Genomic DNA, 60,948 nt, shown 5'->3' with positions numbered 1-60,948 from the left:
AATGCAAACTTATTTATGTGCTTATTTATTCATTTATTTTCACTGCACCAGGTCCTAGTCGCAGCAGGAAGGATCTTTATTTCGACATGCAGGATTTGTAAGCGGTGGCATGTGAACTCTTAGCTGAGGTATGTGAACTCTTAGTGGCAGTATGGGAAACCTAGTTCCCTGACCAGGGATTAATGGAGAAGGAAATGGCAACTTACTCCTGTGTTCTTGCCTGGAGCATTCCATGCCCAGAGGAGCCTGGCAGGCCGCTGTCCATGGGGTCACAGAGAGTCGGACATGACTGAAGCACACACCACCAGGGATTAAAGCCAGGCCCCTTGCATTGTGAGTGCAGAGTTTTAGCCACAGGACCACCAAACAAGTCCCTCAATGCAAATTTCTCAAAAAAAAAAAAGAAAAAGTTGCTGGACTTTTATTCCTTGCAAAGTGAATGGTTTTCCAGTTCCATTGTAATAGAAGGTACTACACAGGAAGTAAAGAACTATACAAAGAGAGAAAGTTTGATGTTTCTTGGCCTATTTAAACCCCAACATGTCTAGGAACTTATTAACACAATACTCAAGTTGGATATTATAAGAGACAGTATGTCTTTTCTGTGAAAGAAGCATAGCTCTTACAAAGAAACCACAAAAAGCATGTAAGTTTCACGCAATATATGAAAAGTCTAAAAAGCTAGTTGAACATTGTATGCACCTACAAAATCATCTTGAAACATGCCTGCCAAAAAAGCTTAGATGTGAAGCTTTATCTCAAACCCATATGAGCTCTTATTTTTAATTCATCTAGTCACATTACTAGTTTAAGATGGGATAACACACCCTCTTAGGTTTCAATTCTCTTGAAACTTTCCTCTTGATTCTTAGTTCTTTTGCAATCTGCCTTCGCTGTTGATTCTGGTGGCTCAAATATAACTCTCATATTTTGATATGTAATCAAGAAATAATGACTCATTTATATATTACTACATATTTTGACAAGACACTTTCCTGCAATTATTTTAAGCACAAACTTGAGGTGTTATACTATACCAAGGTAATGCAAAGGTAAGCTATCCATTTTAAGGTAACAGCGATACAGCTGTTAGGACACTGCTAAATTTGAGTACATCTTTATAGCAGTTCGATAATTGACGGAAAAAAAAAAAAGATGATAAAAGAACATCTGTTTTATTGATTAACACAGACCAAAACCCTCTCTACAAGATGACATTGTGGGGACCAAAAAGGGTGAAGAGGCATGCCATGATCAAACCTTGCTGTGGTTGTTGTTTAGTCGCTAAGTTGTGTCTGATTCTTTTTGCAATCCCACGGACTATAGCTCACCAGGCTCCTTTGTCCATAGGATTTTTCAAGCAAGAATACTGGAGTGGGTTGCCATTTCCTTCTGTAGGGGATCTTACCGACCCAGGGATTGAATTCAGTTTCCTGTGCGAGTCGTGTCGCCCGTATTGCTAGGGGATTCTTTACCACTGGAAGCCCCAGATCAAATCCTAGAAGTATAGAAATTTGTAATTCCCAAGAAACGTGTACTAGTAATGAATGGGTGTAGACTGGTTAGAGAAGGACATAGTTTAAGAGCGGTAAACCCAATAACCAGTTATTGCAAAATACAAGCCAGGAATATTTAGGGACATAAGTTCTCCTAAATTTGACTTTATGGATGGGAGAGAATGTGCAATTAAGAGAACAGTAAGTGGCAAAAGTGAGTTACTAAAAACATTTTAGGAGGCATGCCTGGATAACCCATGCAACTGCTGCAGTATGTCTCCCTAACGACTAGAAATTTTCTCACCCTAAATACAAGATACTGTTCTCTAGATTCATCCCACGATTTAGCCCGCATCCCTCAGCACTATTTCTGTGTGCATCATTTAGGCAGAATGCCACGGAGACGACATTAAAGCGAAATTCATCACTCTCGCTTGCAATTCAACTCGTTCCTTCGCCAGAGTAGGGTGCTGCGACCGCCACCTCAATCAATGACCCCGCCCAAACCCCACCAGCTCGCCCCTGTCTCCATACTACCAGCCTGGGTTGGCAAGAGAATCGCGATTTCTGATTGGCTCAGAGCAAGTCTCCGTCATGCGTGAGCTCACCTACCATTGGCTGGCAGAGCACGCTCAGGCGCAAAGGCCCATCCTAGCCAAGCAGTTGGCGATGGGAGGGCGGAGCCTGCAACTGGACTCCCCCCTCCATTGGCTGATGGATGGTATCACGTGGTATAAGGCGGCTCTCCATTGGCCGAGAGTGGCAGCACGGGGTCCACAGAGGTGGGCTGGTTGGCTGAGATGGACCCCTAGCTTCCTACTAGGTTGTCCCAGCTGGCTGTTGCTATGAGGTGTCCCCGGGCTTTGCGGCTGTGGCTGAGGGCTCCGCTCTCCCGGTTTTCCAAGCGCCCGTGGTGACAGGGCGTGGGAAGAGCTCGACTTTCTCTCAGGCCAAGAAAAGGGCGGGGCTGGGGAAGGTGGGCGGGACCCCCGGCGACGTCACCGGGCGTAGGCCCCGGCTACCTCGGCTTCAGTGCCTTGGGCAGTAAGCCCCTTGCGGCCTCTCGCGTCTCCCTGAGTTGTCCTAAGGCGTAAAATAAAAGCTTCCTTTCGTGGTGTGCCCGCTCCTCCCTAAAACAAAGAGCCTTCTCGTTATCTTTATAAAAACAAATCCCTCAGGAATGCTGACGGACCGGGTGGTGTCCAGCCAGGCCCTCGTGCTAGGGTCGCCGTTTGGGCCCTGCCGGTGTCTCTCTTCTCAATCCCCTCCTCAGGTTAAATCTCGGAGACTGCTCTGGCCCCTCCAACATCCTGTCTCCACCAAAGTCTTGAACGTGGCGTGTTCAGGTAGAAACAGCTCCCGTCTCCGGGTGGAGAACTGCGCATGCTCAATATGCCCCCTACCCGCTGGGTTCGACCGGGTGGGGTGTTGTCGGGTGGCCCAGGTGGTTGTTTATCTAAGCCGCCAGCCGAGGCATCCGCGCCGCGCAGAGCCTCCCGGGAGCGCGCGCGCGGCCGGTCACCTAGGCGACAGGGGCGCAGGGGCGGGGCTGCGCCGCCGGGCCCCGCCCCCTGGGCCGCCGGGCCCCGCCCCCCGGTAGCGCTGCGGCTCGGGCTCGGGCGCGCGCTCAGCCGCCGGGAAGAGCAGCGGCAGCGGCGGCGGCGGGCGGGGAGCTGGGCGTGGAGGCGCGAGGGGCGGGGCGGCCGGGCGGGCGGCACTGCGGGCCCGCGGTTCGGGCGGCTCGGGCGGCTCCTTCGCTCCCGCTCCGCGCTCGCCTTCAGTGCCTGCCGGTGCCCGCGGGGCCGCCTTGCCACCTGGCTCGGCCCCTATGCCCAGGGCTGCGCTTGCCTCCGCCGGCGCCCGGGGGGCCGCGGCGGCCGTGAGGTGGGGGCGGCCGCGGGAGGCGGCGGGGCCGGCCGCCGGCGCAGGGTCCGGGCGTGCAGCGAGGCGGGCGTAGGTCTATGTCGCGGGCGGCGGCGGCGGCGGCGGCCGCGGAGGGACGATGCGCGAGTACAAAGTGGTGGTGCTGGGCTCGGGCGGGGTCGGCAAATCCGCCCTGACCGTGCAGTTCGTGACCGGCACCTTCATCGAGAAATACGACCCCACCATCGAGGACTTCTACCGCAAGGAGATCGAGGTGGACTCGTCGCCGTCGGTGCTGGAGATCCTGGACACGGCGGGCACCGAGCAGTTCGCGTCCATGCGGGACCTGTACATCAAGAACGGCCAGGGCTTCATCCTCGTCTACAGCCTCGTCAACCAGCAGAGCTTCCAGGACATCAAGCCCATGCGGGACCAGATCATCCGAGTAAAGCGGTGAGAGGGCCGGGGGCGCGGGCAGGGGGCTTCGCCGGTGGGGGCCCCGCAGCCCTCCTCTTCGGGGATCAGAACTCTCTCCCGCGTGCTCTGGGGTGGCCGTGGGCTGGAGGAGCTGTCTAGGGAGACGGCTGTAGGATCATAACGTTTTATCATAATTTTTTTTTTTATCAGCATCATCCTCATCCTCTTGAATCTCAAATTTGAGTGCTTTGTTTCACAACTCAAATTTGGCATCCCACAAGCACAGCTCTTTGTCTCTTGGATGTTACTACTAGCGCTTGTGCAGAACCCCCAAAGCAAAGAAAGTTTAAAACTCGCAGAGGGGAGAGGGGCGGGTTGGTTTCTGCTGGGAAGAGGGCAGCTGTGCAAGTATAGTGGAGACATTTTCAGATTCAACAACAACAAAAAGACCTTTGCAGTTAGTTGACAGCAAAAATTGCTCACACATACGTGGTAAACATGTCAAGTCCGAAGGAAAAAGACCTTTCTCATTTCATAGAAGACTGAATGGTGCCAGGGCATTTTAACAAAAATGAACTCTGCAATTAAGATGGAACTTGAAAGACAGATTATCATATTATTTGAAGACTTGGCTCAGTGGAATCGATAAGAGTATATTCTAGTATATAGAAGCACAAATATACCACTCACATTAAAGAATATGACAACTTTTTTTTTCTTTCTTTAGTCGAGCTGCCTTATTCCTCTCAAAAACAATAAAGAAAGAAAGAAAAGGGGGGAGGGGGAGACATTCCTGGAAATAAAGCAAGTATCTTCAAAGGTGTGACTCAAATATTAGCTAATGTAAAGTTAATGCAAATAAGCACTTTCCTGATAGGAACTCTTTTACTCTTAAGTGTGCATTTTGAAAATATGGCTGGTAGCTTAAATGGCTTATGATATTTGTATTCTCTTAAATTGATTGTATTTTTTCCTATAATTTCAAGAATCAGAAATGCAATGTCTCAGTTCCGAGTTTTAGCAAATTTTTCTAATTACTGGTTAAGTGCACGTTACTGTTTTGTCTGATTCTTATTATTAATAATTGCTAATAATTTTGATGTAGTGTAATTTTGTTTTTCTTACCCAATTCTACCTATAACCCTAAATTAATAGACATTGGCTGAAAGCTAGTTGTAAGTGTACTGTAGACGTAATCTCATTTTTAGCCAAGTTGAATCAACTCATTTTGAAAGAGCAAATACCAAGTCATGTGCCCTCAGGAGTTGTTCAAAAATTCATTACAAGAAGCAGATTTTTGATGCCATATATGAGATCAAAGGGGAAGCCCTCTCCTGAAGCACCCCTCCCCACTTTTAACTCATTGAATATGCACTTTAATAGGTAAATTAAAATTTTGTATATTACTTCTTCCATTAAATTTCAAACTAGAATAAAGTGAATATTTTTATGGTCTCTGATGATGTTCTATGATCTGTGAATTTAATAGCGCTTTTTTTTTCAGTATCATTTTCTTAAAGTTAATTGCTATAGTTAACATAGGAATACTTTTGGTGTTAAAGTATATGATATTAAGAGACTACATTCAAGTGACTGAAATCTTTAACACTTCCCAGGGACTATTAACAATAACAACAACAAAAAAAATCAGTATAGAACAGGGCAATGAAACACATTGTCACATGTCAGTCTTAGGCTGTATACATATATCACATTAAAGTAAATGCCCCAACTGCTCCACTCTTTGTATTTACACATATACAGATAATACATACATTGATAAAGTCACATGCCTAGTGCAAACTTCTTGACAGGAGCCTAGGGGACAGAATAGGGCAAAATGTCATTGGATAGTATATTCACATGATTTTGTAGTTTCTTTTGGTATATTTGAGATCACCAATAATGAGTTAGTCTGAACTTAGTGTACTGGACCAATTTATTTGTTTGCAGTATGACCCAGGAAGGAAAAAAGTAAAACTCTACTTGCCCTGATGTCATTTTACTCACTCGTCTCAGTTCCTGATGTAAAAGGTTGAAAAAAATCAGCTGACGTGGAGTTCATAGGCTCAAGATAATTGTCCGTAAGAACCACTTGGGCCGATCTGTGTCCTGATATTTTTTTTTTACCTCACCCTAACCTCATTATCTGGCCTCCCAGCCTATAGCATATTTTAAACAATATTGAAAGAAAGGATCTGTGTATTTTATGTATATTATGATACAGTATATATTATGCATATATTATGCTAGAGCAGGCATTCAGTGTATTGATTCTTTAACTTTTCCCACCTAAAGAATAAAATGTGATTTTCAAATAAGTCCATTTTCTGTTCTTTTTGAGGATCAATTTTTAAGCAGTTGCTGTAGGAGGTATTTGTAGTTGTTCTTTCCCCTCTGCCAGTTAGCTGCTTTACATATTACATACAGCAGTCGTTTGAGGATGTTTAATATCACCATAATGCTGATGACATAAGTGAAATGTAGAGAGGGTTGATTTTTTTTGCCAAAAGCTAGTCACTGGTGGAGAGGATATTTAAACCAAATCTGCACAAATCCATGTACTCTTCTCTTCCTCTACACCAGGCTGCCTTTGAACTTGGCATTTTCTGACAAATTCAATTATGCAGCCTTTCGTCTACGGCAGTACTATTCAATTCAAATATAATTGTGGGGCACATGTGTAGTTTTGAAATGTCTAGTAGCTGAATTTTTTTTTTTTAATGTGAAGTAGGTAAAATTAATTTTAATAATAAATTTTATTTAATCCACCCTAAAATACTGTCATTTCAACATCTAATCAGTATTCAAAAATTGAGGTATTTTCATCATTTTCTTTTGCATACTAAATTTTCAAAACTTGAGGTGCCGTGTATACTTGCTGCACATCTCAATATTTATACAGTATTATTGCTGTATTTCAGTTGTTCAGCAGCCACACGTGGCTCCAAGGCTAACATATGGGACAGTACAGGTCTAAGGTGTAAATATTTTGGGGAAACACTTGCTTCTCTAAGCTCCAGCCTCCCTGTTGTGAATTAAGAGTATGGCACGCACCTCTCAAAGAATCTACCTGCAGTGCTGGAGACCCAGGTTCAATCCCTGGGTCAGGAAGATCCCCTGGAGAAGGAAATGGCAACCCACTCGAGTATTTCTGCCTGGAGAATCCCATGGACAGAGGAGCCTGGTAGGCTACAGCCCATGGGGTCGCAAAGAGTTGGACACGACTGAGCGACTAACACACACACACACATGCACCTCTCAGAGGCTTTGTTAGTATTAAATGAGGTAATGCATTTTAAGGTGTCCAGCGCAATACCTTGAACATACAAATACCAGCTGTTATTTAACTTTGTCTCCTTGTCTGCTTAAATGTTATTTTAGAGGAAATAAATTTGTGGCTGCATTTTGAAATTCATTACCTAGTGTAGACTAGTAAAGTGTTAGTCACTCAGTCATGTCTGACTCTGCGTCCCCATAGATTGTACCCCCCAGGCTCCTCTGTCCATGGGATCTCCCAGACAAGAATACTGGAGTAGGGAGCCATGCCCTTCTAGAGAGGAATCAACCTGGCCCAGGGATTGAACCCGGGTCTCCTGCCATTGCAGATAGATTCTTTACCATCTGAGCCACCAGGGAAGCCCAAGGTGATACTAAAAAAGCAATCATGATGAAAACAATCCTTGGAAAAATTTTGTTGGTATTCTTTTAAAATATTTTCTCTTATTAAGGATCTTGCAGGAAAAGGCCACAGAATGAACATGTAACTTTTACTGTAGCATCTATGCGTGGGCAACAGTGAAATGGAGCGTATCGCTGGATTGTTCTTGTATGGAGTGTTGCTTCTAGAAAATATAAAAGAGGCCCCCGCTCCCTTAAGTGTCTATCAGTTCAGTATAGTCGCTAAGTTGTGTCTGACTCTTTGAGACCCCATGGACTGCAGCACACCAGGCTTCCCTGTCCATCACCAACTCCTGGAGGCTACTCAAACTCATATCCATTGTGTCAGTGATGCCATCCAACCATCTCATCCTCTGTTGTCCCCTTCTCTTGCGTTCAATCTTTCCCTGCATCAGGGTCTTTTCCAGTGAGTCAGTTCTTTGCATCAGGTGGCCAAAGTATTGGAGTTTCAGCTTCAGCATCAGCCCTTCCAATGAATATTCAGTACTGATTTCCTTTAGGATGGACTGGTTGGATCTCCTTGCAGTCCAAGGGACTCTCAAGAGTCTTCTCTAATACCACAGTGCAAAAGCATCAAGTCTTCAGTGCTCAGCTTTCTTTATAGTCCAACTCTCACATCCATATATGACTACTGGAAAAAAAGTAGTCATAGGTTCCTAGGTTCATGGATATTCATACACAGATTTCCCATGCCCCATCTGAAAGGAGAGCATTCTGTGAAACCTTTCCTAAGCCACAGTGGCATAAAGCGAAGAAGTGGTTACCTTAGGACCCATTGTGCTTACAGATACACACAAAAATATCTAGGTGAAGCTCAGATGTGCACAGACACAGTTCAAAGCTGTGGCAGCTTGATGCTGAGATGCTGAGCGTGGTTCCTGGGGAGGGAGCTTGGGGGGCAGAGATGCTGAGCGTGGTTCCTGGGGATGGAGCCTGGGGTGCCTCTCTCCTTGATAGGGTAATGCTACTTCTCAGCTGCTCACATCAAACCAAATGCTGAATGCCATTTTCATTTTTCACTTTTAAAAGCAATATCACCTGATATGTTTTGGTTATCAAAAATGGGTACTGACAGAGGTCTTTTGTAAACGTGAAATGGCATAAAGCAACTTTGGAAAAGCACAGGACATTTGGAAAGTACATACGCAAGTTCCTATCCAAGCCTAGTGGGCCGACTAAGTGGTGGTTTTTATAAATTCCCATGCTTTTTTTGAAATTGACTTTGGATAAGATCAAACACATAGGGAAGAGTGGCAGGGATACAGAATATATTTCAGTTGAAATAAAACTCGAATTCTTTCTAATGTCATGGGTGGTTGTCCCATTCCTCCCAGGGTAAGCTGTGGTCCTGACTTGAAGTATCTTGGAACATGCTGTCCAAGGCCTGTCTTAGGATAAAGCCCAGAAATCCTCACCATGACCAGGCTCAGCATGCTCTTATCCCTCCTGGCCTTTCCGGCTTCACCTCTGGCAACCTTCCTCGCCCCTTGCATTTGAGCACCCAGACCTTTTAGTTCTGCAAAATTGCCTATCTTCTGGGCATTCCTTCTACATGTAGAAATCACCTGCCTTTTGCAGAGTTAAATCCTCCTCTTGGTGGTTGTAGTTTTTTAGTCGCGGAGTCATATCCAACTCTTTGCAACCCTATGGACTGTAGCCTACCAGGCCCCGCTGTCCGTGGGATTTCCCAGGCAAAAATACTGGAGTGGTTTGCCATTTCATTCTCCATGAGATCTTCCCAACCCACAGATCGAATCGGCATCTCCTGGTGGCTCAGACAGTAAAGAATCTGCCTGCAGTGCAGGAGACCGGGGTTCCATCCCTGGGTTAGGAAGATCCCCTGGAGGAGGAAATGGCTACCCACTCCAATATTCTTGCCTGGAGAATTTCAAAGAACCTGGAACCTATGACTACAGTCCGTGGGGTAGCAAAGAGTCAGATATGATTGAGTGACTAACACTCAATTAAAAGATTTCCTCCTCAGGGAAGCCTTCCTCATCTTCCCAAATTGAATTTCCTCCTTCCCGTCTTCCCACACTATACTGACTTCATGCCTCGCCCCTTCCCTCAACCACACATATTTCAGACATCATTGGCAGCCTGTGCTTCCCCTCTGCTGGTAGTGCTCATCAAAATTTAAATATTTGGGTGATATTTAAGTACAATCAGTCTTTCTTATTAAACTCTAATCCCATGTGGCTAGCACAGCTCCTGACACTTAGGAAACAATCAAGAAAAATATGTTGAAAAAATTCAGTGTTCAAAGAAAGAATTACTTAAGTGGCCTCAGTTTCCCAAAGCATTTGAATTTTACAGATAGAGGAGATGATTCTTTAAAGCCCATTTTGTAGCTGGAGTAGACAGTCTCCCTTCAACTCTTAACATTCTAGGAGAATACTTGTGTCTGCTTAGGGCAACTGGAAAAGAGATAGTTTAATAAGAACCTTAACGAATTAGAAACGTGACGTTGTCCAGATGGAGAACACAGCATGGGAAATGCATAGGGGGTTTTGTTCAGGTACTCAGTCGTGTCCGACTCTTTGCGACCCCATGGACTGCAGCAGGCCAGGCTTCTCTGTCTTTCACCATCTCCCGCAGTTTGCTCAAACTCATGTCCGTTGAATTCGGCAATGCCATCCAACCATCCCAACTTCTGTCATCCCCTTCTCCTGCCTTCAGTCTTTCCCAGCATCAGGGTCTTTTCCAATGAGTCAGCTCTTCGCCTCAGGTGGCCAAATTATTGGAGCTTCAGCTTCAGCATCAGTCCTTCCAGTGAATATTCAGGACTGATCTCCTTTAGGATTGGCTGGTTTGATATCCTTGCTGTCCAAGGGACTCTCAAGAGTCTTCTCCAGCACCACAGTTCAAAAGCATCAATTTTTAGGCGCTCAGCCTTCTTTATAGTCCAGCTCTCACATCCATACATGTCTACTGGAAAAACCATAGCTTTGACTAGATGGACCTTTGTTGATAAAGTAATATCTCTGGTTTTTAATAAATGCCGTCTAGGTTTGTCATAGCTTTCCTTCCAATGAACAAGCATGTTTTGATTTCATGGCTGTAGTCACAGTCCACAGTGATTTTGGAGCCCAAGAAAATAAAGTCTGTCTCTGTTTCCATTTTTCCCCATATATTTGCCATCAAGTGATGGGACCGGATGCCATGATCTTAGTTTTTTGAATGTTGGGTTTTAAGACATCTTTTCCCTCTCCTCTTTCAACTTCATCAAGAGGCTTTTTAGTTCCTCTTTGTTGACTGTTAAATAGACCAGATTAGCTAAACCAGGAATTTATATAAAGTGTGAGAGGAGGTAAGGCTAAATATTAATATGCAAGGCTGAATTACAGAAGGTTAAAGACTTTCGGACTTGATCTTGTAGTCAAGGAGCATGATCAAAATTCTTGCTGAAATGGTAATATGGTGATGATGTGATAGATGGCTTAGTGATAATAGAGTCAGAAGGAAGAGTTGTAAGATACTGTCAGAATCTCATACAGATTCTGAGTTAGCACAGTGTCTTTCGGAACAGAAAGGAAAGAATGGATGCAAACAATGTGAATTAATCAAACTTAGTGGGAGAAATGAGGGAAAGGTCAAAAGTAACCTTGACTTTCTGAACATGAGCGAATAGAATTAGGATTAGGGAGGAATAGCTGCGGGAGATGTTTTCACCTTTGGAGCTGGTGATCATCCAGATAGATGCACCTAATAAGCAATTAGGATATTGGAATAAAGCCTGAAAGATCAGTTTATGTATGAATAAATACAGAGACTTGAGATCATCTTCATAATTCAGATTTGGAGAGTAGACAAAACCTTCTGGATAGAGTATAGAGAGACAGAAGTGGGTGGCCAGTAATGGAAAATAAAATGCACATGGCCAAGGATAGAACTTGAGAATTGCAAGTTACCTAGAGGAGACTTCATTACGTTAGAAGAAATGACATGTTTCAAGACTGGGGAAAGGAGTGGTTAATTTAGTACTACCCAAGTGAGTGAGTGACTTTTTTTTTTTTTTTTTTTTTTTTTTTTACTATTCTTATTTATATTTCTCTATCATTTGAGTGATCACTTTTAAGTGACCAGCTGGTTGTTTGCCCTTTTTCTTTTCACCGCAAGTTGCCAAAAAGCCTGCTCTGAGGTAGAGATGGATTGCCAATTGCTAAAGCATAGATCTTGACCCGCAGTAATTTGGCGCATAGAGCTAAAACCAGGAAATACATCCCGTGCTGTTTGTCCCAATAAATGATTTCTGGAGTCTGCCACCAACTCCTTCTTCCCCAAACATTACCTTGCCCAGTTTGATCCCTTCGAAAACCAAAATTGTAATTGAGAGCTCCTCCAAGGTACAGAGCCTAATAACTATGAGTCATCTTTTTACAGCTCAGAGTTTTTTTTTTTCCCTGAAAGGGGAACTTGGTTTCACTGCAATGTAATATTAGAGTAAATTACAGTAGAGTCAGGTTCTTTTTACCATCCCAGGATTAGAATTTTTTGAGTTCACTTTGTAGATGATGTCCCTCCAGCTCAGCTTTCTGGGAATACCTCTGTCTAGTTAGCATGATAAGGGAAAAAGTAGTTTGCTATGAATCTTAAAGAATCAGCAGCGTGTGACTTGCAAATCTTAATCTAGTTAAGGTTTTGTAATCATTGTGTCAATAAAATCTCTAATCAGGGGAATCATTACAGTTTTTTTTTAAAGGTAGAGAGGGCAAAAAGAATTTAGCCAGCCAGCCATGCCACTGCACACAGACAAACGATATAAGCCCTCCCCAAATGGATAAATCCTCTGGCAAATGGAACAAATGGATGATTTGAAAGGCACTTTGACTGGCCACTGAAATGAGAAGTATTCTAACTCTCCTTTAGGAAAAAGTCAATAATTGATAAACGTTAAGGAGTAGGAACTATTAAAATATGTCTGGATGACGAAACCAACAGGAAAAGCCAACACACTTGGAATCTTTTTAAGTTTTCCAGTAACACTACACTTGAGCGGTCTAATTGTATGACATCTTTTCAGAAATTATATATGGCACATTAGATATTTATACATATTTTTAAGCAGTGATCTTTACATAACACTAGGTATACCACACTTAAGGAGGTTTTTTTTCCTAGGATAATTTTTACTTTATATGGTTTCTGTCTCAGCCATCGTCTTTAGAACCTGAACCCCTGGGGAAGGAAGTGTGGCTCCCATTCTAGGGTTTCCTCTGGCTCTGTTTGGGCTTCCCCCTTTCTCTCCATCTGTTCTTACCTATGGTTTCCTCATGTACTTATGTTTTTCTGGCCTATAGTATAAAAGGAATTCTATGTACCCCACATTTGCGGGGAGAAATATTTGAGTTTGAATATGAGTCGACGTTAACCCAAGATAAAACTGTTGGAGACTGAATAATTGCAGAAGTAAAAATGGAGAGAGTGGATTTCTCTAGGAAATATATTATGAACTATTAATGGTGGACAGAAATCTACCGTGTATATGTTTGCCTTTTTACTTGTAACTTGGACAGTTGTGAAAGTGAAACTCGCCCAGTTGCGTCTGACTCTTTGCAACCCCATGGCCTATACAGTCCATGGGATTCTCCAGGCCAGAATACTGGCGTGGGTAGCCTTTCCCTTCTCCAGGGGATCTTCCCAACTCAGGGATCAAACCCAGGTCTTCTGCATTGCAGGCAGATTCTTTACCAGCTGAACCACAAGGGAAGCCCAAGAAAACTGGAGTGGGTAGCCTATCCCTTCTCCCGCGGATCTTCCTGACCCAGGAATCGAACCAGGGTCTCCTGCATTGCAGGCCGATTCTTTACCAACTGAGCTATATCAGGGAAGCTCTTTGACAACTGTGGTTCATTAAATTAAAAATCATTCTCAGCCTGACAGAAAAATTTCTTAAACACACTTTTATGGTTTACCAGATCTAGCGTTTTAGTACAATGATATCAATAATGACAATGCTGCGATTTTAGACATCTGCATTTCAGTAAAGTATATAAGTAAAATATATTGATAAGATTTAATGTTATCAAAATATATTAAAACACATATTTTGATAACCTTAAAGATTAAACCTTCCAAGATTTGGGCATGGTGTATACTACTGAATGGGCTTCCCTGGTGGTTCAGATGGTAAAGAATCTGCCTGCAATGTGGGACACCTGGCTTCAGTCCCTGGGTTGGGAAGATTCTCTGGAGGAGGGCATGGCAACCACTCCAGTATTCTTGCCTAGAGAATTCCATGGATAGAGGAGCCTGGTGGGCTACAGTCCATGGGGTGGCAAAGAGTCAGATATGATTGAGCAACTCACACACACACATACACACAGTACTAAGTACTGTTTAAATTATGCTTCTAAAAGACTGAAACCTCTTTGGAAACGTCTGACCTAATATTTCAACTACTTCACCTTTTATTCTTGTAGGAAAACTCTAATAAAAAACAGACACCTATATTAGCCTGATTTTTAATAAATTTCAGTTTAAAGTAAAGGTCACCGCTAGGAAATAAGATTTTTTTTTCAGCATGTGAGTCAGAATAAGGTTATTGGTTATCTGAATCAAATGTCAGCAGCATATTATATTGCAGACATGGTTTGGGAGATCTAGTAACAGAACAGCTTTGGAATTCTTTGCAGTTTGATGTATTTCATTACTTAATGTTGGAAATGAACTTATCATACATTGCTGAACTCTGTCCGAATAAGCTATTTAAAACAGATTGCAGCATGTGAATAAAGTATACTTGTAAATTACACATTCTTTAAATCAAAATGCTAAAATGTATTCACTGGTCACATTGGATAGATTGTTGGTTTTGTTTTGTTTTTTGTTTTGAAAACGAATCAGATTGGTATTTTATGGGGAAGTATGCTGATTAATGATTTTGTGGGTTTTTAAAGTTTATTCTTATTGAGATAATTGACATATAGACATTGTAATAGTTGTAGGGTTTTTTCACTCAGTAAAATTACCCAGGACAAAAACATTGTAAAGCTTTAACTTAAAATATTTAGAAGTTATTTCTCATAAAACATAATGATTTGATATACATATATACTGCAAAACAATCACCACAGTAAGTTAACATCTGTCACCACACATAGGTAGAATTTGTGTGTGTGTGCTGACAACTTTCATGGTGTACTCCCTTAGCAGCTTTCAGATATCCAATACAGCATTATTGCCATGCTGTAGCTTACCTGCCCAGGGCTTACTTATTAGTTATTTTGTAACTGGTAGCGTATACCTTTTTTTTTTTTTTAACCACCTTCGCCCATTTACCACCCTCCCTCTGTTCTCTGTATCTTTGAGTTCAGTTTTGTGGTTTATTTGTTTCTTTTAAGATTCTCTATGTAAGTGAAATTATACAGTCTCTGTCTTTCTCTGCCTGACTTATTTCACTTCACGGAATACCCTTAAGTTCTATCCCATATTGTCTCAAATGGCAGGATTTCCTTTTTTTTTTTTTATTTTCTTATGGTTTAGTAGTGTTCTGTTTTGCTTATATGCCACATTTTCTCCATCAGCCTGTCCAACAGTGGATGCTTAGGTCGTCTCCATGTCTTGGCTCTTGTAAATAACGTGGCAGTGAACTTGAGGGTGCATGTATCTCTTTGAAATAGTGATTTTGTTTTCTTCAGCTGTAAATGTCCAAATGTGGCATCCCTAGATCATAGGATAGTTCTTTTTGTTTTTTAATTTTTTGAGGAACTTGCATACCGTTCTCCATGGTGGCCGTGCCAATTCCCATCCCTGCCCACTGTGCACAGGGGTTCTGTCTTCTCCACATTCTCAGCAACACTTGTTTTCTGTGTTCTGGGTGGTAGTCACTCTAACAGGTGATAGTCTCATTGTGACTTTGATATGTCCTTCCCTGATTAGCAGTGTTGAGCACCTTTACATGTCCTTGTTGGTCATCTGATGTCTCCTTCGGAAAAATGTCTGTTCAGATCCTCTTCCCATTTTTTAATTGGATTATTTTTTTCTATTGAGTTGTATGAGTCCCTCTTATATTTGGGGTATTAACCCCTTATAAGGTATATGATTTGTAAATGTTTTCTTCCATTCTATAGATTGCCTTTTCATTTGGTTGATGGTTTCATTTGCTGTGCAGAAGCTTTTTAGTTTGATGTAGTCCCCCCCTTTTTTATTTGTTTTGTTGCCTTTGCTTTTTATGTCAAATCCAAAAACTTACACTGTCAAACAGCTTACCACCCTATGTTTTCTTTTAGGAGTTTTATGGTTTTAGGTTTTGTGTTTAAATCTTTAAATCCATTTTGAGTTGATTTTTGTTTGTGGTGCAAGATAATACTCCAGTTCTATTCTCCTACATGCAGCTGTCCAATTTTCCCAGCACCAGTTCCTAAAGAAGTTATTCGTTCCCCATTGTATATTCTTGGCTGCTTTGTTGTGAAGTAGTTGATCATATATGATGGGCATTCTTTAGTCTGTTCCACTGATATATTAACATAGGTCTGTTTTTATGTTGGTACCATACTGTTTTGATTTCTGTAGCTTTGTAATATAGTTTGGAATCAGGAAGTGTGATGGCCGCTGCTTAGATCTTCTTTCTCAAGATTCCTTTGGCTATTTGAGGTCTTTTGTAATTCTATACAATTTTAGAATTGTTTATTATATTTATGTGGAAAATGCCATTGGAGTTTTGATAGAGATTGAATTGAATCTGTAGACTGCTTTGGGTAGTATGGACATTTTAACAATATCTTCTAGGCCTTGAATACAGAACAATCTTAGATTTTCCTTCATTTTCTCTCATCAATGTCTTATTTTTTAAAATTGTTATTATCTGTCAAAAAATATTTTTTAAGAAACTATCTACTTCTTTGTATTCAGTCAGCAGTGAGGGGCTTTTACATTTTCTTAAATCATGGCTCTCAGAAATACATTTTACAATGCACATACAGATATAAATACGTATAACTGAAACCAAAATTTCATGAAACAAGAGTTACACTTGCTGTGTTGCTATTATTATAGTTTCTGTATTATTCTTTTCTTACTTCGTTGTTTACAAGTATTCCTCTTGATCCACTAAATTGATCTCATCACACACAATTTGAAAACTGCTATTGTGGAACATTTTTCTCTGAGAAAAATAACTAATACAGTGTTTCAGGTTTAAAAATAAAATAAAATTAAATAAATAAATAAATAATAAAAAAATAAAATGACCAAAAAAAATAAAAATAAATGGAACTGTCTTTTCATAGTTTGAAACAACTTTTATCTTCTGTTCCCACTTTTCCATTTTCCAGCAATGCTGTATAAATGCTCTAAAAGTGAAGTAAATTTCCCAACTTGAGTTAGTAAATGCAGCCTCTGTTACGGAAAAAGAAACCATTTAGTCAAGGACCAAAAAGATACAGAAAGTGTATCTTTTGAGGAAGCATTTATTACTGTTTGTTGGGCAGATTACAATTACGAGGACTTGTTTCTCATGTAGTTTTGTTCATCCAGATAAGGCAGAATAGCTCTGGCCCTGTGCAGTGTGGAACAGAGAACGGGACATTGCAGGAGGATTCCGACTGGAATGCGTGCTCATTACCACAACAGGTTACTGGGGAGACTGATCTCTATAAGAGGCTTGCTGCATCTCTCCAAGATGATATTGATTCAGCTCTGCCTTTAAGACAGTAAAAATAGATGAAGATGACCATAATTATAGCTATCTTAAAATCACTTAGTAAAATTACCCCAGAGAAACATTATAAACCTTTACTTAAAACACTTAGGAGTGTTGTTTTTCATGTTTTTCTTGGAGCAGCCCTTAAAAATTAATAATTCAAATGTGGAAATCCTACATCCTGTTAATAATTCAGTACATCTTAATATTTTCTTCCTACCAGATGTCTTTACATCTTTCTGCAAATGAAGCCTTAGAGTGTTTTTCTCGCATTTTGGGTGGAAGTTTTTATTTTGTTCTTAATTCTAAATACATGCGTTCTTAGGTTTCCAATGAACATAACAAATATACTGTGTTTATTGTAGTTGTTCTAGTTATTCAGTTTTTAATTTTATTGTATGTAATGATCTGATTTTACCTATGAAGACCATAAGGGTTAATCTGATTAAAGCTGAGCTTCAGTACTTACTAGTTATGTTATGAGGAGCAAGTTAGCATTCTCTGCATCTCAACTTCCTCATCTGGAATATAGGTATAATAAAAAACTGATGAGGTAATGAATGTAAACTTTCTTTGCTTCGATTCATTTCCTCAGTCACGTCTGACTCTTTGTGACCCCATGGACTGCAGCACTCCAGGCTTCCCTGTCCATCACCAACTCCCAGAGCTTGCTCAAACTCACGTCCATCGAGTCAGTGAGGCCATCTAACCATCATCTCATCCTCTGTTGTCCCCTTCTCCTTCCGCCTTCAATCTTTCCTAGCATCATGGTCTTTTCCATTGAGTCAGTTCTTCACATCAGGGCCAAAGTATTGGAGCTTTTCGGTCCTTCTTTTGAATATTCAGGACTGATTTCCTATAGAATTTTTTGCATAGTAACCCTAAAATATCAATAATAACATTTCACCAAAGATCAAAGAAATAGAAATGAGACCCAAGTATTTTCCGACTTTATAAACAGTGTACTGCCACGTGATTTCTTAGGCATTAGACTCAAGTTGCCTTCCTATATGTAGATAAATTATATAGCTACTCTAGTATTGCTTTTCCATTTTTCCATTGCTTTCTCTTCCGTGGGCTTCCCTGGTGGCTCAGAGGTAAAGAATCTGCCTGCAATGCAGGAACTACAGGAGACACAGGTTCAACCCTTGGGTCAGGAAGATCCCCTGGAGAAGGGCATGGCAGCCCACTCCAGTATTCTTAGCTGGAGAATCCCATGGACAGAGGAGCCGGGTGGGCTACAGTCCATGGGGTCGCAAAGAGTCGGACACAACTGAAGCGACTTAGCACACAGCACAATTTAGCATTGCATTTCCATTTCTCCACTGCTTTCCCCTCCGTGTCTGAAGTGCTCATCCAGTGTGTGTTACAGACCTTGTAGGCCTGAGTGCTTTGTGTGTTTGTCTTCCACAAGACTCTCTTGCCTATAAATGCTGACAGTATGATTTTGGACTCACAAAGAATTGTGATTTGTGTGTGTGTGTGTTTGTCACTCAGTCGTGTCCGACTCGATGCGACCCCATGGACTGTAGCCTGTCAGGCTCCTCTGTCCATGGAATTCTCCAGGCAAGAATACTGGAGTGGGTTGCCATTTCCTCCTCCTTTTTTTTTTTTAGTACATCTATGTAAAATGTAAAAATACTTCATAGGAAGTAATCAGACATATTAAAAAGTATTTGTTAAATAATATTTCTTTTTTAAAAAGTTGACAATGATAATAGACCTTGTGTGAAAACCAAAACTGCGCATGGGGCAGAAATAATTTTAATAGTGTTTATGGCTGGTTACATATAACTACATCTGTATATATGTGTGTGTGTGTATATATATATATAGAGAGAGAGAGAGAGAAGGAGGGGGCAATGGAGGGAAATATGTTGACAGAGTTTTTTAATAAATTGATTCTAGAAGTCTTGTCTTTGCATAAAAGTCATCACTGTCAACATCAAATACTATGGTTTAAAGCATTTTATTTGCATAACATTGCCCTGGGCGTTATGCAGAATAAGTACAAGATTCTATCTTCATCCATCTGGTGTGTCAACATGTACTACAAATGAATATATGTTTGACAGTGTTGAGTTTATTATATATGGAGAGAGAGACAGAATACATTTTTTTTTTTGGAACAGTTTTATTTCTAAGTTTTAAAGTATTATTCCACCAAAGACATTGCTTTTACTAGACCACTTTTTCTAAGGAAGCTTTTGGGAGGGTACAAGTTTTTTTTCCCCTTCCTATTTTATTGAGCTGTAACTCACCCACAGCATTATGTAAGTTTAAAGTGTATGGCATAATGATTTGACTCAGGTACATCATGAAATGATTATCACAGGAGGTTCAGTGATGAGCATTAATCATCTCATACAGATGCAACACTAAAGAAATAGGAAAAAAAGATTTTTTTTCCTTGTGATGAGACTCTTAGAATTTACTCTCTTAACAACTTTCATTGATAACATACAGCAGTGTTAATTATATTTAATCATGTTGTACGTTATATCCTTAGAACTTATTTACTTAGAACTGGAAATTTGTACATTTTGACTCCTTCATCCAGTTCCTCCCCCAGCCCCCATACATGCCTGCCTCTGGTAACCACAAATCTGTTCTCTTTTTCTGTGAGTTTGTTTTTCTGTTTTTGTTTTTGAAGCATGATTGGCTTACAATGCTGTGTGGTTCCTGGTGCACAACATAGTGATTCGATATTTCTACGCATCGCAAAATGGTCACCATGATAAGTCCTGTTACCACGTGTCATCATACAAAGATTTTACATTATTACTATGCTATGCCCCTGGACAGCTCTATACTATGTATTTCATGCCTCCGAATCATATTTTGTAACTGGAAGTCTGTGCCTCTTAATCCCCCTCACCTATTTCTCTCACCTTTTCTAAAGATGCATTCTGACTCAAAAATTTCTAAGTCTAATGTCAACAATTGTGTATTTGCTTTATTTAGTACATCTTAGTCCTCCCTGGAAATGAAATCTTAAAACTTTCTGTTTGTATTTGGTTGTTGAATGGTTTGAGCAGAATTGTTGTCTTAGTAAAGCATTAAAAAGGCAAACTGATTTATGGATAATTGAGAGAAAATAGAGTAGGTTAGCTAGTACCCAGGGAAGATAGCTGAGAGATAAGCTAAAGATAAAAGTTCATTTAAAAACAAAAGTTCATTATCAGGGATAGTTTAATATAGATTGAGAAACAAAGGATAAGCTTTATCATCATATCACTTTTTTTTTTTTTTTTGGTCTTTGCATTTAGTAAAACTGAAATTTCCAAATATGGTATAAATAAAACTATTTTTGTTCAGCCTCTAAGTCGTGTCCAAATCTTTGAGACCCCATAAACTGTAGCCTACCAGGATCCTCTGTCCATGGGACTTCCCGGGCATCAGGCAAGAATACTGGAGTGGGTTTCCATTTCCTCCTCCAAAACTATACTGAGATATAATCTCCTCCTCACCCAGACGACCCACGTGTACTCAGAATGTTTTCTCTTTTGCTTTGTGAGCCAAACAAACTTTGACCATCAGTCCTGTTGGCATAATGAGGGGCTAGATGCTCACCGTTAAGACGGGTGCATACTACGTAAACACTAAGTAGAAAGTTAAGGTGATTTTTAAGTTATATTTTAGAGGAGCAAGAAATGAGAAAATCATATCTCAATGATTTATCAGTTTATGCATAACACTAATGACACAGAACTTGTTTCAGTGGCCTTACATTAAAGAGCTGTAATGCTTGCATGAGCTCTCCCTGTTCTTGCTCTCAAACGACCATTAGCCGGTTTGGCACACTGCTGTCTTCAGAGGGGAAGGACCTAAACCCTGTCGGGTGGTAGGACGCCTCCCAGGGCTACATCCATTTGAAAAGGCCACTCTTGATGTTTATTCCTCAGGCTATCCTGAGCACATCATCTGTTTTTACTAAATGAAATGGTTGGACATTCATGGAGGAAGGACTGTTTGGGGAAGGCGAGTGGTTCTGTTGCTCCCATCAGCACATGCTGTTGAAATCACAAATCCTAAAGCTTTTGGAGGGGAAGGGGACAACAGAGGATGAGGTGGTTGGATGGCATCACCGACTCAATGAACATGAGTTTGAGTAAACTCCAGGAGTTGGTGATGGACAGGGAGGCCTGGCGTGGTGTGGTCCATGGGGTTGCAAAGAGTTGGACACAACTAAGCAACTGAACTGAACTGAAAGCTTTTGTACGCCATACTGATTGGCTTCTAACAATCCCATGAATATTTTCCTTTGAATGAGTACCACCACTTTCATCTGTTCCCTTTTCTCCAAAGGTGACCCAGTGTCTTTTTACCTGGGACAGTTCAGGTTTATGCCTGCTGCCTTGGCACATTTGTTTACAGTGTCCCTTTCCATCTCAAAAGCATCTCTTGGCAGTAAATTATATAGTCCCTCTAGACTCTTACCTTAAGTTCTCTGTTTTTTAGAATCATGACAACTGCAGCCCAGTTTTTTACATGTATTTTTGACATACCCAGTCTGTATAAACAGTTTCTTTCTTTGACTTGGCACCATCCTTCTGTATTATATTTCTTAACTTGGGGCAGCAGATCCTCATGAACTGGAAATTCAGTTTAAAGAATGACATCTTCTTTACAAAACATACTAGACTGAAGATGGCTGTGGATTGTTGGACATGACTCCCAGAAAGAGGTGGGATCTATTTCCCCTTCCTTGACTCTGGGCTGGCCCATAACTACTTTGACCAAGAAAGATGGTGGAAGTGATGCTAAGCGAGTTTGGGGCCTAGCCTCTACAAGGACTGTGCACCTTCCACCATGGTCTTTTGAAGCCCTGAACTGCCGTGTGAGAAGTCCAGCTGCCCTGAAAAGGCCCTGAGACCATGTGGAGAGAGTGAGGGAGCTGCCCATCCAACTGGGCCCACTGACGGGCCAGGCCTAGGGTGCAGCCAGCGTTGACTGTCTGCCCAGCCCAGCCCTAGCTGAGGACCACTGAATGAGCCCAGTCAGTACCACATGGAGCAGAAGAACCACCCAACTGAACTCTGCCCAAATTCTTGAGTCACACCACCAAGAAATACAGTAAAATGGTTATGTTAATCCATTAGCTTTGGGGTAGTTTTTATACAGCAATAGTTATCTGAAATGGTAAAACATTTTTAGATGAACATGTTGATATTTTATAAATTATTTTGATAAAAGTACTATTGATCCTTTGGATTTCTCTCTGTGAAGATCTTTAAAGAATATTGAGGATGAGTGGTAAGTGAATGGATGAGTGTATTTTAGCTATTAAAAGGTGGTAGACTGATGCAGGCGCTCACCATTTGCCTTCACATTTTATCTGCCCTGTGTCATTTTCCTGTTCTTACCCACACATGACTAACCACACTTACAAGCTGGAATCAGGATTGCCTGGAGACATATCAGTAACCTCAGATATGCAGATGACACCACCCTTATGGCAGAAAGTGAAGAGGAACTAAAGAGCCTCTTGATGAAAGTGAAAGAGGAGAGAAAAAGTTGGCTTAAAGCTCAACATTCGGAAAACTAAGATCATGACATCCAGTCCCATCACTTCATGGCAGATAGATGGGGAAACAGTGTCAGATTTATTTTTGGGGGCTCCAAAATCACTGCAGATGGTGATTGCAGCCATGAAATTAAAAGACGCTTACTCCTTGGAAGGAAATTATGACCAACCTAGACATCATATCAAAAAGCAGACACATTACTTTGCCAACAAAGGTCCATCTAGTCAAAGCTATGGTTTTTCCAGTGGTCATGTATGGAGGTGAAAGTTGGACTATAAAGAAGGCTGAGTGTCGAAGAATTGATGCTTTTGAACTGTGGTGTTGGAGAAGACTCTTGAGAGTCCCTTGGACTGCAAGGAGATCCACCCAGTCCATCCTAAAGGAGATCAGTCCTGGGTGTTCATTGGAAGGACTGATGCTGAAGCTGAAACTCCAGTACTTTGGCCACCTGATGTGAAGAGCTGACTCATTGGAAAAGACCCTGATGCTGGGAAAGATTGAGGGCAGGAGGAGAACGGGACGACAGAGGATGAGATGGTTGGATGGCATCACCGACTCGACGGACATGGGTTTGGGTAAACTCCGGGAGTAGGTGATGGACAGGGAGGCCTGGTGTACTGCAATTTGTGGGGTCGCAAAGAGTCAGACATGACTGAGTGACGGAACTGAACTGAAGATCATATATAATTTTATTAGATTATAACATATTAAAGTTTAGTTTCAGCAGAAAAATCTAAGTCTATGTGTGTGTTTTGCGACTGCTTGTAATAATATTCATCTTACTGGACTCTCCCCCTGTACTCTACCCACAGTGTATGTTGTTTATAAAAGTAGTTGGCAAACACCATCTAATCTGTCTTAAGAATAAAAGCTTCTTCCATGTATTGATTTGGTGGTAGTCTGCTTCAATTTTGATATCTAGCACTTGGTACAAAGAAAGTATTTGTTGAATTATAAATAAATGTTCCTTTAGTTCGTTACATTATGGATTTTGACCATTTTTCTTCCAAATATCTGGAGAGCCTTTATGCTGCAAATCAGTTTTAAGCATTTTGGCATCTAATGGTAAACCATGATAAAGGATAAAGAAAAATAAAGCATTCTAGATAAAGTACATCGAAAATGCTTTCTCAGCCGGGGGACCATGGATCTGGCTTTCCTGGTGGCTCAGTGGTGAAGAATCTGCCTGCCAGTGCAGGAGATGCAGGTTCGATCCCTGGTCAGGAAGATCCCCTGGAAAAGGAAATGGCAACCCACTCCAGTACTCTTGCCTGGAGAATTCCAAGGACAGAGGAGCCTGGTGGGCTACAGTCCGTGGGGTTGCAAAGAGTCGGACACAACTGAGCGACTGAAACAACTGCGGCAGCCATGGATATGGTTGCATTGTTTCTGTGACATTTCACTAGGGGCACATGTGAAAGCTGATATATTTGCAGATCATCACTTCATTCAGTCATTCTGTTTTGTAGGAGTGTAAGTGTCAAGAATTGATTCCAGTACTGGAGAAACAGCTACATAAAAACATTCCTGGCCCTCGCTTTCCTGAGGTCCCAGATCTAACTTCAGAGGTGGCACAGCTGGTTTAAGGCAGAAACGAGACCTTGGTTCTGCTCATTCTCTTCAGTTCTGTCCCATTTTCTTTTTGATTATACCACGTTGTTCTGTAAGGCTTCAGAGCAGTGGTTCAGCCCACGGCCGTACCACCCTGAACACGCCCAGTCTCGTCAGCGCCATGGTTCATAGCTAGTGACTTGACTCAGCAGTGTTTGAAGCAAGAAGGTGAATAGAGTAAGGAAAGATACTTCTGTTTGGAGAAGATGGTAAACTGCCAGCTTTTGATATTAGAGACAATTTGATAGTAGCAGCAGACTAATTTGATATTAATATCTATCCTGTTGTTCTCACATTGTACCAATAGGAGCTAATGGCCTTTATTGTAGAAGACCATCCTGCCGGAGAATGGAAACTGGAGATAAGAAATAAGATACTATGTAACAATTTTTGTTCTTTTTTACAGCTATATCACCACAATTAAAATTCTAAAACTGACTTACTAACAGATGGTTCGAGAGAACTTAGAAAAGAATAATTAGCATTTTGTAGTATTTTACAGTATCCATAATACTTCAATGGATAATTCATGTAAACTGCTTAGCACAGTGTCTGGCACCTACTAAGCCTTCTATGGGTGCTAAGCTATTATTAGTAAAGTCATCACCATCTTCTTCCATACTGTAATACCTAATGTTCGTTTCACAAGGAAGGAACAGGAGGGGAACTTGCCTGGCAGTCTAGTGGTTGGACTCAGCTTCCAGTGCAGAGGGTGTGGGTTCAATCCCTGGCCAGGGAACTAAGATCCCACATGCCGCATGGCACAGCCGAAAAAGGAGAAATAAAAGGAGGGGGGGACCTGAGGCTGAGAGAGGTCACGTGACATGTCTTAGGGAGCACAGCTGGGACTTTTTCTAGGTACCCTAAATATACATCCAGTCCTCTTCTCCTTGTGGACTCCATCATGATTTTAGCCAGTGACAAGGAAAGTTATGACTAACCTGGATAGCATATTCAAAAGCAGAGACATTACTTTGCCAACAAAGGTCCGTCTAGTCAAGGCTATGGTTTTTCCTGTGGTCATGTATGGATATGAGAGTTGGACTGTGAAGAAGGCTGAGCGCCAAAGAATTGATGCTTTTGAACTGTGGTGTTGGAGAAGACTCTTGAAAGTCCCTTGGACTGCAAGGAGATCCAGCCAGTCCATTCTGAAGGAGATCAGCCCTGGGATTTCTTTGGAAGGAATGATGCTAAAGCTGAAACTCCAGGACTTTGGCCACCTCATGCGAAAAGTTGACTCATTGGAAAAGACTCTGATGCTGGGAGGGATTGGGGGCAGGAGGAGAAGGGGAAGACAGAGGATGAGATGGCTGGATGGCATCACTGATTTGATAGACGTGAGTCTGAATGAACTCGGGGAGTTGGTGATGGACAGGGAGGCCTGGCGTACTGCGATTCATGGGGTTGCAAAGAGTCGGACACGACTGAGCGACTGAACTGAACTGAACTGAAAGCTGCGGTTGACCTTAAGTGTTAGCCTTTATCTAGTGGTTTAGTTGTTGTTGTCCTTTAGTTGCTAAGTCATATCCAGCTCGTTGTGACCCTGTGGACTGTAGCCCGCCAGGCTCCTCTGTCCATGGGATTTCCCAGGCAAGCATACTGGAGTGGGGTGCCATTTCCTTCTACAAGGGATCTTCCCGATGCAGGGATTGAACCCACATCTCCTGCGTTGGCAAGCGGGCTCTTCACTGAGCCACCGGGGAAGCCCCAGTGGTTGTAGAGCCGCCACTTATTTTTCTAAGGTAGTGATTTGCAAGGATGGGGAGAGGAACATGTGCAGGGTTTTAGGATAACTGTTGTGGAAATGGCATAGAAGATAGAATAGTGGGGCAAGAAATTGGAGGTAGGACCAGTTAGGAGACTTGCATAGTTCAGGTGTGAGTTGTTTTGGAAATTAAAGGAGTTTTGTAGCAGGAATGAAAATGAAGGGACCCGTTTTCTCACATCCAATAATTCTCACCCTGCCTGTTCCCTGTAATCAGTACTGTTGCAGACCTGTTGTTACAGCCTCTCATCTCCAACTTGATTACTTTAGAGACTCTTGATGACTTTTGCTGACCATCCTTTCTCCCTCACTCCCACAGTGACCTCTTATAACCATTTCTAACTTCTTTTACTTTGCTGTTGGGTTGAATCCTGCCAACATACCCGCAGCTCATCATTCTCCATTGGCTGCTCTTGGGCACCATAATTGCTGCCAATAACGAGGGTTTCCAGCTCCTTTCTTCACTGTTTTGTTTTGCGTCTGCCATCTGTCACCTGTTAACTTCTCCCAGTTCAAATGAAAAATCCTTTTTAATAGACATCACCAGTCAAACTTACGCCCAGTTGAACCAACCAGTTACAACCTGCCGTGCATAATTGATGGCACTCATTGCCTGAGCTGTGCATTGCTGAGAGAAGAAAAGCTCATTCTGCTGGTCTGATAACCTGAACTTTCTGGAGATGCAGCATGTTTCTGTTTTTTAGTTTTATTTGGTGCTGTTTATATTTAGTGATTTGGAAATAAATATTTGAAGATCTCAAAGTTTCTTTAAAAATCTTAGCTCTGTCTAGCTTTGATGCATCTTTAAATGTTCTTCAGTCAGAGGTAACTTTTTAAAAAATACTATAACTGTGTACCAAAAACATACGAATTTCCATTCATCAACGTTTTTGCCAGGAATGCTGAAATGAGGGGATGCTGAAAAGAAATATCCTATAATTTGACGTAAATATAGATAACAGTTCAAATAACTTGTGTATTTCTGAGTAATTGACTCAGTTTAGTCTTTTCAAGTACAATAGTTGGACCTGTTTTTTAATGTAGAGGTTTTAGATTTCAGCTATCACTAAAGATAAAATGCAAGTTTTATGTTTGAAGACCTTTGTTTCTTAAATGAGAGTTCTGTGTTCTTCAAATATGTGTCCATGCTTGAATTGTCCCTGCTGTTTAAATTATGTAAGAAGATGCTTACTTTGTTGACAGATTAATTGATGACTGAATATACATTAAAATGCAGGTTGAAATTTAGTTGCACATTAAAGTACATAATGTGAACCAGTAGCTGCTTTCCTCTGCCTTATTCTGGATATCTTGGATATTGTGCTTTAAAAATAATAATAATGGTTTATTCAGATATATGCATGTGTAGTTTCTAAATAACAAGGTTTAAGGCTTCCAGTTGCAAACACTTCCCCACATATGACACGTCTCTGGGGGGGGAGTATTTTTATATCTAATAGATAAAAAGCCAGGTTGAATGTAGTCATAATTATATTCTGTTTCTAACATGGATATTTGGAGTTCTCTGGCTTGCTGTGACATCTTGCTATGCCTGAGAAGAATTGTAGTCAGTCAGATGGATGCAATTTATAGATCCAATAGTGAAGAAAATGTTCAGCGTTTTCATCGTTTTTATTTCTAAAAACATTTACTTTAGTATAGTATTCCTTATGCTTTCAGTCTTCAGCCAGCTTTGAATATAAAATAAATAGCATAGGACGTGGACAGAATTTTAGAATACATTAGCAGTGTTTAGCTGAGCAGTAAACCAACTGATCAACTTAATCATGGACTTTGTGCAACTTACACCCATTACCAACATGCATGCTTACTCAGTTGGTCTTGAAGGTTATTTTTCTATTCCTATTTCAGTGAGGAAATCATTTAGATAATTATCTTATTTGTTGATTTTTTTGGTTTCAGTTTCTTTCTTTAATTGAGGTATAACTTTTATGTGGTAAAACACATAAATAAGATCAGACAGCTAGATGTATACTCCAGGTAGCCAAATCCTGCATAAAGAGGCAGGACAAACCTTTCAGACAACCCAGAAGTTTCCCTCAAGTTTCATGCCTGTTACTTCCATGCTTGAAGACCAACACAGATTAGTTTTGTTTATTTTTAGGCTTCTGAAAGTGAAAGTGTTAGTCGCTCAGTTGTGTCTGATTCATTGCGACCACATGGACTGTAGCCCACCAGGCTCCTCTCTCTGTGGGATCCTCAAGGCAAGAATACTGGAGTGGATTGCCGTTTCCTTCTCCAGGGGATCTTCCTGACCCAGGGATCAAACCGGGGTCTCATCATTCAGCATCCTCGTTATGAGACTCATTCATGTCGCTTGTAGCAGTAGCGAATACTTCATTGAGGTACAGTAGTCCCTTGTGTGGATATCCCATGATTTCATTGTTTCTTCTGTTGATGGGCATTTGGGCAGTTTTGAGATCAGGGCTCTCGTGAGTAACACTGCTGTGAACATTCTAGTACATATCTTTTGGTGCATATATGTACACTCCCTTGGTGAATACCTCGGAGCAGAATTACTGAGTCATGAATGCATAGTAGATACAGCTGACCCTCGGACAACGTGGGGAAACTGTGCAGGTCCACTTACATGCAGACATTTTTCAGTAGTAACTCCTGCAGTGCCGCGCGGTCCATGGCGTGTTGAAGCCCTAGTTGTGACCATGGATACAGAGGGCCAGCTGTAAGCTGTGTGCAGATTATCCCCAAGTTGTTGAAGGGTCAACTGTAGTGACAAATGATTCTCCAAAACAGTTGTGCCAATTTACTCTTCTCCCAATAAGAGTTGTTCCACTCACTAGCAGACATTTGATATTATCAGCCTTTTAAAATTTTAGCTTATCGGGTAAGAGTTTAGTGGTACCTCATTTTGATTTTAGTTTTTATTTCTTTGGCATGTAATGATAAACACTTTTCTATCTGCTTAATGACTGTTGGTATATCTTCTTTTTAAAACAACTTCATGTTTGGTCCACTTAAAAATTATTTTGTCTTTTTCTTAAATGTTGTAGAAATTCTTTATACATTTTGGAGATACATGTATTGCAGGTACCTTTTCCCCATTTTGCCTTTTCACTTGCTTAGTAGTTTCTTTTAAAGAACATAAGTTCTTAATCTTTGATTTTTATGTTTAGTTCTTTTCTGTGTCCTAGTTAATACATCTTTCTGCACTCCAAGGTTATGAAGATTCCTCTTCCATATTTAATTCTAGGAGGTGTATTGACTTTTATTCTGGGATTTATCTCTAATTTGTATGAAAGGTGTGAGACACAGAGAGTCAAGGTTTTTGTTTTTGTCCCCCCATGTATGGCTATGCAGTTGATCCAGTGCTATTTATTTAAAAGACCATTTCCCCAAAGAACTGTAGCTGGACCTTTGTCATAAATCATGAGATAAGTCATACTTGTAAAAGCAGTAGTTTACCTACGAATCATTTACTGATTTCTCTGTCGTCCAACAATTACCTGCTGTCTTCTTCAACCAGTCCATTGTCATGTCTTTGTTGATGCTGCCTCCAAAATATATTTTAACTTTTATTTCTTTCCACTGGTATTGCCATCATTCCAATTCAAGCCATCATTGATGCCTTGAACACAGCAGTCATCTCCTGTCTGCCTGCTACTTCTGTGCCCCTAAAGAACATTTTCTGTGTATTAGCCACACTGCTGTCTTGACACATAAACCTCCTCACTTCCCTGCTAACAGACCTTCAGTCACTTTCTCCTGTTCTTAGAAGAGCGGTCATGGGTCCTTCTTCAGTCATCCCTCATGCTTTTCTTCCCCTTGCTCTTTATGCTGTAACTGTGCCAGTCTCCCTTTTGTTCCCTGAATAAAGCTGGCAGCTTTCTACTGCCTTTCCTTTATATTTTCTTCTGGTTAAAATGTTTGATTCCTGGTTTTTTTTTTTCCTGTGGCTGACTCAACTCTCAATCTTCAGGTTTCGGCTTAGAATTCATCTCCCTAAAGATGCCTTCTTTGATGCCCTCATGTAATATTGGCCCACCCAAGTTACTGTATATTAATCAATATTGATTTTCTCTGAAACAGGTATCACAGTCTTTAGTGATATTGGTTGTTTGTTTATTATGTTTCCTTGAACTTGAGCACAAACTCTTAAGGATTTCATATGTCTTATATCCACAGTCCCTCACACAATGCCTAGTAGATACTCAAAGAAATAAATTAATGTAAACCCAAGAAGACCAAATTCTTAATGACATAAAATGTAAATATAAGAGTTCAGACTAATGAGCTATTTATAAAAGTAAGGGAGGATTTTAAAAGATGAAATCTGACCTAAGCTTTGAATGGATCTTAGAATTTGATTGGTAGGGACCATTCTCATTAGAGAACTATCATGAACAGGCGGACAGAATTCAGAATGGAAGATTCTCTTTATCAAGCTGTAGGAGATAAAGTTGAATTAGATAATGAAGAACTAGAGTTTAGATACCTGAAGAAGTGAAACGGAGAGGTTTAGAGATGGTATCACCAGTGCTGTCATCCTCTGAAGAGAGGGGCATCTGTGACATCACATATGTTCCAAGGTATTGGTGCATTTCCTCCAAGTTTCTCTTTCAGGAGCATATTCTTTTCCATGTCAGTAGTGTGTGTAGTAAGTTTCCTCTTTCTGGTATTGTTAATTTGTGTCATCTTTTTTTTCTTAATCAGTCTGGATAAAAGTTTACCAATTTTATTGCTCGTTTTCGGAGAACTACATTTTTAGTGTAACTGATTTTTTTCTGTACTGTTTTTCTGTTTTCTATTTCTTTTATTTTTGTTGTTGTTGTCGAGTCACTTAAGTTGTGTCAAGCTCTTTGCAACCTCATGGACTGCAGCACGCCAGGCTTCCCTGTCTTTTACGATCTCCCAGAGTTTGTTCAAATTCATGTCCATTCAGTTGGTGATGCCATCCAACCATCTCATCCTCTGTTGCCTGCTTCTCCTCCTGCCCTCAATCTTTCCCAGCATCAGGGTCTTTTCTGACGAGTTGGCTCTTCACATTAGGTGGCCAAAGTATTGGAGCTTCAGCTTCAGCATCAGTCCTTCCAGTGAACATTCAGAACTAATTTCCTTTAGGATTGACTGGTTTGATCTCCTTGCTGTCAAGGGACTCTCAAGAATCTTCTCCAGCACCACAATTAAAGAGCATCAGTTCTTCAGCACTCAGCCTTCTTTATGGCCCAACTCTCACATCTTTTATTTTTATCCTTTAGTATTTCTTCCTTCTGCTTAATTTGGATTTCTTTTGTGCTTTTTCTCTTAGCTTCTTAAGGTGGTAGCACAGATCACTGATTTGAGACATATAAACATGTAGTGCTATAATTTCCCTCTCTGCAGTGCTTTAACTGCATCCCACAGATTTTGTTATGTTTTATTTTCATTCACTTAAATTTTTTCTAATTTTTTAATGATGTCTTCTTTGGCCCATGGATTATTTAGAAGTATATGCTTCAGTTTCTCAGTATCTGGAGATTTTTCTAGGTATCTTTCGTTACTGATTTCTAGTTTAATTCCATTATGGTCTGAGAACATATTTGGTATCATTTCAGCTCTTTTACATTTGTTAGAGTTTTTATAGCCAAAAATATGGTCTTAAGTGAATATTCCAGGTGCACTTGACAAGAATATGTATTCTACTTTTATGAAGTATTCTATAAATATTAATTAGGTGAAGTTGGTTGGTATCCTTCTGCGCTGCTACACTACAGCTAGTTCTCCCAGTTGGGGTCATCTTCCTAGCAAAGCGGGCAGAGAAGAGAGAAGGGAAAAAACTAGAGCTTTCTCTCATCCTCCTTGGACCTTAAGAAGCCTTGTTTTCAATTCCTCTAACCAGAAATTTCTAATGAAGTCTTAGCTATGGGCATTGCCCACCACCCCAGCTCTGCTAGGGGGCCCGTTGTAGGTGAGCTGTGAGAGGACAAGCAGAGAAAAAAGGGAGGCTTTCCCACCCACGCACACCTTCCAGCTCACAGGCATCCCTTCGCTTGACCTTCTGGGTAGAATGAATTTCTCCCAGAGTTCTGGCTGTGTGCATACCACTGACTGCCCACTCTCGGAGCAAAGAGAAAAAACCAGGAAACTCAACCTCATGGGTCTTCTCTCCAGGAGTTGGCTGCCCGCCCCAATCTGCCTGTTTCTCTCTTTACATTTCAGAGTTGTTTGGTAGTTACTTTTTGTATTCTCTCATGAGTTTTCACTTGTGATCAGTGGGACATAAAGACTTTAGTGAACTTAAGCCCCCTTGGCTACCCTAGTCCTCCAGTAGCTTTCTTTTTTAAAGACTCTATTTCTTTAGTGTAGTTTAAGGTTCACAGTACAATTGAGATGATGCAGAGATTTCCTGTATAGCCCTTGACCCCACACATGTATAACCTCTCCCATTAACACCATCTCCCACTGGACTGGGGAAAGGGAAGGGAAGGTGAAAGGTGCTCAGTAGTGTCCGACTCCTTGCGACCCCTATGCACTCTACAGTCCATGGGATTCTCCAGGCCAGAATACTGAAGTGGGTAGCCTTTCCCTTCTCCATGGGATCTTCCCAACCCAGGGATCAAACCCAGGTCTCCCACATTGAAGGCAGATTCTTTACCAGCAGAGCCACAAGGGAAGCCCAAGAATCCTGGAGTGGGTAGCCTATCCCTTCTCCAGCACATCTTCCCAACCCAGGAATCGAACCGGGGTCTCCTGCATTGCAGGCAGATTCTTTACCAGCTAAGCTATGACCTTGGTTAAACTGATGAATCTACACTGACTTGCCGTAATCACCCGGTGATTTACCTTAGTACACTCCTGGTGTTGTACGTTGTGTGCGTGCGTGTCAGTTGCCCAGTCGTGTCCAAGTCTTTGCCACTTGATGGACCGTAGCCTGCCAGGCTCCTCTGTCCGTGGGATTCTCTAGGCAAGAATACTAGAGTGGGTTGCCATTTTCGTCTTTCCAGGGGATCTTCCCAACCCAGGGATTGAACCTGCATCTCCTGTGTCTCCTGAATTGCAGGTGGATTCGTTGCCTGCTGAGCCATCAGAGAAGCCCTGTACATTGTGTGAATTTGGGCAAATGTTTAATAGCATGTATCCATCATGATGGTATCATGAAGAGTATTTTCACTCTTAAAAATCCTCTGTATTCCATCCATTCCGCCCTTCTTCCCCACCCCATCAACCCCTGGCAACCACGGATCTTTTAACTTGTCTCCAGAATTCTGCATTTTCCAAGATGTCATGCAATTAAAACCATGCGGTATGTCACCATTGCAGATTGGTTTCTTTCACTTAATAATGTGCATTTAAATTTCCTGTTTTTTTTTTTTTCATGACTCATTAGGTTATTTCTTGTTAACACTAATGATACTTCATTGTCTGGATATACCACAGTTTATTTATCCAGTCACCTGCTGAAGGATATGTTGGTTGCGTCCAAGTTTGGGCAGTTACGAATAAAGCTGCTATATACATCTATGTGCAGGCTTTATATATTTGTAAATATTTGGTTTGGGGAGCTAAATACCAGGGATTGCTGGTTTGTATGGTAAGGGTGTATGTTGTTTTCTAAGAAATCACTCAACTGCCTTGCAGGTGGCTGTACCATTTAGCACTCCCACCAGGAGTGAATGAAAGTCCTGCTGCTCCACGTCCTCTAGCATTTGGTGTTGTCAGTGCTCTAGATTGTGGCCATTCCAAGAGGTGTGTGGTGGTGTCTCTATTTTAATTTCTCTGACAAAACATGATGTGCAGCATCTCTTTACATGCTTATTTGCCCATCTGTATACCTCCCTTGTTGAGGTGTACCTTAAAGGTCCTTGGCCCATTTTTCAATCAGGTTGTTTGTTGCTTGTTGAGTTTTAAGACTCCCTTGTATATGCTGGATAACAGCCCTTTATCAGATGCCTTTTGCCAAGTATCTTCTCTCCCAAATGGCTTTTCAACACAACGGTCAAAGTGCCTGAGTTACATTGTCATGACCAATTGCTCCCTCACCATCACACTGTTCTTCAGATACAGTGTCAGCTCTTAATTTCTGTAAAAACAGATTGTTTTCATTTGTATCATCATGGAGTAGCCCTGAGTGCCTTGTATATCTTTCTGGTGTCATTACAGCCCTTACTTAACTTTTAGATTACATTTACAAATTTCTTTCTGTTCTTCAGTATGCATACAGTCTGAAACCAGGAAACCATTACTGCAAGGAATTTTGGTTTCCTTTTATTATTCAAGCTAAATTACCAGAAATTCCCTTTTAAGATGAAATATTTAGTCACCTCAAAACAAGTCAGTTTAGAGGAAGAAGGAAGCCTTACTTAGCTTACATTTTCCACCTTTATAAGAAGTATTCATGTTTTTATGCTAGCAGGCTGTGGTTGGGGCCTTCAACTCCCAGCCATAAAACCACTCTCTTTGTCCAGAACTGCCATAACACTTCCCTGAAAGATTAAAAATACCCATCCCAAGGGTGGGGAAACAGGCACCCTTGACCTCAGCTCTACTGGCTGTAGTATAAATTCCTGGATGTCAGTCAAGATTGCATGTGTGTGAGCACAGGAGTCTGAACTAATCTAGAAATGTGGTGTTGTTTTTTCTCCTAGTTCAAAGGGTCTGCCATACACACACACATACAATACACACTGTGCACACTTTTGAGAAGGAAGCTCCATGTGTGGGTGTGGTTCATCAGTTTGTTGTTGGTTAATGAGAACACGAGTGGAGGGGAATGCTTCACACACAAATGGGGAGGGCGTAATTAAGTTATGGTACGTTTATTATCACATAGACTATAAAATGGAGTACTCCTTCACCATTAATATGATGCATACCACTTATGGGTATATAAAGTCCAAGATAATAAGTGAAAATAGAGCGACTAAATATAACGGGTATGATCGTCTTTCTGAAAAATCTACATTTATATAGGTATGTATAAAAAAATAGCGTGAAACGATACACACCAAAAATAGTTATAGTAGTCATTCTCATGGAGGTGAGGTGAAGGATGTTTTTTCATTTTCGTCTTTACTTATTTAAATATTGCCATGGACTTTAAAAAATTATCTTGTGTTACTTAATTTGAGCAGGGAGATGGGGAAGAAAACCTGTGAGAAAAGATTTCTGTGTTCTCAACAGTCACAGGAAGGAAGGGTGTTATAGGTCACAGCTCATTAGATAGGGATAAACTTTTTAGCACCAACTTTTTAACACTCATATTTAACAGAGCTGACGGGACAAAATGGGTTGCTTGAGATGTGAGTTCAGAGATCAGATCAGTGGCTCCGTTGTGTCCGACTCTTTGCGACCCCATGAGTCGCAGCACGCCAGGCCTCCCTGTCCATCACCAACTCGCAGAGTTCACTGAGACTCACATCCATCGAGTCAGTGATGCCATCCAGCCATCTCATCCTCTGTTGTCCCCTTCTCCTCCTGCCCCCAATCCCTCCCAGCATCAGAGTCTTTTCCAATGAGTCAACTCTTCACATGAGGTGGCCAAAGTACTGGAGTTTTAGCTTTAGTATCATTCCTTCCAAAGAAATCCCAGGGCTGATCTCCTTCAGGATGGACTGGTTGGATCTCCTTGCAGTCCAAGGGACTCTCAAGAGTCTCCTCCAACACCACAGTTCAAAAGCATCAATTCTTTGGCGCTCAGCCTTCTTCACAGTCCAACTCGCACATCCATATATGACCACTGGAAAAACCATAGCCTTGACTAGACGAACCTTTGTTGGCAAGGTAAACTCTCACATCCATATATGACCACTGGAAAAACCATAGGCTTGACTAGACGAACCTTTGTTGGCAAGGTAATGTCTCTGCTTTTGAATATGCTATCTAGGTTGGTCATAACTTTCCTTCCAAGGAGTAAGCGTCTTTTAATTTCATGGCTGCAGTCACCATCTGCAGTGATTTTGGAGCCCAGAAAAATAAAGTCAGCCACTGTTTCCCCATCTATTTCCCATGAAGTAGTGGGACCGGATGCCATGATCTTCGTTTTCTGAATGTTGAGCTTTAAGCCAACTTTTTCACTCTCCACTTTCACTTTCATCAAGAGGTTTTTGAGTTCCTCTTCACTTTCTGCCATAAGGGTGGTGTCATCTGCATATCTGAGGTTACTGATATTTCTCCCAGCAATCTTGATTCCAGCTTGTGTTTCTTCCAGTCCAGCGTTTCTCATGTACTCTGCATATAAGTTAAATAAACAGGGTGACAATATACAGCCTTGACGAACTCCTTTTCCTATTTGGAACCAGTCTGTTGTTCCATGTCCAGTTCTAACTGTTGCTTCCTGACCTGCATACAAATTTCTCAAGAGGCAGATCAGGTGTTCTGGTATTCCCATCTCTTTCAGAATTTTCCACAGTTTATTGTGATGCACACAGTCAAAGGCTTTGGCATAGTCAATAAAGCAGAAATAGATGATTTTCTGGAACTCTCTTGCTTTTTCCATGATCCAGCAGATCTTGGCAATTTGATCTCTGGTTCCTCTGCCTTTTCTAAAACCAGCTTGAATATCAGGAAGTTCACAGTTCACATATTGCTGAAGCCTGGCTTGGAGAATTTTGAGCATTACTTTATTAGTGTGTGAGATGAGTGCAATTGTGCAGTAGTTTGAGCACTCTTTGGCATTGCCTTTCTTTGGGATTGGAATGAAAACCGGCCTCTTCCAGTCCTGTGGCCACTGCTGAATTTTCCATATTTGCTGGCATATTGAGTGCAGCACTTTCACAGCATCATCTTTCAGGATTTGGAATAGCTCAACTGGAATTCCATCACCTACACTAGCTTTGTTCGTAGTGATGCTCTCTAAGATGTGAGTTCGGCATCACTAAAGATGTTCAGATACAACCCATTTGGTGAGGTTGTCATGGAAATGATTAAAGCATCAGGTGTTCTGACATTTTACCTTGAGACTCTCTTGGTAGGTGAGATTTTTAACAATGGGTAGAAGGTTGAACAAGGGAAAGTAAAACTCTGTCCAATTCTCATTTCTGAATTCAAACAGAATTGTGTTTCAGCCTGCTTACGGAAAAGTGAGTAAGGAAATAGCACCATGTTGAAATTCGCGTGAGGGCCTAGCCTCTTTTAACATGCTACAATAGAGCGCCCTCAAAAGGAAGTCAAAGGAACTGAGTGTGGTGGCATCTGTCTCCAGGTTATCATTGGTGAATCAACGAGGGGAAAAGGAGCTGATCCTGGGCTTGCCGCAGTATAAAACCATGACCTATACACACCCAGTGCTGTTTGGGGTCACAAGTAACAGAACAGGTCAGTGATTCCTAAACCTTGCCGAACCTCACAATCATTCTTCAGAACTTAGACACAGTTTTAAATAGGCACTTAGGCCCAATCCTAGAAATTCAGATTCAGTAACCCTGGATTTGGGCATGGGAATCTTGGTGATCAGCTGAGTTTAGACACAACCACAATGAAATACACATACACATACACCCCTATCGGGACAGTTACATAAAGACCATTGATAAACATCAGATGCGCTTGAACTGTTCAGGTTTACAAAGCCGCCTCGTGTGGAGAAGCCCATCAGTGCTCTACAGCTAAGTGATACTCAAGCCAGTGTTTCTGATGTTTCATTCAATGCATTAAGCAGAGCTGCTCAAAAGAACTAGCTCTATTTATTAATACATTATGTAACTGTGCTTATGAATACTGTTAACAACAGGGACATTCATGTTAATAAAACCAGTGTTAGTTCTCAGACCGTAAACGAAAGTAAAGCGATTTGAGCTGCAGAAGCCACTGTATGACCCTGGTTGCGCTCTCAAAGGAAATACCAAGGAAGATACGCTGAAGTCGATGAGAAACCAGCTGATACCTGAGATGTGGATACAGTGGTGCCCTGTTCATGATCACAACAACAGTGACACATAAATTAAGTATTTGGGGGATTTTGCATCTTCAATTTCATTCCTAAGTGATATGTTTATTAATAGAAAGTGGGGGGCAGGAATCAAGACAGCTCACCAAACTATGGTAAATAATGATCATGAGATGAAAATACTAATTATCTCCTGCTAACCAAGCACCTAGTCTTCCTAAATAATCCAGTCGATCTCATTGTAGAGGTCACATTTGTCTTCTGAGGCCACTTTTGCCACCCAGGTTCCAAAGTTCATTTGTTCCAAGTGAACAAGTTCCCTACACCGCAGGACTTCTGACTGCTGGAGTCAGGGAGGCGATACAGATGGACCCCGCGGGCCCTTTGCTCTTCTTCCCACCAGCATTCACACTGCCTGGTCTGTGTCCTGTCTGGAATGCTCTTCCCCAGACACCTGCTTGGCAAACTCCCTCCCTCCCTTCAGGTCTTGCTCACCGGCCACCATCCCAACAAAGCCTTCCCTGCTCATCTGGTTTAAAATTGTACCTGTGCTCCCAGCCCCCTCCCTGTTCTGCAATTTTTTTTTTCCCATTGCACTTAACACCATTTCGGTTCAGTTCAGTTCAGTCACTCAGTCATGTCCGACTCTATGTGACCCCATGAATCGTAGCACGCCAGGCCTCCCTGTCCATCACCATCTCCTGGAGTTCACGCAAACTCACGTCCATCAAGTTGGTGATGCCATCCAAGCATCTCATCCTCTGTTGTCCCCTTCTCCTCCTGCCCCCAATCCCTCCCAGCATCAGAGTCTTTTCCAGTGAGTCAACTCTTTGCATGAGGTGGCCAAAGTACTGGAGTTTCAGCTTTAGCATCATTCCTTCCAAAGAACACCCAGGACTGATATCCTTCAGAATGGACTGGTTGGATCTCCTTGCAGTCCAAGGGACTCTCAAGAGTCTTCTCCAACACCACAGTTCAAAAGCATCAATTCTTCAGTGCTCAGCTTTCTTCACAGTCCAACTCTCACATCCATACCTGACCACTGGAAAAACCATAGCCTTGACTAGATGGATCTTTGTTGGCAAAGTAATGTCTCTGCTTTTGAATATGCTATCTAGGTTGGTCATAACTTTTCTTCCAAGGAGTAAGCGTCTTTTAATTTTGTGGCTGCAGTCACCATCTGCAGTGATTTTGGAGCCCCCAAAAATAAAGTATGACACTGTTTCCACTGTTTCCCCATCTATTTCCCATGAAGTGATGGAACCAGATGCCATGATCTTCATTTTCTGAATGTTGAGCTTTAAGCCAACTTTTTCACTCTCCTCTTTCACTTTCATTAGTAAACCAATAATTTACTTATTTACTTGGGTTTATTATCGACCACTGTCTTCTCTGCTAGACTATATGGCAGAGCTCTTTGCTTTGTTCGCTGATGTATGTTAAGTGTTTCAAATAGCATCTAGCACAAAAATAGGCTTCTATCAAATAAACACTTGTTAAATGGATGGATAAATATATAATACATTGACTGAAAGTGAAAGTGTTAGTCGCTCAGTTGTATTCAACTCTTTGCGACCCCATGGACTGTATGCCCCCAGGTTTCTCTGTCCATGGATTCTCCAGGCAAGAATACTGAAGTGAGTAGCCATTCTCTTCTCCAGGGGATCTTCTGACCCAGAGATCGAACCTGGCGTCTCCTGCACTGCAGGCAGATACTTTACCAGTTGAGCCACAAGAGGAACACGTAACTGTTGTACATGAAGGTCCTAGATGTGCACAACTCTTGGGTCCTACGTTCAGAGCTCTCAGTATGATCAGAGAGCATAATCACCGCTGACACACAGTAAATGCATGCAAAGTCCTTTGATAAAAATTAGAGTTGTCCAGATCCATTTCCTATGAAATGATAATATCCAAATCTTAGATTTATCTTTGATAATGCTGTTGTTCAGTCACAAAGACATGTCCAACTGTTTGTGCCCTCATGGACTGCAGCGCGCCAGGCTTCCCTGTCCATCACCATCTCCCAGAATTTGCTCAAACTCATGGCCATTGAGTTGGTGATGCCATCCAACCATCTCATCCTCTATCATCCCCTTCTCCTCCCGCCTTCAGTCTTTCCCAGCATCAGGGTCTTTTCCAATGAGTCAGTTCTTCTCATCAGGTGGCAAAAGTATTAGAGCTTCAGCTTCAGCATCAGTTCTTCCAATGAATATTCAGGGTTGATTTCCTTTAGGATGGGCTGGTTTGATCTCCTTGCAGTCTAATGGACTCTCAAGACTCTTCTCCAGCATCACAGTTTGAAAGCATTAATCCTTCAGCGCTCAGCCTTCTTTATGGTCCAACTCTCACATCCATACATGACCACTGGAAAAACCATAGCTTTGACTGTATGGACGTTTGTCAGCAAAGTGTTATCTGTGCTTTTTAATACGCTTTCTAGGTTTGTCACAGCTTTTCTTCCAAGGAGTAAGAGTCTTTTAATTTCGTGGCTGCACTTATTTGGAGTTGTGTGTTTCAGACTGCTAAGGAGCACGCTGCCTAGAGCGTGCCCTCTTGTTGAGACCATTGTCAGTGTGATCTTGTGTCAAAGGGAAAAAACGAGACTCTGTTGGGAATACAGTTAGCTTTGTAAATTAGAGTGAGCGGAGAGAACCATGTTGCCCAGAAGATGAAGCTGTGAAAGGATTGTTGCTAGCATTAACTGCCCGCCCGTCACTGGTTCCTGAATGATAAAAACGCTGCACAAACCCTGCCTTAGTAAATCCTGACTGCGTGTAGTTTTCTAACGGATTAGCTGTGTCTAGTCACATTTGTTATCACTTGTGTGCAGTTTTGCAGTTTGCTTCCTTGATAAATTCAGAGATTCTGCTTAGAGGAGAAAGTACAGACACACATATTGATTTATACTGAAATCACAAAAAGCCTTTAGAACGATGTATAAAGTAAAAATGTATTAGCAATATTGCTTAGAACAAACACAAGTAGTAAATAAATTTGCACAGTAGCATCTGTTTTTTACACCATGAATAACCATTGTAGAGAGAATCATCTTTCAGTACAAAATGATTTACGACCTCTTGTCTTTGTTCTTTTCATATTCCTGTTGTCAGTTAGCATTTTCCAAACATCTTGACTTACAGACACCTTATCTTAGTCCATCTGGCTCCTGTAAAAAGAATACCACAGACTGCACAGCTTAAACGACAGAAATTTATTCCTCATATTTCTTGAGGCTGGGGAGTCCAAGGTCAAGGCTCTGGAAGATTCAGTGTCTGGTGAGGGCCCACTTCCCTAGGGTCATCTTTTCACTCTGTCTGTACATAGCTATAAGGGCAGTGATCTCTGGGGTCTCTCGTATTAAGGACACAAATCCCATCCATGACCCAGTCCTTTCCCAAAGGCCTGACCTCCTAAATCCCATCCCATGGGGGATTAGGTTTCAACATCCGAATTTCAGGGAACACACATTTAGTCTATAGCACGCTGATTCTAGTCAGGAAGGAAAAGAAGAGATAACATCAAACAGAGCTAATGATTGGAATGTTTAAGTCCTTGTCAGGCTGAAAAGAACAGTAATTACCTTTCAACAGGCTAATCTGTGACAGTTTGTATAAAGGGATAGAGCGTAGTTGTATTTGGTGGGTTCCATCCTAGTGAGTTCTGCCAGCTTTTTTCTTATTCAGGAATGATTAGAACATGATCAGTTTTGTACACTTTCATTGTCGTTTCAGTTGCTCAGTCATGTCTGGCTCTTTTGCGCTCCACGAACTGCAGCCCACCAGGCTCCTCTGTCCCTGGGATTTTTCAGGCAGGAATACTCGAATGGGTTGTCATGTCCTTCTCCAGGGGTTCTTCCCGACCCAGGGATTGAACCCGTGTCCCCTGCATTGGCAGGCAGGTTCTTTACCACTGAGCCACCTGGGAAACCCTGGTATACTTTTAGAACACAGTAAAGTTTATAAAATTCAAATTATGTGTTTAGTCACTAGAGGTATTACCTCATCATCTGAAATTCTGCGTAAGCATCCCTTATAATGAACAAAGTTTACATTAATCCATCTAAGGGGATTATTCTGAGATTCTGATAATAATTTTCCAAGTATATCTGGAAAGGTAAATTGATTTTAAAAGATACATAATTGATTAAAACATCATTTTGAACAACCCATTTGTGATCTACTATGAGAGCTGCTTCTAAATGCCTTCTGGCCAATGTCAAACCAACTGGAGCAAATAATTTTTCATGTAGCTGAGGAGAATATCTGTAGTATCAGTTCAGTTTGGTGGCTCAGTCGTGTCCAACTCTTCGCGATCCCATGGACTACAGCACACCAGGCCTCCCTGTCCATCACCAACTCCCAGAGCTTGCTAAAATTCATGTCCATTGAGTCAGTGATGCCATCCAACCAACTCATCCTTTGTCGTCCCCTTCTCCTCCCGCCTTCAGTCTTTCTCAGCATCAGGGTCTTTTCCAATGAGTCGGTTCTTCACATCAGGTGGCCAAAGTATTGGAGCTTCAGCTTCAGCATCAGTCCTTCCAGTGACTATTCAGGACTGATTTCCTCTAAGATGGACCAGTTGGATCTCCTTGCTGTCCAAGGGACTCTGTAGTATCATATCATGAAAAAAGAGAAAATCCACTTCACCTGTCTAGCTCTGTGCTAACGTCTCCAACCCCTGTGTGTCCGTGTCTGTTCTCTCCTAGGTATGAGAAAGTGCCGGTCATCTTGGTGGGGAACAAAGTAGACCTGGAAAGTGAGAGAGAGGTGTCCTCCAACGAAGGCCGGGCCCTCGCCGAGGAGTGGGGCTGCCCTTTCATGGAGACATCGGCCAAGAGCAAAACCATGGTGGACGAACTCTTCGCCGAAATCGTGAGGCAGATGAACTATGCCGCACAGCCCGACAAGGACGACCCGTGCTGTTCCGCGTGTAACATACAATAGCACTAACATGTGGCTGCCCGCCCCCCCACCATCGGAGGTGACACCAGCCTCTCCTGCCCGACCATGGAGCCTGCAGGGTGTGCGGTGTGAACCTCCAGTGAAACAGCAGATTGTCCTTCAGAGCCAAGCGGCGATTGTCAGCTGATATCTCTGAGTCACCTTTGGGTCCAGTTACTCCAGTCTTCACCATCATCCTCAGTCTCCTCCAGGCACCTGCAACTTCAGGCGTCGTGGCCCAGTTGATCCACAGGGTGACCTCCTTCGAAAGCTATGATGGCATTGTCACTTGAGTTGACAGAAGCAACTATGGTCAACATTAAAAGTAATCACGGGACAGAAACCGGAAGAATTGCTGTGACCACTTAACCATTAAAATATTTTGTCTTCTTTAAAATAAATAGATGAGTCAAGGAGAAATATTTTCCTACCAGAGTACTGAATTTCAGGAACTGAGATAGTGCTTCTAACCAATGTATCACAACAAGGAAGATAGTAGCAGCTGACCTGCCGACAGCATTCCAGGGAGAGATTCTTTGCTCAGCTGACACACTTCTGTTTTTCAAAGTTGATGCTTAATTGTAGATGTTATCCTAATTTGTGACACAGAACTAACTCACGCACCAGTCTCTGATAGAGCCAGAGTCAGCACAGGTTGGGTGAAAATACAGCCTGGTGTTAGAATGTCATCACCTGCTTTGCCCAGAAAGTGGAGACTCTCACAAGGGTTTGAGTCAAATTAAAACCCCAGACCCACCCCTCTGTTCACCAAGCAGGGATGGTCTTTGTTACTTTACTGAACAAGAAGGAATCAACTGTGATGGAAAGAGATTGCCTAGCCTTACTAACGAAAAGCGTTCCAGTAGATGAACTAGTACCATCGTGCAAGGAAAATGAAGCCATGTTGCATCCACATGTTCCCGTTTGCAGAAACCTCACAGGACAGTACCGATATCTTGCATTTTTATGTTTGTTAAAGCAGCAAATTCCTTCTTGCCTTTAAGGGCTATGGTTGTGGTGTGATTCTTGGCTAACCTGCTTTCGAAATCAAGTTTTCTATAGCAGAGCTTTATTGCAGGCATTTAAAAAAAAAAAAAATTGAATAACCATGTGAAATAATTGGGGCTTAAAAGTAGAACAGAAATTATAGAGTGGAAGGTAAGAGACAAAAAAAAAAAACCCTTTAATTTTCCTGGAAAATTCTATAAAGATTTTCTTACAACAATTTTGCCCTGATTACTGAAGTGGCAAATAAAGCTAGAGTGAATATTTTGTCTTGAAAAGGTGCTCAAGTCCTGACATTTTTGGTTTTTATAGCCGCCAAGTATTTATCATTTGCATGACTAATGGCACAGGAAAAATGTATTCATAAGTTTTACAATCAAGCGCAGAAGGGTTTTCAGCCACCTTCAGAGTTATAAAATGCTGAAGAGAGTGTTTTGAGCTGATCCTCTGGACATGAATTTGGCCTTCAGAACTGCAGTATCACTGAGCCTGTGATCTGCATACCGCCCCAAATTTCTTGTCGGTTTCATACTCTTGTGCAAGTAACCTCGGGTCTTACGTGTGTTACTGAGTGAAGAATGTGTGTTTGCGTGTGCATGTGCGTTTAATGTTCTGAAGAATTTGGCACAAGTCAGAGATAATTGCCTATACTGAGAATCTGTCCTGCAGAATACCATGGATCAAAAACATTTTTTTTTCTTTTTTTTTTTTTTTATACATTCTTGAAATCATTGCTAGCCCGCCCCCCAAGTGTTTAGTAAACTGATGTTAATGTTGGAGGAGAGAAAAAAGGTGGATAGTACTTTTCATAAATGAGAAGACAGATGTGTGGGTCAAACCAGGCATGGTTGTCAAGTCTTTGAATTGTGAATATTTGCATTCTTCAATATAATTTTTTGAATAATTCCCAATTATGAAGCACCTTTTATCAGCCAGAAAGTTCTAACCAGTTTTACTGCATCAAATTTGGTCATATAAAAGGTGATTTGACAAAGTCATGTAGACAAGTCAGTGATTCAAGAAGTATGATTTTTATCAACTGAAAGAGAAATATTTGTTAGTGCACTGTTTGAGTTTTGAAGCCTCTGACTTCTCAGAATGATTCTGGTTTTTAGAATTCCATATTTAGTAGAAATTTATGGCAAGTAAGATTACATATAAAAACATAAAGATTTTACAGTTTTACATTGTGGATTGCTATGCAGACAAGAAAAATAAGTTAAATAATGTGAAAGGTATGGCAGGATATAAGGTGGAAACGATTATCTAAAAATTTGGGTTTTAGTTAGATGTGTTTATGTCAGATAATAAGGTGGTTGTTTTTATTTTTACTGTAAAGATGTTAATAACTGATATGGCTGCCTGATCAGTGTTTCCACCCAGCCCTGCGTATTTAGTGACAAAGCATCAAATATACCCAGAAACTTGGAAACCCTCGTGTGCTCTTACTGTTGGTGTTTCATCTGGTATGAAAATAACTCAGCTTGAATGAATGTGTTTGTTGAGATGTTAATTCAGAGCTTAAGAACAGGAAGATGAAATTTGTTGGCACATGATTAATAGTTGGTGACCTTGTGTCGCTATTTATTTTATGCCCTGATCAGAATAGCAACTAGATAAGTGAAAGTTTTTCTAACATGCCTTAAAAATGTTATGGTTTGATCCAAAGACCCACTTTTTCTTTAGCTACTACGATAAGGTTTTCTTCTTTTTTTTATTTTTCCTTTGTTTTGTCTTGTTTTACTTTTATACAAAAGCAGCATTTTTTTTTTTTAAGATTTTTTGTTCTATGTCGCAACTTTTTTGTTGTTTTTTTGGTTCTCTTAAGCTGTGATAGTGATGGTAACTGATGCCTTTCTTTTTGTTCAACTCATACAAAACAAGCCAGCATCTGATCAAAAGTATTACATAAAATCTTCCTTAAACTGTGGAAAGGTGCTTTGATGATTTTTCTTCTTTGGTTTGTAGAATTAGGACTGAACTTTTGACTCTCATCACTACAGTTGCCATCACTTTTCTGTGGTCAAACTACTGATATTTGCTTTTCTATATAAAGAAATGTTGCCTGAGGATGTCTGCTGCTTGTTTTCAGGAGTCGTCCAGTAGGAATATTGTCTATGTGTATGAATATGAAAGTGCTTATTTCGCTTGTTGCCATTGGGTTTTTGTTTGTTTGTTTTGTGGTTTTTTTGTTCTTCTCGGTAGTCCTATGTTAGCACTTGGGTAAGCTTTAATGGTCTCCTTAGCCAATCAAATGTTAAAGACTATGGGGGTCTTTTTTTTTTAATTAACGTGTCATTGTGCATCTCTTAAATCTTGATCAGGGTTTCAAGAATGACTGCAGTGGGTTTTGGAAACAGACTTATCCTTATTGATTTGGGGTTTCCCAGAGATAAATATAGTTCACAGTTAATTGTTGAGCTCTAATACAACTGACCATTTAAAATTGAACAACAGTTTATTGTTTTGTAACAATGTCAGTTGTTAAACCTTGACCTTTCAGTTAAAACATGAATTGTAGTTATAACTCAATGCAAATTCAACAGTTGTATTTGGAGTTAAATTATTTTAACAAATAAATTTATTTAATGAAATTGCCTCTGGATTTTTTGTTATTGTTTTGTATGTATTCATGGGTGAAATGTATTTTTTCAAAAACTAAAAAATTGCTGTAGAATTCTGTTTACAGAAATGGTCAGGCTGAGAATTCATCATATTAAAAAGGGAGGTTAGTAGATCATTTTCATAGCTTTTAAAAATAAAAACATGAGAAAGATTTTTAAATTAGTAATTTTAGATATGAACGGTATTTTATATTTTTGATGATAGCTGGCTAATTTGACATCTCAACAGTATTCACGTTCACAGAATTGTTCTAGATAATTAACATTAATTAGCAGTTGCTTTGTGGCCCTGCTGGTATCACAGAAACATATCGGTGTCCTTCCAGTGAAGGCTTGGGGGTGTCTCTTTGTTTTGGTCTTGTGGATTTTTAAGGTACCAGAGGCTGGAGTTTGCTGTTTAGTAAGGGCTATAGGGCCTGCTTGTTCTATATAGGGCCCTGTGAATGTTGACAGATGCTGTTAATTATATACAGCCTTCAGCTGCTCTGATAAGGAGCCCATTCATTCCCTAAGCCAATTTAAACTGTGCCTTTTGGTCATGTTGCCTTCAAACTGTGTTGAAATTTCCTGGCAACATTCCACCAGTTTAGAAGCCTCATTGTTTTGGAATAGAATAATTTGAATGAATATAACAGAGGCACTGTAGGCAGAATCTCAAATATTTAAAGGAAAATGTGTCTATATTTTAGTATAATAAACAAATATCTACTGGTTGGCCTCATAATCTCATTTGAAGCATTTGTAAAGTATTCAAGCCTATCACATTCTGCTTTCAATTGGGAGAATTTCTTTGTGACTGGAAAATAAAATTTTGAAATTCTAACACACTGTACTGTTTATTGATTGTTAGAGGTCCATGAATAAAAATATAAAAAACTAAAGAGAAAAGTACTACCAATTGGGAACCCTTCTGACCTCTTAAGACCTGTGAAGCAGAGAAAATTGTCACAAAATCCCTTTAAAAAGCTGCTGACCTCTTATTTATTTCTCTATAAATAAACTTTATTACGTGAAAAATATATTACATTAAAGGGTGAAAAATGTAATCCCTGAAAAAAAAACCCAAACATCCTCTTTCATAAGCAAACACCCATTTGTTCTAGTATAGCACACTTTTTTCATGTTCTTTATTTTCTTTTTTAAATTTATTTATTTTTTAATTGAAGGATAATTGCTTTACAGAATTTTGTTTTCTGTCAAATCTCAACATGAATATCTATGTTTCCAAGTAACTAGGAATAAAACATAGTGATACTTCATTTGTTAAATGGAAATTTTAAACTGGTTTTAGATTTTCAATATTAACTTTTTTCCCCTGCTTTTTGCTTTTTTTTTTTGAAGTTGTTGTTCAGTAGCTCTTTGCGACCCTATGAACTGCAGCACACCAGACTTCCCTGTCTTTCTCAATCTCCCAGAGTTTGCTCAAACTCATGTCCATTGAGTCGGTGATGCCATCCAACCATCTCATCCTCTGTCATCCCCTTCCCCTCCTGCCCTCAATCTTTCCCAGCATCAGGGTCTTTTCCAGTGAGTTGGCCCTTCTCATCAGGTGGCCAAAGTATTGGAGCTTCAGCTTCAACATTAGTCCTGACTCCAGTGAATATTCCAGGTTGATTTCCTTTAGGATGAACTGGTTTGACCAACCTTGCCATCCAAGGGACTCTCAAGAGTCTTCTCCAGCCCCACAGTTCAAAGGCATCAATTCTTTGATGCTCAGCCTTCTCTGCTGCTCTTCCAGGTGACATGATATGTTATTTCTTCAAATATTTTCTTCGAACAGTAGTCTTAATGTTACCTTTCTAAAGATTCCTGCATGATTAATGGAGAAAAAAGTAGAAGAATACCTGCTGGAAATATTCAATATGAAGACCTATTTATACACACAAATTAGAGGGGAAAACAACTGACTGAACAATAATGTGATTCCGTTTGTGGGAATTTTTATTAAGGAATCTCCCACTTCAAAAACTCAAAAATATGAAAGATTTCATTGTTTTATCATATGATTGCGATTTTATATTGACTGTGTTTGGGGTATGCTTTACACTTTTACCTTTAAAAAGATCAAATATCAGTGAAATGTACAGAAAGGGAAAAGCCACTCAATTTCCAAATTCCCAAAACAACCATGTTAATATTTGATGTAAACCATTCTAGACATCTTTCTCTGCATATACAGATACACATACATGTGTAAGAAGGATAAATAATTCTATGTTGCTTATAAGAAAACTGGCTCTAAAGCAATAAAAATGAATCACACGTGCTCACTGAACTAATAAAAGTGCCAGGGTTGAGATCCAGACTCTTATAACTTTAAATCACCTTTTTCCTACTGTTACTTCTTTTTTTAAATGGTATCCACTCATTCCAGGCTCACTCATCCGTTATTCCCTGAGGATTACTCCTACACCTGGCATGGCACAGCCTTATAGATAGGCACAGACACGTAATCCCTGATATCAAAGGCAATTTAATTGTCCTGGTCCCTTCAAGCTGCTCCTACAAAATACCATCGTGCATGCATACTCAGTTGTGGCCAAATATTTGCGACCTCATGGACTGTAGCCCACTGGGCTCCTGTGTCCATGGGATTTCCCAGGCAAGAATACCAGAGTAGATTGCTATTTCCTCCTCCAGGTGACCTTCCTGACCCAGGGGTCAAACCACATCCCCTGTGTCTCCTGGATTGGCGGGTGGATTCTTGACTACTGAGCCACCTGGGAAGCCCAAAATACCATCAACTGGGTGGTTTATACAACAAACATCTATTTCTCACAGTTTCAGGGATCGCAGAGTCCAGGATCAAGGCTCAGGCAGATTGAGTGTCCAGAGAGGGCCCTCTTCCAGGTTGCAGATGGCTGACTTTTCCGTGTCCTCACATAGAGGACAGAAGGGGGAAGGCAGCCCTCTGAGGTCTCCTTCATCAGGGCACTAATCCCATTCATGAGCAGTCCACCTCATGACCTAGTCACCTCCCTCACCTCCCAAAAGCCTCCTCATTACGCTGGGGATTAAGTTTCAACACACAAATGTTGAGGGAACAAACATTCAGCCTCTATTACTAGTCTTCTCCTTGCTTTTCCCTTTACCTCACCATATAAGAATTAGCCTACTGGCAAGAATGAATTAACTTGTACCCTGCCTACTTCAGGGCTTCCCTGGTGGCTCAGATGGTAAAGAATCTGCCTGCAATGCAGGAGACCCAGGTTCAATCCTTGGGTTGGGAAGATCCCCCTGGGGAAAGGAATGGCTACCCACTCCAGTATTCTTGCCTGGAGAATTCCATGGACAAAGGAGCCTGGCAGGCTATGGTCCATGGGGTCGCCAAGAGTTGCACAACTGAGCTACTAACACTTTCATTTTTCATTGCCTGTTCTTACATGCCAGTGCTCCAGCAACCCAGGAGGACCCAGAGTCCTGGGCATAGCCCACAGGTACCGCAGCTGGCTCCATTCTTTCCAAAGCCAATGCAACCAACCTGAGCTGTTGAGCTTGAGGAGTCGACGGATGGCCGTACAGCAGGGTTCTGGGGCTCTGCTGTTGGAGCAAGTGTCTCTTTCCTAAGGAGGCATTCAGGCTGACAACAGACCTGCAAGGGCCCTCCCTGCTCCTGGAGGGTGGGCAGTGCGGGGCTCTGAGGTAATTTAGGGACACAGCAAAACTAAGGGGGCCAGAGGCATGTATATATCAGGACACACAAGAGTAAACGCCAGGTCTGTGCCTACAGTTGGATATTAGACATTTTTTGGTTTCAGATTTATGGTTAAACACATCAAGACTGGAAAGTTCTTTTTTAAGACCCTTCTACAAAATGAGTGATTCATATATACTTATAGCAACTGAAATACATCACTGTTGAGTGGGAACTACTAACACCAAGGAATGATATATGATAGAGAGACAATAGAATTTCTGGGAAGAAAGTCAGAAACTCCAAGATAGGAAACCAAAAAAGGGTGAACCAAAGCAGCCAGGGGTTCATTTATCTGGTCCGTAGTCATGTCTGTGTGGTAAGAAAGTGAGCAAGTTCTAGCCTGCGTTGGGAGTGTGGAGTCAACCACTGGACCACCAGGGAAGTTGGAAAGGTTGAGCCTTTAAGTTATAGCTTTAATCTCTCTTGGTCAAGGTTAATGAAAACGTATTTATGAAATTCATTAAAAAAAATAGTAACTATCTGATTCCTTTTCTCTTCCTTGTACAATTGGTTCATAATTATTGATAATGAAGCAGTTTAAATGTCTAATGATGATTGATTTCCTGTCAATTAGTGAATTTACCTGACTGCAGATAAACTGGTTTGGTTTGTAGACTATCCTAACTGCCCATGAAAAGAGATTGTTCTCCCTAGAGAGGTTTTCTCCCAGAGAATCTTGGCTGATAAGATCTGGTGGTAGATATCTGAGCGGGAGGAACTGTCCTATTTAAATCAGAAGTGTGAACCCTAGAGCATTCCTCTCCTCCCTCATCAGATCACCAAGCCCTAGAGCTTGGTTCTTTCTGCTGCAGGGGAGCAAGTCAGTGTACTAATCAGGATGACTTTTTACTAAACCCATTCCAACCAACTTTCCCTAGAAAGCGACAGTATCACAGGTGACTAAGCACCTTAACCAGATTTAGTCCACAAACCAGTTAATCTACAGTGGGTTAATACGGAATTTAGTTTGAGTTTGCTTCTTTTTTTTAACTGACCTATAACACACACACACACACACACACACACACACACACACACACACATATAGCACACACAAAACTCTTGCTCCTTGGAAGGAAAGCTATGACAAACCTAGACATGTATTAAAAAGCAGAGACATCACTTTGTTGACAAAGGTCCATATAGTCAAAGCTATGGTTTTTCCAGTAGTCAGGTATGGATGTGAGAGTTAGACCATAAAGAAGACTGAGTGCCAAAGAACTGATCCTTTCAAATTGTGGTGCTGGAGAAGACTACTGAGAGTTCTTTGGACAGCAAGGAGATCAAAGCAGTTAATCTCAAAGGAAATCAACCCTAAATATTCACTGAAAGAACTGATGCTGAAAATAAAGCTCTGATACTTTGGCCACCTGATGTGAAGAGCCAACTCACTGGAAAGGACCCTGATGCTGGAAAGATTGAAGGCAAAAGGAGAAGAGGGCAGCAGAGGCTGAGATGGTTAGATAGCATCACCTACTCAATGCACATGAATCTGAGCAATCTCTAGGATTCAATGAAGGACAGGGGAGCCTGGCATGCCATAGTCCATGGGGTCACAAAGAGTCAGACACAACTTAGCGACTGAACAGCAACAAGAATAACACACATATAGTAAAATGCCCAAAACTAAGTGTACAATTCAGGGAACTTTTACATATGAAAGCACCAACCACGTCATAATATAGACTACTTCTGTTCCTCCAAAGGGCTGCTTCATGCTCCTTCTCAGTCAATACTCACACCCCACAGGTTAACATCATTCTGACATCTAACACCATGGGTTAGTTTTGCCAGTTTGTGAGCTTCATATAAATTAAATCACACAGCATATACTCTCTTGTATCTAGAAGCTTTTGGTCAGCATTGTGTTTGTGAGATTCAGCCATGCTGTTATGTGTAACAGTAGCTTCTTATCACTGCACAGCATTCCTGTGTATGAACTTACTTATATAATTAATCTACAGTTGATGGACATTTGTGCTGTTCCCACTTTGGATCTATTATGGAGAAAAAAAATGCTGCTATGAACATTCCCATAGATGGCTTTTGGTGGTAGACAGACACAAGGCTCACTTCTTCCAGGTAAATATAAAGTCACAGTTGACAGTTTTCTCAGGTGGTTGTACCGGCTCACACCAAAACCAGCGGTGAGTGAGAACTCAAGTTTCAAGGGTCACAGGACAGGCTCCCTGGGAAGCAGACACTGCAACGGAGTGTAGTATGCAGGATGTTTATTACGGAGTGCCCTTGGGATCCCAGGTGGCTTCCCAGGAGGGACGAGTAGTAAAGAACCCACTTGCCAATGCAGGAGACTTAAGAGACGTGAGTTCAATCTGTGGGTCAGTAAGATCCCCTGGAGAAGAAAATAGTAACACACTCCAGTATTCTCGCCTAGAGTACCCCATGGACAGTGAGGCCTAGTGAGCTACAGTCCATAGGGTCGCAAAGAGTAGGACACGACTGAAGTGACTTAGCACACACACACACAACGCCCCTGGGATTGGATCCTGCAGACAGGAGCAGTAGGAACCAAGATTGGATAGAGGGAGAGGGAAATTGAGCTGCATTGCAGGGCCAACAACTACCTGGGCTCGGGAGAATTGGAATGGCCCCGCAGAGTTATCCTGAGTAGGGCCAAGTGACTCGTGTCGCTTGTGTCAAGTCCTTTCTGTCCTCCGTCCTTCAGTCACTGTGACCTTGGATGAGATGCGGCTGAGACAATCACAGAAGGATTAGGGGTGGAGGCTGTCTGTGCTCCAAGCATCTGGGCAACAATCACTCCATTGAAAGGAGATCCGGGCGGTGCCCCGCAGAGTCTACCTACTCCACACACCCACGTGCATACCTAGAGCCGTCATTGTGTTTCACTTTAGTCATTCTGGTGGGCGTGTGGTGTAATGCCATCGTGGATTTTACTCTGCATTTCTCTAAGCTCAATCATAATCATATGCTTATTGGCCATTGGTTTTCCTCTTTTGTGATGTACTTTTTTGATGTTCATCACCTTTTTGTGATGTTCATGTCTTTTGTCCATTGTTTAAACAAGTTGTTTTTCTCTTATATATTCGTATTAGGTCTTTGTATTTTATGGAGATATATATATATACACAAACATACTATCCCAGTGCGAAGTTTGCCTTTTCATACTCTTGTTGGTGTCTTTTGATAAACAAAAGTCCTTAATTTTTTCTCCAAACTTTAAATTTTTTATTTTGTATTGAGATATAGACAATTAACTCCAAGGCCAAATTTGCCTGTTACTACAGGTACTTCCTGGTGGCTCAGACGGTAAAGCGTCTGCCTACAACACAGGAGACCTGGGTTCGATCCCTGGGTCAGGAAGATCCCCTGGAGAAGGAAATGGCAACCCACTCCACTACTCTTGCCTGGAAAATCCCCTGGACAGAGGAGCCTGGTAGGCTACAGTCCATGGGGTTGCAAAGAGTCGGACACAACTGAGTGACTTCACGTCACTTCACAGGTACTTCTTGACTTCCTACTTTTGCCTGGAGTAACAGGCAAATTTGGCCTTGGAGTACAGAATGAAGCAGGGCAAAAACTAATGTAGTTTTGCCAAGAGAATGCACTGGTCATAGCAAACACCCTCTTCCAACAACACAAGAGAAGACTCTACACATGGACATCACCAGATGGTCAATACCAAAATCAGATTGATTATATTCTTTGCAGCCAAAGATGGAGAAGCTCTATACAGTCAGCAAAAACAAGACTGGGAGCTGACTGTGGCTCAGATCATGAACTCCTTATTGCCAAATTCAGACTTAAATTGAAGAAAGTAGGAAAAACCACTAGACCATTCAGGTATGACCTAAGTCAAATCCCTTACAATTATACAGTGGAAGTGACAAATAGATTCAAGGGATTAGATCTGATAGAGTACCTGATGAACTATGGATGGAAGTTCATGACACTGTACAGGAGGCAGTGATCAAGACCATCCCCAAGAAAAGCAAAAGACAAAGGAGAAAAGGAAAGATATACCCATTTGAATGCAGAGTTCCAAAGAATAGCAAGGAGAGATAAGAAAGCCTTCCTCAGTTATCAGTGAAAGAAATAGAGGAAAACAATAGAATGGGAAAGACTAGAGATCTCTTCAAGAAAATTAGAGATACCAGTGGAACATTTCATGCAAAGATGGGCTCAATAAAGGACAGAAATGTTATGGCCCTAACAGAAGCAGAAGATATTAAGAGGTGGCAAGAATACACAGAAAAACTGTACAAAAAGATCTTCACAACCAAATTAATCATGATGGGGTGATCACTTACCTAGAGCCAGACATCCTGGAATGTGAAGTCAAGTGGGCCTTAGGAAGCATCACTATGAACAAAGCTAGTGGAGGTGATGGAATTCCAGTTGAGCTATTTCAAATCTCAAAGATGATGCTGTGAAGATGGTGCACTTGATATGCCAGCACATTTGGAAAACTCAGCAGTGTCCACAGGACTGGAAAATGTCAGTTTTCATTACAATCGCAAAGAAAGGCAATGCCAAAGAATGCTCAAACTACTGCACAGTTGCACTCATCTCACATACTAGTAAAGTAATGCCCCAAATTCTCCAAGCCAGGCTTCAGCAATATGTGAACCGTGAACTTCCATATGTTCAAGCTGGATTTAGAAAAGGCAGAGGAACCGGAGATGAAATTGCCAACATCTGCTGGATCATCAAAAAAGCAAGAGAGTTCCAGAAAAACATCTACTTTTGCTTTATTGACTGTGCCTTTGACTGTGTGGATCACCACAAACTGTGGAAAATTCTGAAAGAGATGGGAGTACCAGATCACCTGACCTGCCTCCTGAGAAATCTGTATGCAGGTCAAGAAGCAGCAGTTAGAACTGGACATGGAAAAACAGACTGGATCTAAATCAGGAAAGGAGTACATCAAGGTTGTATATTGTCACCCTGCTTATTTAACTTATATGCAGAGTACATCATGAGAAATGCTGGCCTGGATGAAGCACAAGCTGGAATCAAGATTGCTGGGAGAAATTATCAATAACCTCAGATATGCAGATGACATCGCTCTTAAGGCAGAAAGCAAAGAAGAACTAAAAAGCCTCTGGATGAAAGTGAAAGAGGGGAGTGAAAAAGTTGGCTTGAAGTTCAACATTCAGAAAATGAAGATCATGGCATCTGGTCCCATCACTTCATGGCAAATAGACGGGGTAACAGTGGAAACACTGTCAGACTTTATTTTTTTGGGCTCCAAAATCACTGCAGATGGTGATTGCAGCCATGAAATTAAAAAGTGCTTGCTCTTTGGAAGAGAAGTTATGACCAACCTAAACAGCATATTAAAAAGCAGAGACATTACTTTGCCAACAAACGTCCGTCTAGTCAAAGCTATGGTTTTTCCAGTGGTCATGTATGGATGTGAGAGTTGGACTATAAAGAAAGCTGAGCGCCGAAGAATTGATTCTTTTGAACTGTGGTGTTGGAGAAGACTCTTGAGAGTACCTTGGACTACAAGGAGATCCAACCAGTCCATCCTGAAGGAAATCAGTCCCGAATATTCATTGGAAGGACTGATGCTGAAGCTGAAACTCCAGTACTTTGGCCACCTGATGTGAAGAACTGACTCATTGGAAAAGACCCTGATGCTGGGAAAGATTGAGGGTGGGAGGAGAAGGGGATTACAGAAAATGAGATGGTTGGAGGGCATCACTGACTCAATGGACATGAGTTTCAGTAAACTCCAGGAGTTATTGATGGACAGGGAAGCCTGGTGTGCTGCAGTCCATGGGGTTGCAAAGAGTTGGACACGACTGAGCAACTGAACTGAACTGATAGTCAATTAAGAATGCTGTGGTAGTAAAAAGGAACAGTGAAGGGACTCAGCCATACATACACATGTATTCATTCTCCCCCAAAGCCTCCTCAGAAGTTCTTAATTTTAATGAAGTTAATGTATCAATCTTTTCTTTTATAGTTAGTTATTTTCTGTATTCTTTTAAAGAAATCCTTCATTACTTCAGGGTTGCTCTTGACCTTCAGGCCTTCAATAGTATGCTGAGTTGATCTTAACATGGAATGATTATAGAATAATTACTCATACAGAAATTGTTGACCAAAGGGAAATACAGCCTCTGTTACTAGTATTCATTATTTTATTTATTTTGGCTGCCCCAGGTCTTAATTGAGGCATGTGGGATCTAGTTCCCTGACCAGGGATCAAACCTGGGCTCCCTGCACTGGGAGCATGCAGTCTTAGCCACTGGGCCCCCAGGGAAGTCCCTGTTTCATATTATTAGTGAAACATTTAATGACAAGTTTGGTTCTTGGCCAGTGTTTCCCTAAACGTATTTCACCAAGCACTACATCTGTGTTGAAAAAAAAAAAAAAATAATTCCATGGTCAAGTAAGTTTGGAAAATACCTGGTTAAACAAAATTAAGCAGGTTCTTTCCTGTAGAATTCCTTGGAGTCTTCAATATTCTGATATACACTAGGCAACTTCAAGAGAGATGGCAGGTATTTTTCATCCCCAAATCACTTGACCACAGAAAGCATCCCCTCAGAGCATTTCACCTGAGTGTTGTTTCACAGGTGACTAATTTAGTAAATATATCTCAAGGCAAAGGATATAATGTCCAACAAAAAAAGGTTGAAAAATCTGAATCCAAGAGTCCACAGGGATATTTTAAAATATCTCTAAAAATAAGGGAGGAAGGGGAGTAGCCACTTTTTGTAGGATACTAGTTAATGAATGTAGAAAGGCAGAATTAGAAAATCATCCTCTTGCATCCCCATGTAAAAGTTGATTTGGATTTTGCATGCTCTTTGCAATCCCATGAACTGCAGCCCGCCAGGCTCCTCTGTCCATGGGATTCTTCAGGCAAGAATACCGGAGTGGATTGCCATGCCCTCCTCCTGGGGATCTCCCTGACCCGGGGATTGAACCTGTGTCTCTTACTTCTCTTGCATTGGCAGGCGGGTTTTGTTGGTTTTTTTTGTTTTTTTTTTTTTTGTTTGTTTTTTTACCGCTAGCACCACCTGTGAAGCCCTGCATCATATTATGGGATGGCAATCAGGGAAGTCCACATCACAGGCATTCCACAAAAATAGGTTTGAATGCTGCAAAGAGGTTTGTCTCAAAAGACAAAAATTGGGGGAGGGGGAACGACACTGTTCTAGATTTAAGGAAAAGAAACAGACATTTTAAAGAAGAGAGGATGCATGCTTCCCGCCTCCTGGTCTTTCATATATGCAAAGTGGGCCCACAGGCAAAACTGCATTGCATACGGAACATCTCCAAGGAAGGGAAAGGGGTCCCACTCCTGACGGAGTGCATCCAAATCTGTGTGTGAATCTCGGGAGAAAAAGCCGTCCTTCCCCCTGATCTTGAGACTCGAGAACCTCCTCCACTGGGGATTGGACTCCCCTGCTCCTGAGAATCAGTGAATTGGGTTAAGGGTTTTCCCTTAATGTAAGCGATACTCATAATACTTGCTGCCCAAAGACTCACCTGTTCATTTGTTTGTTTTTTGCCACCTTTATGGTTGAACAATACAAACTAAAGAAAATTCAGGATACTGTTGCCCTGTGGCCAACGCCAGAGCAAATAAGGAATTTTTCGGAGTTCATCCTGTGAGACTGAGCGGGAGATTTAGGATAGGCATCAGCAGTCCCCTTAAACCAGTTCAGAGTTTCATCACACGCTTCCCTCCTCCCTGCCTCGCTACATCCCTTTCTTTTTGTCTCCTTTGCCACTGCATCTTCCGTGGCCCCCTGTGGCTGGATTTTCTCCACATCCCAAACACAGACAGTTGCTATTTAAAGCGTTCACACTGCTTCCTTTGGAGGATGATGCTGGTCTGGTGGTTGCTCTGGTTTTTTCTCGCAATAAATTAGCTCACTTCAGCCATTTCTGGTGTTTTCAGTCTCCACTCAGAGAACTGTGATTTGCAACTGAAACAAAGCAAAGATGCAAGAAACTCTTCTCATTCACTCACGCCGCTAGTATTCACTGTGCATTTTTTTTTAATTACAAACTTTTTATATATAACAAAACCAATTTCTCGGCATTTACTTTAAAGCAGGACAACAGTGAGAGTGGCCTCTAGGGCCTCCAAGGCCGCCCATGGCCATGGCCTGGGGTCCGGGGCGAAGGACCAGAAAGGATGGACAGGACTGGCTGGGACCCTGCAACCAAATGGGGAACCAGAACAGGTGCTTCTTGGACTTAAGGAAGAGGTGTTTCAGAAGCAAACCCTGGCAAGGGTCCAAAATGGAGAAAAGTGATAGTAAGACGTGAAAAAAAAAACCCTAAAATAATGGCTGGCCTTCTCATCCTGACTTGAAGGAATTACAAAGAGGAGCAAATGAACACATCTTTTCTTCTTGTTTTATTCCACCTGCAGAGCTCCCTTCAAGATGACTGTGTCTTCATTTCTTCTTCCTACAGAATTTTGTCAGCCTCCGTCCTGAACAAATATTGTCTGACATATTAGCACAAAGGTAGCTTGGGAAAATACAATTAAAGGTAAAATGTACTAGAACTGAATGATACAGATAACCTCGTCATTCATGTTTAATTACATTTGGATGGATTCTTCGTTGCCATGGAAACTCTCTATCCTTAGGAAATTTTGGAGGCAGGGATCGCCTCCAAATTTCACAGTTCTGTATCTTAAAGGAACTTTTTGTTCTATTTAGGAGTTTAGAAGATATTCTGCAACTTTCCATTAGGTAAGCAGGCTAACAGCCAAAGCAGTTAACATAAAAGGCATTATTTGCTTTTCATTGTTACAAATTTCACTGCTACACATTCTTTATGGAAATGTTTTCTCTGCTGTCTGTAGATTGGTTGATTCATTAAACTTCTTAATGTCCCATATGGCAGCCACTAGCCATGTTTGCATGTAGCTGTTTAAATTTATGTCAGGTAAAATTAAAATTGGAATATAACTCTTCCGGCTTTCCAGGTGGTTCAGATGGTAAAGCGTCTGCCTGCAGTGCAGGAGACCTGGGTTCGATCCCTGGGTCGGGAAGATCCCCTGGAGAAGGAAATGGCTACCCACTCCAGTCTTCTTGCCTGAAGAATTCCATGGACGGAGGAGCCTGACGGGCTACAGTCCCTGGGTTGCAAAGAGTTGGACATGACTGAGCGACTACCATACATAATTCTTCAGTGGCATTACTAAAATTTCAAGTCCCACTACCCACATTTTAAGTGCTCAATGGCCTTAGGTAGTTAGTGGCTATATATTAGCATAGATACAGACCATTTCAGTCATCACGGAAAGTTCTATTGAATGGCACTACATTAGAATAAACATTGCTTGCATCAGACTTATTCAATTTTCTTTGCTCAGAAACAGTAAGAGACTTAAGAACATATATGTGAGGCTTGTTTTATGGGTGTGCACCCTGTGTTGTCATAAATGACCTTGCACTTAAGAAGGACCTTGCTGCTGCTGCTGCTAAGTCGCTTCAGTCGTGTCCGACTCTGTGCGACCCCATAGACGGCAGCCCACCAGGCTCCTCTGTCCACAGATTCTCCAAGCAAGAGTACTGGAGTGGGTTGCCATTCCCGTCTCCAAAGAAGAACTCTATGCTTAGCTTAATGCTCTGTTCTCACAATCTTGAAATTCTTAATAACTTTGAACAAAGGACTTCACATTTAGGTACCAGGTTTCCCTCAAATTATGTAGCCAGCCCTGAGCATATAACATGGAGCTTGGATGCTGAGTTCTTTGTTTCCTTTTTTTGCTGTTGTTCTTCAGTTGCTCAGTCATGTCTGACTCTTTGCAACCCCGTGGACTGCAGCATGCCAGGCTTCTCTGTCCTTCACTATCTCCTGAAGTTTGCTCAAACTTATGTCCATTGAGTCGGTGATGCCATCCAACCATCTCATTCTCTGTGGTCCCCTTCTCCTCCTGCCTTCAGTCTTTCCCAGCATCAGGGTCCTTTCCAATGAGTCGGCTCTTCGCATCAGGTGACCAAAATCTTAGAGCTTCAGCTTTAGCATCAGTCCTTCCAATGAATATTCAGGATTGATTTCCTTTAGGATTGATTGGTTTGATCTCCTTGCTGTCCAAGGGACTCTCAAGATTCTTCTCCAGCATCACAACTTGAAAGCATATGGTTCTTTTTCAACCTCCTTTCCTACAATCTTCAGAGAGTAAGGAAAAACAGTTGGCACATGGGATAAAATTTAAGTGCCTGTGAACTTTAGACCATCTCATCAGACACTCTCATCAGGGATTCAGTTTAAATAATGTCTGTTCCGAAGAATGCCAAAAGCCTGCAGCTACATCCTGGCACCTGCAACATTAAGGGAAAATTGAGTTCTCTTTAGAACAGGTGTTTTATAACGAGGATTCTGAGTTGCCCACAGTGGAATTCCTTTCCATTAAACAGCCTTGCCAGAGTTCATGTTTAAGCTTTAGCCTGATTGGTTTTATTCACCATTCATTCATTCTTTTATTCTCACTGTCATTCAGTCAGCAGAGACAATGCATCTATTATGCACAAGACACTGTTGTAGATCTGAATAAAAAAAATTATATTACACAAACCTACTGTTGCCATCTGGTAAATTATGTGCTGCAATTAACCCAACATTAACGATAGATACAGGAGGACAGTTAAAATCAAATGCAGCCTGAGTACCATCAGGGGCTTATTAGCTACTATCCATGTTTCCATGGTCACATTAAAACAAGAAGAATAAAGCTAGATTGAATGTAGCTGCAATTCTGACTGATTCCTATATTGTGTTATGAAGGGAAAGGGTTTCTTCCCAACCAAATTTTGGTTAGATTTCTTTTTCAAAATAAGTACAATGTACCTGCCAAAAAAAAAGGGA

At 41.4% G+C, this 60,948-nt stretch overlaps 1 protein-coding gene across 2 annotated transcripts; it reads left to right on the top strand.

Moving 5' to 3' along the window:
* The first annotated feature begins 3,186 nt into the window (after positions 1 to 3,186).
* On the top strand, positions 3,187 to 46,388 carry RAP2A (RAP2A, member of RAS oncogene family). Of its 2 annotated transcripts, none has more exons than XM_025262650.2 (2): positions 3,187 to 3,812; positions 3,987 to 6,097. In XM_025262650.2, the coding sequence occupies exons 1-2, from the start codon at positions 3,499 to 3,501 to the stop codon at positions 4,240 to 4,242; spliced, it is 570 nt and encodes a 189-aa protein (XP_025118435.1). In that variant the 5' UTR covers positions 3,187 to 3,498; the 3' UTR covers positions 4,243 to 6,097. The 2 variants fall into 2 exon arrangements, with proteins under 2 accessions (XP_025118435.1, XP_006054084.1); XM_006054022.4 differs by lacking the exon at positions 3,987 to 6,097 and adding an exon at positions 42,555 to 46,388 and having other exon boundaries at positions 3,211 to 3,812.
* Positions 46,389 to 60,948: the final 14,560 nt, after the last annotated feature.

The sequence above is a fragment of the Bubalus bubalis genome, chromosome 13 (genome assembly GCF_019923935.1).
Source record: "Bubalus bubalis isolate 160015118507 breed Murrah chromosome 13, NDDB_SH_1, whole genome shotgun sequence".
Lineage (NCBI taxonomy): Eukaryota > Metazoa > Chordata > Mammalia > Artiodactyla > Bovidae > Bubalus > Bubalus bubalis.
This window is presented reverse-complemented; position numbering and strand designations above follow the sequence as displayed.

What these genes read in the sequence shown, in the direction of transcription:
- RAP2A (XM_025262650.2), top strand. Translation starts at nt 3,499, where the DNA reads ATGCGCGAGTACAAAGTGGTGGTGCTGGGCTCGGGCGGGGTCGGCAAA. An exon ending in CAGATCATCCGAGTAAAGCG is followed by an intron (nt 3,813 to 3,986) that starts GTGAGAGGGCCG and finishes TTTTTTTATCAG; the next exon opens with CATCATCCTCATCCTCTTGA.